The sequence below is a fragment of the Fistularia commersonii genome, chromosome 29 (genome assembly GCF_037954325.1).
Source record: "Fistularia commersonii isolate RoL2024-O1a breed Wild chromosome 29, RoL_Fcom_v1.0, whole genome shotgun sequence".
Classification (NCBI taxonomy): Eukaryota; Metazoa; Chordata; class Actinopteri; order Syngnathiformes; family Fistulariidae; genus Fistularia; species Fistularia commersonii.
This window is the reverse complement of record NC_141312.1, coordinates 7202884-7274972: the sequence shown is the minus strand read 5'-3', so window position 1 is coordinate 7274972 and position 72089 is coordinate 7202884. Positions and strand designations below refer to the sequence as shown.

The 72089-nt window shown below is 40.7% G+C and overlaps 1 protein-coding gene across 1 annotated transcript; it reads right to left on the bottom strand.

The window, feature by feature from the left end:
• Window positions 1–44898: 44898 nt before the first annotated feature.
• msx2b (muscle segment homeobox 2b) lies at window positions 44899–51248 on the bottom strand. The gene is made up of 2 exons (XM_086176833.1): window positions 50789–51248; window positions 44899–50294 (listed from the first exon to the last, which is right to left on the bottom strand). Exons 1-2 carry the CDS (start codon window positions 51174–51176, stop codon window positions 49840–49842), a joined length of 843 nt encoding a protein of 280 aa, XP_086032959.1. The 5' UTR covers window positions 51177–51248; the 3' UTR covers window positions 44899–49839.
• Between the last annotated feature and the right edge of the window lie 20841 nt (window positions 51249–72089).

The following is a 72089-nucleotide window of genomic DNA, read 5'->3' as shown; positions in this document are numbered from 1 at the left end:
TGCATCCATATATGAAAACACAATGATTTGAGCTACTGTAAATAAGAAACAATATATAGGAGTATACATACAATTTTTTTCTAAATACTGGGTTAGGGTTAGGGTTAGGGTCATTGGATCAACTGCTGGCAATCTGGTTGTACTTTATTAATTCCAAAACAAACCGAGAGTGTCCAACAGTGACACTCTGGCTATAATCCTGGTGACTCCAAGGTCGAATTCATCTAAATGAAATCAAGTTTCGTAATGGAAATTGTTATTATCAATGATCAATCACACTTTACAATCAAACCCATTCAACACCATCAGCTGTTTCAGAGCGCCAATCTTATTGTAATATAAATGTAATGAGCCGCTGTTCACCTGCTGAAATAGACAAAGGCACTTAATGCCATTAGCGTTTATTATAAGCCTGCGCCTGGATGGGATTATTCAGCGCACCAACGAGCCCTGAAACAAAGACAGTTTCACACACAGTGAATGCCCTCTGCTCTTCGCTTATGTTTCCCATTCGTCAGTGTTGTGGGTTTAACAGGTGATCACCAAATCGTGTTCATTACCTGAGAAAACACACACACGCACGCATCGGCAGAGCACAGATTGCAACAGGGGGATCTATTGTCGTCACAAGTTTTATAATAATTCAAATTAGCTCCCCAGGCGTTGCATGATGCATGTGTTTGCCAGCAAATTTCAGCAGCTGCCCACATCTTCCCCGCCGCTGTTTATAAGCAAGTGTCACTGACTTGCATAATAGCTCATTGCATAATCCTGCAAAACTGGGAAGCTCCGTTCCCCCACGGAGCAATGCTGAAGTCAGCATTTTTTTTTTTTTTTTTTTTTGCTACCCTCTCATTTTAAATTTCTTGTATTCATTTGTCAAGTCTGGGGCTGCATGGTGGCGTTAGCATCTCCGCCACACAGCAAGAAGGTCCCTGTTTGCAACAGAAAGGGCACTCTGTGTTTCTTGTTTCTCCCTGTGTGTGAATGGATGATTATGGTTTACAAATACAAGCTGAAGATTCATTGCAAACCCTAAATTGCCAAGACCTGTGAATGAGAGAGCTAATAGCTGACAGGTGACCAGGGTGTAACCCGCCATTCCCCCAATAACAACCCGGATAGACTCCAGCAACCCCCGCGACCCCTGTAAATAATGAATGAATAAATGAATGAATACGTTCTTCTCGAAATCTTCTTGTTGTGGCAACTGGACTTGAATATCATTCACAAAATGAATGACTGTCATGACCGTCACACATTTCTGATGCAGATGCACTTGCTTGGTTCTCCAGCACATGCAGGCTGATCGTACCACTAACTCCACAGGAGGCAAAAAATCTAAAATGAACACCCTCTCCATTGATATATATATATATTTATATATCTCCATTGATATATATATATGTATACAGTATGCACTTGTTTTTTCGTGGGGGTTACGTTCCAAAAAGAACCCGTGATTGGCAAAATCCGTGAAGTAGAAACCTTTTTTTTTTTCACAATTATTATATAATGAAATACTCTAGTATACATTGCTCTTGTCGTCCTTATGTTTTTTTCTCCCTTCTTTATGGAACGAACGGAAGAATCATAAATTCCGTAATGCCGACCTACAGCCGCATAGCTTTTACCTTCCCTTAGCACAGTGGTTCTTAACCTTGTTGGAGGTACTGAACCCCACCTGTTTTACATGCGCATTCACCGAACCCTTCTTTATTGGATCGAGGATCAGTTCGTTGATGGGTACAAAGAACATGCAGAGTAGCCTTTTCATCGAATCTGGCTCCCTTCACCTTGAATTCAGCAAGCGCTATGTTCTTGTAGTTCCCATCTCCATGCAGCTGAAGGAAGCCGTCCCTTAGTTTTGCCGGTGCTGGACTAGAATTGCTCATCTTGTCATTCCAAATCATGCAGTTAGGACATCGATTCCAATCACGTTCCGTCATACATGTGAATCCGTATTGTACGTATTCTTCCGACCGCTTTCTTTTTTTGCCCGACATAATGAGTATGAAGGGATTAAAATATTAAGTAAGAAATCACATGACGTATCGTCACGACAGTCACAAGTTACTACAACTGAGCGCGCCAAAATCCCTGCAGCACGGATAGGCCAAGCTATGTAGCGTGATCACCTGCAGCCAGTGATGTCATCACCAATGTGTGTCTTGACCTCCGCCGAACCCCTGAGACTGACCCACCGAACCCCTGGGGTTCGATCGAACCCAGGTTAAGAACCACTGCCTTAGCATGTCCAGAAGTTTAACTTTATCTGCGATAGATAGCATCTTCCGCTGCCTTTTGGGCCCTGCCGCAGGTGCTTTTGTCGGCCCAGAGCGTTTTGTCAACATTATGGGTTTTAGAGAAACTCGAAATTGCAAAAGAATTTGCATGTACGTAATGTAAATTTGGCAAGCTGTTTTACGTACGTGTACATATTAAACTGCAACGTTATTGACGCACAGGTAGAGAAGAAGCGAAGTGACATTTTAGCCAATCAGAATGCAGAACACAATGCTCGATGCAAATCCGTGAAGTAGCGAAACCGTGAAAAGTAAATCGCGTTATAGCGAGGGATCACTGTATATAGCTATATATAGCTATATTTTGGATGGGCTTGCTACCCCTTTCCCCTGTACAGAACAAATAGCCAGAGATAAACTCTCAGATCATTTCATGTTTGAACGGAGGCAGAATTTTTGCTCTCAAGTAGAAAATCGGAAAGAATTCTCAGCCATTTTCTCGTAATGACTGTGTTTTCCCCTTCAAAGATTTTATCAAGCCGTCCTTAAACGAAGCCATAGACACAGTTATGTTGATTATTAAAGAATATTACCTTATTGGCCTGAATCTCTGAGTGATGGGATGACAGTGTATCCTTATATATGTCCTGTCTCATTTACTGCCTCCCTCTCGCAATCAGATTAGTGAGGATGCGTCTCGGACCGTGTTTTTCCTGCATAGAGACCGCGGGGGTTCTCCATCAAGCCGACGGGAGAAATATCCGCAAGGTTAGATTGACCAAATTGACCAAAATTGTCATCTTCTGGTGATGATGAGACGGCAGGAGATGAAAACGAAAGGATCGCCTCCGTAGAGAAATCAAAACCTTAAAAGTAGGGGAAGTCTGACTTTTCCCTGCCTGTTCAAGAGGTAATGAGGGGTAAAGATTTTTTCTTTTTTTTTTTTAAATAGCGTAAAAGGGATGATGGAAAGAAAAGTCACAGCAAGGATAATGCGGCGGGAGATATAGAAGGGGATAATAGGACAGATATCATTACCCCTACAGTTATGATGTTGGATTTAAACTCAGTTTGAGAAATAATGACCGGTGTTTTATATCAGTGGTTGCAAAAATGAAACCCTTTTCCCCGTCACAGAGACTATACAGTACTTGTACGTACAAACTGGTTTGGAAGCAGCAGAGGAAGCACCCCGGAGAACTGTTGTAATGGTCTCCCTCGCTACGCCGAAGTGACGCTAACTCCATCTTAGAGGTAATACTCTGCAGCCACAACTTAGCCGCAGCCGCGAGGAGGCCATTAAAGCTACTGGCTACTTAGCAGATTAGGATGCCTTGATGAATCCGCGAAGGTGCATCGTGTTCTTTCTTTCAAAATGTCTCTTTCCCTAACCTTTGCTAATGTTTACCCAGCTGCGATTTCAATAGGCTGCTGTAATTGGGCTGAAAGAGGCTCGAGGGCCCCCAAAAGTGAGTCACAAAATCTAATAGACCTTTCCAAAACATTACTTTTTGTTTTTATTGGTTCCTTCAATACCCCGGAGTCATCGACGCATTCAGCAAACATCATTTTAATACTCGCGACTATCAGACTGTAACTGTCCATAGCTTCGACTTTGGAGCCCAACAAAAGATGCCGCATTGGACTCTCACATCTGAGCGCTCGCATTTTCTCCCGGTGTTGTTACCTGAGATTACTTTCCGAAAGAAAAACAATTTCCGACCCGTTGGCAGCCGCGCCCAAGCCTCTCTCCCCTTTTCTCATCACTGTGCATTCAAGTGACATGACTTTGAACAGGGTGAAACTGTCAGGTGTGTTTCAATTTAATCTGAAAAAGCTTGAAAATGCAACTTTAACAGGGACCAGTCAAGACTGCTTGGATTACAGCTAAAGGTGTCAAATGATTTAATTTTTTTAACCTGTGTTTAGGAACACCATAGGAAAGACTTTTGTAGCATTTGTTTGTGCCAATACGAGTAAAAAAAACAACCCAAAACAAAACAGGAATTGGAGATCTGATGTCTTTTTGGTGAACAAATCACATTCAGTCTGGATCTGGGTTTGTTTCGCCATCTCAGCATTCAGATTTACAGGATAAGGATTCTCAAGGCAGTTGCCAAAAAATTATCAGAGTTGTCAATATCGAATTATTCTATGGAATCACTTTGGTTCACACTCCAATTGGATGCCTAGGTGGAAAATTCCTGATCATAATTGCGCATAAACAATGACTATATGGTATTCTATAGAAATCCGAGAGCTTCTTTCTATTATCATTGGAAATGCTGGGAGGAAGTAAAAACAATTCTTGTCCGTTGGAAGCTCACATATAGCGCCCCCTACAGGTAATGCTTTCTTAGTACGTTGTATAAAATTGCCTGAAATTAACAACAGTAACAACCTCGAATTGGAAACAACCACCAAAACACCAAGCTGATGACCCATAACAGACCATCAGTTAATACCTCTCCCCCCAAACTCAGTTCATAAGCAAATGACGCTCTTACTGGCAATCTCAAAAGATATATTATATGTACATATATAAGATTAGTTGCAAATTACTGGAATGTGTGGGCTGCTATAGCAAGCTGGCCTCCAGTTTATCATCTCGGTTTCCCCAAGCTGTTGTTGCCTCTTGCCGTCAATCAATTAAAACTACTGCTGATTTGCTCTTTGTCTAAACACCTCGCCAGTGGCCACTTTGTCTCAGGGACGAATGCAGCTCCCAGAATCAATAGGACGCACAAACTCCTCCACTGAGATGACGTGACAATTCACAGCCCAGTTAGTCCGATACGTTGCTAAAATAATTCCGTTTAATCTGGAGGCTGTGTTTATTTCTCTAAAGTGGAGCAAGTTTAAGTCGGGTAAATCTGTAATATCACAGCTTTTGGTATAGGTAATTGTAATTTTACTAAGGTTTCCCCTAAAAACATAAAAAGGTACCCTTTTCACCAAACACTTTAATCTAAATTTAATATGATATTTCTATAAAATCTTCATGGATACATTTTTCAAAGGGCAGCATAATTGCCATTTTTATTTATTTTTTTTTTCGGGGTGGGGGAAGATCCTCCTGGATCTCCTGCTCTCTGTATGTAAACAAATGAAAATCATATCGACGTGCAGATTGCAGCAACATCGAGCAGATGTTGCAGCGCAAATAAGCCGCTTTGAATGTCATCAGCCAAAGGAGAGCGGTTAAGAACATCAGCTGAGCAAATTGAGCGCGGCAGAAAGTATCCGGGGCATCGGCTGATCCAAACCTGTCCGCCGCAGAACGCCGTTTAAGGGTGAGCTCGATACTGCGCCCTTGATGAACTGGCGATGCTGTATTTAAAACACGAGCCATTCTCAATCCCGTCGGTTCGCTCTAGAAATTCAGATGGGATGCAAATGTAGCGGGGATAGACTGGTGTAACCTGACCCGAATAAGATAGCGAAAATAATTCCTGGCCTGACAGACCCCGGAAACATCCAACTTGCCCAAAGCCCCCCAATACGCACGGCAGCACCTTGCAGAGTATCTTCCCCCCCCCAGTCGGTAAATATACCTTTATCCTCACATTTACATTTACAACTTAGCATCTGCTCTCACGCTGCATCTTCTACATGGGGGACGCAGCACACACTCTTCATTTCTGAGACTCAGATACTAACCTGGGGATATGACGGATGTGTGTTATGTAATTAAGAGATTCCAGATTCTTATTTCCCTTCTCAACAGTCATGCATAATTGGTCTGACTGATGGGGTGCAGGCGCTGAATTGATTGAGTGAGCTGGTAAAATCCCATTATCCCGCCTGGCAGTCTGTCCCTACTGACTTTCTCCATTCATACACGTCTTCTCCATTTTTTTCTTTCTTCTGTTCATCATGTCAAAGATAAACGACCGGCCTTGATTGTGTTATCTTCACTTGATGGCGGCTTTAAGCACCAGAGACTATCATCCAGGAAAGTCCGCCAAATACAAAAATAGAAACGAGAAATGAATTAGCGGAAATCTTTCTTCCCATCAGACGAACACGTGTTCAGGGGCAAAGCTTAAAAGTCAATGCTGCAAGAGTCCCTGCTGTGTACTCCTTGTCTGTGGAGATCTTCAGTCAACCAGGTCATGGTTCATTCTTGTCAAAATCTTCTTAGCAACTGGACTTGATTGTACTCCTTGTTTTTCCCCCCTTCATGAGGTTTCTCTCTGGCGCCCGGCTGCACTTCGCTGCTTTATACATTTTATAGCCTTGACTTTGATGCTTAAATTTGAGTACATTTTATTTTATTTTATTTTATTTTATTTTATTTTATTTTATTTTATTTATTTCATTTTATTTTATTTTATTTTATTTTATTTTATTTTATTTTGTTTTATTTTGTTTTGTTTTGTTTTGTTTTATTATATTATATTATATTATATTATATTATATTTCAATTCATTTATAGTTATATATAGTTATTTGTGTTTCTTATTCTCCACCCTTTTCTTTGACTGTTTATACAATTTCCTACGATTATTTATTATTGTTATGTTTTACTTGAAACTCTGGCACAACAATTTCCTTCGGGATAAATAAAGTTATTCTTATTCTTATTCTTCTTCCCGCCCTCGTTCCTCTGCTCCGAACCCTTTATATCAGGGATACCCATACTTTTTCGCCTTGTGAGCTACTTTTCAAATGAACATGTGAAAATGATCTACCTCCACTAGAAATGCTGGATATATATTTATTTGTATATCTACTGAGTATACTTAACACAATCGATGTTTGGGGATTTTGCATAACTGCATGAACCCTTATGGCACACTACAACAGAGTACTTTTTTGGTAAACCAATGACTTGAATGGAGTCAGCAGCATAGTCGAAGGTAGCTGTGAGAAAAATGACTGCTGTCCTGACAGCTGGGATTTTAGTTCCTGCACCTTTCTCCTTCTCAGCTCACTTTTTGGGGGAAAGTCAGTGTTGTTGTTTTTATGAACAGTCTGAAAATGCCACTCCGCATTTCCCTTTTTCGGTATAACAATGGCAGACAGGCAGATGAGGCAAACGCACTTTGAAAATGACAGTAAAAAAAAAGGTCCACCTCCCATTCCATATGGAAGTGATACGTTTTAGTCGCTTTACTTGGTCCAGCTCCCCAACTCATTTTTATACCCATACGTTTAGAAGACATAAATTGAAGGCTAACTCACTAGCGGTGCTAGAACGGTGCTAGAACGCGCCGTTATGTGCACATGCACAGTGATGCCTGTGTCAGAAAAGGTCAGATTGGACAAACCGACTGTCAGTCAATTGACAAAATTCATAATGTGGATGATAGGCTGACGTCTACGTTTTAATCCATGCGATCTCCCATCGCTACCTTCGCCATCGATCGGTAGATCGCGATCGACGTATTGGGCACACCTTCTTTAGATACAATCGATGGTTTTTCATTGAGCATGTGTACTTCTGTTTCAGAGGGCGGCTCAAACGCGATTGCCCACGTCATTCCTCCTCTCCGTCCTTGCGGTTACTGAAAAGGTATTGTTATTAAGAGTATCAATTCTATTATAGCTATCGGTAAATACCACATTGGATTAAACTTTCGGCAACAGTCATTGCAGTGATTGGCGTAGAATTGGACAATTGGATGTGGCCCCCATAACGAGTATGCACGAACCAAAAACAGCAGCATTCAGAAGAATGCATTCAAAACAAAACTGACTTGTTGTCAGTTGTATTAAAAACAAAATAACAAACACCAGGAGCTGAACTTCACCATCAAACTTCTACCGCCTATCTAGTGTTGGGTCACAGGGGTGGCAGCCGGGAGAGAGGATCGGACTTCCCTTCATAATCCAGTCGAACAACATAGTCCCTCTAGTGCAGGGGCACCCAACATGTTAATCGCAAAGGTAACGTTGATCCATCCTGCCTTTCAAAATAAACACTACCGCCTAACGTACAAAAAAAACATTCAACCGCGAGCCACAGAATACACAACAGTCCAGGTAGTATGGGTAGATTGCATGTCATCAAAAAAAGCTGTTAGCCTATCATGCATCCCCACTGCGGCTTTGTCGCGCTTGATTGACATACAGTACGGCCAATCCGAGATCTCGATCTGAATACCGTTCCACCGTGACTGATGGACATTTAGAAGTAAGGCAATGGCCAAAAATGTTAAGAATTGCAATGTGCAATACATGTTCATGCCGTTATGCAAGGGAAACAATACTTGTTTTAAATATTAAGTATGGTGTGTATATATATATATATACATATATATATATACCAGGCCGCCATCGAGCCCCATCCCGGCACCTTGCTCCAGAGAAGGGCCTCACATCAAAAAGAGAAAGTCTATTAGTATTTTGCGTTATGGAGCTCCTCGGTATCACACTTTTTCTGGTCCCACAACACGGACCTGTTTGCCTTAGGCGATCCTATCAGGGCTATAAAATAATTTTTTTCCAATCAAAAATCAGCTTTTTGTTTTCCCAATTTCTGCATTTTTGGCTCTCACGCATCAGACCCAAGGAGCCAAACAATCACAGATTCTTAAACGATCTTGGCAACCATTCAGTTCAATCACTCAGACAATTAAATGACATTGCACAAGTTCATTTATGAGCAAATGAAGTTTTCAAATAAGTTTTTTGTTTCCTAACAAATTTCTCAAAGGATTACTGCAGACCGCAGGGCGGTCGGCATACTCAGATGGAAAATAGAGCCTTTTGAGGACTCAGATAAGGATTGGACAGAGACACAAGTGGCGCTATGTGCTGATGTTGATTGAGGAAGCGTGGGGAAAAGATTGTCAAAACCTCATTTTGATGTTTCAGTAGAGTCATTAGAGTCATTAGAGTATGTCCGGAGGAGGAGAGGGAATTTTTGTTTTCATCTTTGGAGAACAACAGTTAGATTCAGCTGGGGGTCCTGGATTGCATTTGACGTCTGGGCCGTACAGACTTCTGTGCCGGAATCACTGATGCTCTCATAAAACTGCCCCCTGCTGATCGTTTTACTGGAAACCCAGAAACATAGAGGTCGTTATCTGACGGAAACCCTGTGAGTTTGCTGATTTATGTCTCTGTTTTTTAAACATTTATAACATATAGATTTCAGAGACAGCAAGTTGAGATGAAAGTGCATTGATAAAGTCCATTGTTCTTTTTAAAAAAAAAAAACAACAACATAGATTTAAAGTATTGTTGATTGCAGTCATTGTGTATCAAAACCATTAAACTCCATTGAAAGTATGTCATGCAACTGGGCTATTTATTTATTTATTCATTAATTCATTAATTTATTTATATAGATATGTGTGTGTATTATGTGTATATAGATATATGTATGTAGTCATGCAAGTGTATCTGTTTGTATATGTGTGCGTATATATATATGTATATATACATATACATATATATAGATATGTGTGTGTTGTGTATGTATATATGGGTGTGTGTGTGTACATATACATATACAGTATGTGTGGGTGTATATATATAAAATAATGTATCTCTGTGTGTATATATATATATATTTACACACAGGACTGTTTCATAAAATTAGAATATTGTGATAACGTTTTTTATGTTCTGTAATAAAAAATACAAAAATTACTTTGTCATGATATTCTGATATTTTAAGATAGGATTTTTGAGTATTCTTAAGATGTAAGCCATAATTAGAAATATTAAAATAATAAAAGGCTTGCAATATTTCAGTTCATTTGTAATGAATGCAGAATGTATGACTTTTTTGTTTTTATAACTGCATTACAGAAGATAAAGAAATTGATTACAATATTCTGATTTTCTGAGACAGTCCTCTATATACCTATATAGGATTAATGGTCTTTTTAAAGGTTTCACAAAAGAGGTGATTCAAAGTTTATTGATGTGTTTGAAGAGACGGACATACCAACATTGATGCTTTCAGCATTTCTAAGATAAAATCCGGTGATCAATTTTGGAAAAGAGAGGCGAGAACGCAGCGTGCATCCTGGACGGGTCATAGGTTGCTCAAAGGTCTACCTGGAGAGACAGCTTGGGTTAATCCGCTGCATGGTTTTGCAATCCGGAAAGAACCTATGTAAGGGAGAAGATGCAGAAAGGCCTCCGTCAGCCAATGGAATCGCAACCGGACTCTTGTTGCTGTGTAGCGAGAGGAGCTGCAGAGCCGCCTTCTGTTTGCCCCGCTGCGTCAAATGTTTACGATTACCGTGCTTTAAGATTGACTTAGAAAGGAAATAAATCCATGACACCAACATCTATTTATCAAAATATGTATTTTTTCATAAACGGTAACGGGGACAACGCCCGATACTTTTTTTGGGGCACTTTAACAAAGCAGAATGACGGGTGGAACGGATGATGTAACCGAGTCTGACGGGCATGTTGCGAGGGAGCACGGGAAGAGCAGACCCTCATCCGCAGTGATACCGCATGACTGCAGAGATACCCCGGCCAAAACAAAACAAAACAAAAAAAAAAAAAAAAAAACTAAAAAAACACATAGTACATGGGCACTAACGCTTTTACTGAACCGCAAAGACATCCAGAAAAGTCTAAATCACCAAAACTCCATGCAGTTAAATGCTGAATATATTAGGCTGTGTGTCAGTGGAAACTGTCTCAGAACAGGTCATAAAGAAGAAAAAAAAAAAAAAAAAGAAGAAATCCGCTCTTATTTGGTAATAAATAGATATTCAGTTATGAGTCGAAGATTTCCACATATTTTGAGTTTGAACAGAACAAATGTGTTTTCCAAAGATATCACCCCCGTAACTTTTCCTTCTCACCGTGATTAAGAGGGACAGTTGGATTTGAAAACATGTCAGTTATAGCTCTGTGGAAGGTCAGAAATGTGAAAGAGATACACACACACATACACACACGTGCACATCCTCATGCGCGCACTCCATCTGTGGCTGTCTGTGACAGACATCCATTTCCCGAGTTATATTATCTAGATGTGCTGCAGGACTGATGGGGAAAGAGAGGTTGTCACACTTGGTTATGGGGAATCAATCTTCCCTTAATTCAAGATCATCCTAAAATAATTATTTTGATCATCTTGAAAGAATCACCCTGCAGTGATTCTCCAATCCTAAATGTCAATTTTATTTTAATTTTGTTTACATTTATTTTTTTAATCTTTCTTTTTTTTTGTTTTTTGTTTTTGACTCATTATCAAAGATCCCGTTTCCTATTTTTTTTAATTCGTCATAAACTTAAAAAAAAAAAAAAAAAAAGACTTTAAAAATAACACCGTCACTTCGCATCAGCGTCATCTCGGAGACCTAGCGACCTTAAAGTAATCTGTACATTATGAAAGACCCTGGGGAGCGAGAGGGCAGAGAAACTAAATTCTGCATGGTGTCGGATTGCGCGGCGTCTGCTCTCGGATGAGCGGCGCGTTTGCGACGAGGGGCTTATCGTATTTTCGCTCCCCAAATCAAGACTTGGCATCAGAAACTGCACGTGGATTTCATTCAATGCAATCGCAGTTTACGAGTGAATCAACTAAAGAATTTTCCAAGATGCTATCTGTCTGTCAATGGACTCATTTTTTATTTTTAATTTTTCAAAAGGTGATTTATCTATTTATATTTTTTCATTTATCTATCTATCAATCTATCTATATATCTATTTTTTTCCCTCTATATTGTGAGCGACATAACACCGCCGGCAACTAGGTGGCCCAGTGAGTGTGTGGTTCACATGGTTATCTTGCAGTGCAAACATCTCTGTCCCACCACTGTTGCTTTGTTTAATTTAAGTGAAAAAAAAGTGAGTAAGTTAGCGAAAAAGTTTAGCATGGCATGTATTCATTAAATGTATTAATTTAATTACATTTATCAATAATTGTAGCATTTAGTGTGTTGCAGTTAAGCGGTAGAGCATGACATCTCTCTCAACACTTAATAAATAAAAATTTTAAAAAAGCTTATTTATTTACTTTCTCTTTTATCATTGTATCATTATCATTTTTTTTATACATTTTTTTTTGTCTTATTTAAAAACATATAACAAAATGGTGGCTGGAAGGGATTAATAGCGTTTCACATCATTTAAATGGGGCGATTGAATGCGCTATATGAGCAAATTCGGTTCCAAGCTCATTCATCGAACAAATTTAACTCATCAGTCACAGTATTACAGTACTTCGCTTTGTATAATTTGCAAGGAAAATCAGACAAAGTGTTGTAAGGCGAAGGAAGAGGGGATCCGAGGAGTGAGGTATTTCAGGCGGCGCCGCTGTCCAACACTACTTAATTCAAACAGCCCTGCTTGATTTCGCGCCGACCACCTCCGGCTCTTGGCAGAAGTTAGATGCGATGCAATGCGTTAGAAGCTGAGGGCGTGACCCCGGGGGTCACGTGGAGACGAGGTAGTTACCGGCCTCCCCCCCCTTCACTCAGTGGGAAAAAGGTCAAAGCGCCGCGTGTCTCTGGGATAGTTGACCCCGGTCAGCTCTGGTCAAAAGAGGTGTAAATTCAGTTTCAAGTAAAAACTATTTAGATAACCTTTGCTCTTGTCAAAACCCTACGCTTCATAACCGTCAGTATTTTACCGGATGGGAATCTCGCCTCACCTCAGAATGGGCGGCATCGCTCAGGATTTAAATCTGAGGAATAAAATCGCAGACGGTTAGAGAAGCAGCAGCAGCCGGGACTCAGTCGGTGGATCCCTCTCCTTTCGCACCCTGTTCGATTATTGATACATTTTAAATATTTCACAGGTTATACTTCTTTTACATGGCATTCATTACCATGTCAGTAAAGTTGGTCCATTCGGGACATTTTTACATCAAAAGTCAGGATTGAATTTATTCAACCTTGCCTGAGATCTCCTAAATATATTTTTGTAGATTGACACGTGTAGCATTCTCTGCGTGAAAGTCAATCTGATATCGATACCTTATGCTTTATGCTGCATCTACTTTGATTTCGTGGTGAAATCTTCTGGACTGAGATTTAACAAAGATTGTGAATCTTACAGGGTCAATAATTATAAGACGACAACTAGGTTCTTCGCAGTTGTTTTCTGGAGAGTCGACGTTGTTCAACCCTGTTGCTGTTCTGCTCCATACTGATCGGGACTTTCTTCGCCATTCCAGTTCTTCCTTTACCGCCAACTAATACCGTCTCTGCCGCCGATCCCGCTCTGGTGATTGTTTGTCTACAAGGTTGCATTTTTATCCGATTTCATTGGATCCCATCTATTGGTTGAATATTGTGTCGCATCACCGAAAAGACTGAAAGACAATCAAACACGTTTGACTAATCTAAAACTGCTAGGATTACCAATCTAATACTTTATGATTGAGATGACTGCCGCTTCTGTAAGACTACGATTTTCTTCCGACTTTCAGTTTCTGAAAATCATGAGTGTGTATCCAGCATTAAATGGGTCTCTTTACAATTCGCAGCCTGTATTTGTGCAGGCGGTGAACCTGGTTAACTGGGATTATCAACTTAAGGACCCCAAGCGTGGCCAAACTAACAAAGAGACTAACTAAACTACGCATCCGGGTTGTTTTGCATTGACCAGTTGTTATGGGGAATGGCTAATAGTACAGTAATTCAAAGAAAATAATAATATTATGCAAATGTGAAAGTTCACATTTGTGATTTCCCAGTAGGATTTATTGTATTGGTAAACTAAGTCTTCTAAATTTTTTTTTTTTTCAGACTCACATTAGTTTTTTTTAATGTCAGTCTGAAAAAAAAAAAAATCCCTCAATTATAATTGAAAGCATTGCTTTACAAAGATGGCGATTGTTATCTTATTCACTCATATCGAATCACATCTTAAGCTGTAGTTGTTGTTATGCTATTCCATTTCTTTTTAAAAAAAATGACAAACTTTTTCATTAACTTTTCCTTCCCTAATATCCTCCTACTTTTGGTTTGTTGATTCATTCTCAGCTAACATTGCCCGTCTTTTCAACCCGCTGATCAAATCTGTTACCTTTTTTAAAAACCCTGTCCCCGACATGCAGATAAAAGATAACTGTACTCATCCGGGGGGAGGAAGGCGGTCCATTTTTACATTTCAGATTACCGCGAATATGGGGACGCGGCCGCTGTTTTTTGAATATTTTGCAAAGGCCCCATCAAAACGTTGCTAATAAAGTATAGCATCTCACGAATCTCATTTGATATTTTTGCCCTCTGCTTTTGTTTCTGTGTGAAACGATCTGCGGGATGGCCGCCAATGGTTTATTCCTTTATTTTTTTATTCCAGCTGTGACCTTTCAACGGCCCCCACTCGCTCAGCGCATCGGTCATTAAATGCATCGAGGCGTTCGTCTCATTCACCTTTCCGCCCTCGAGAAAGGTAAATGAAGACAGGCCGCTTGGGTTCGCGTACATCGATACAATATGAGTGACAACTCGGTTTTCAGCTGATGCAGCGTATCACTGTGCTCTTCCTTTTTTTTTTTTTTTCCAACCTGTCCTTGTCTCCAAAAGAGGATTAAATGTTTCATTTCCCTCTCTAAACATTTTTTTCCCGAGATAGCATTACATCAGATCAAAAAAATCCAGATAGAGGTTAAAGAGAGTACATGTAATGGACAGATGTGATGACACACACAACGACAAAACCAAGGGTTACAGTAACATGCATGGGATGAGATGCAAGGTTGATGTCTGGTTTTCAATAACATGAAAACAGAGAGGCATCCCTTTTTGCATGACTTTAAATAGCTATGTGAAAGCCCCGAAGTTCTTTTCACTAATTGCTTACATACAACCCCCTGATGTGCTATGTATGTATAAGTAGGCATTAATAAAACAGTGTGCGATGTTACTCTCCAGGAGTGGCTGATTCATAATAGAAGCTCTGGATGTGTTGACCTCTCACTGACATTCAAACCCTAAGTAAACTCCAGATCCTGAAGTACAGATGACGGTCGATGTAAAAAATTGCTTTCCTTGACGGTATCGCGCATCGGCACGCCCACTCGTGCGTCCCTCTCTTTCATCTACCGGAGTTTTGCACCGTGAGAGAATCCATTCATCTTTCTCCAGTCGTCTCCCATGGACGAGGTCACGGAGGTGGCGCCGTCAGCCGACCCAAATATCCCCTCCTCCTCGGCATATCGAATTATGCTCGTCCCCGGAATATCCTGATGTTGGGTGTTGGATGTGCATGAATTATCTCCGAGAGGCGGCGTCCACATCGGAAGCCCGCGCATTATTTGCAGAATCTTAATGAGATGAAACAATGTGGGTGGCGTGGTGAGCGGCGATGGAGCGGTCGTCCTTGGAACCAAACATTCCTGTAGGTTTCTCCTATCCTGTAGAAGTGTTGTTGAGCAGGACACCTCAGCTGCTTTCTGCACATCTTGCATCCATGCTTGGTTAAATGCAGTGGTCAAATTTCACTGATGTTCTCTATGTATAACTGTAAGTGACAATAAAAGGTATTTCTTTTTTCAAAGTTCATTTTCAGAGAATAGCTTTTGGAGTTTTGGATCATAAGGGAGGGATGATGACAAATGGATTAGATATCTTATAATCAAAATTAATTAAGCAATCTATTTATTGAAATGTGTAAAGCCCTCACTGTGCTTGGTCAAAGTATAATTTCTCGTGATCCAATCTGGTGATTGAAAGCCATGCTATTAGCGTTAGCAATGTTATTGAGAGAAAACAATAATAGCCAAGATTGTCCTTTGCTGTGTTTATTTTATTGAATATATAATTCTTCTGGAATTGTCACCTAGATGGTGGTGTGTGTGAGAGGACTGTTATCACTGCCATCAGTCCATGATAGGGATCCCTAAGCAAAAGCTGTCCTCGATGAAGGTCCGCACAGCCTCAGGGTTGCAGGTTATTTCCTTTGTCAATCTGAGCACGCCTGGACCTCAAGGGGTCACGTCGCCGCTTTTTCCAAATGTTGTGTTAATGTTTGGGCCCCGTCCCTATGTGACCTCCAGCAGACGCCGGGTTATTGTCTCGCAGGGGGTTCAGGTGTCAGGGTAGGATGGAGAGAGAATTGTATCAGAGTGACTCGGCGTGAGACGGCACGCGGGCGCCGTATCGGTCCGAGGAGAGAGCGGAGACGGGGAAGCTCTCAGTTTACCAATCCGTTCATGTTCAGACCCTCACCTCGGGTCGAGAGCTCCGGGCTGTGATAAGAAAGAATATCGTCTTGGGGGTACGAGCGGCTGAAATGAGTTCGCTCCACACGGAGGCCGCGCTCAGCGATAGAGACCCAAGAAAGGGAAGGGGGGGGAAGGTTAAAGCGATTATATGTCCTGTCTGACCCAGGAACAGTGAGGGTCCCCCAGGAGGAAGAGCAGAGTGTAGAACTCAGGGTGCCCTGGTCGGCTTCATTCGTCCTTTGCGAGCCGTGACCCGACTCTTAGTGAGCAATGCAGCTATGAAGGCTTAACCATGAGGTTTCAGCCTGGGTTTATTTATTTTCACTCATTGTCATAACTGAATGGTCACTACTGTTTTTTTTTTTTTTTAATCTTTCTAATCACAAGCTTTCATGGTTGTTAATACCAGTGTAAGACAATAAATACAGACAACAGAAACCTCCAAACGCTTGAAGTTGTTTTTGAGTCATTCGAGACGTCGTATATCACTCACTCACTCCAATTTACAATAAATGCTTTTATGATTTTATGCAAATATATTCTCACCCAAAGGTCCCCCTGTTATATCTGAAGCACAGGAGGTGTTATATTCTCGAAGGCCCCTGATCGATCTAACCGTTCGTATTTAATGTACTGCATTAAAGTGCCGCATGTGGCGCACCTGTCAGCCGATATATCACGGGATTTTAGTAGACTTTTAGTAGACTGATCGATGGTGGTGGAAACTAGAGCACCCGGAGTATTAAAAAAAATAATATATAAATAGATGAACCGTTAGCAAAAGCCTGAGCTCAAACGTACCACCCAGTGCTTCATGAATAACTGATTAAAAAGGGGGGGGACATGAAAAGTGAGAGAAGAAGAGAAAGAAGAAAAAAATGGAGTTATTCAAATAAAATGAGCGCAGTGTGTGTGTGTGTAGAGGGGAGGGCATGTCTATCTTGTGATGGTGAAGTCACAAACCACATAAAGCTCATGGAAGACCCTTAATTCATCCGATATGTCAGTGAGATCGAGCATACCCCAAATGTTTGTGCAATCTTTGCTTTTCTCTGTTCGGTTTCGGTGCTTCACCTGCTTTAAGTAGTACAGTAGGCGTGGGGGAAGCGATGAAGAACTGGGTCGGCGAGGCGGCGGCAGTCGGTGTCTGACAGGGTCCGTCCACGCGATCGCGCCAAGTCCTTCCCCCGGGAAATCTGCCTACTCTATTGTTCCCGCTGTCGACCCCACCCTGGGGCGCCTCCTGGGTGGGTCTCTTGCCCGGGTGACTCCAGAGAACTTGAAAACAGTGGCTACACTGTGTCAGGTCATTTTTTATTCTGTAGTAGTGAAGCAGGGGGGAGGTCAAGGAGATTAGATAAATCCCAAATGGCAGGGAATGGTATGATTTTTGGCCATGATACCTTGCACTTGAAGATCCCAGGACCTTAAAATGTAATCGCAGGATAAATTGTCTAGAAAATGAATGAATGAAAAGTTATACCTTATGCAAACACACACATACATAAATATATATATATGTGCCAGTGGCGGGCCGTGCATTTTACACCCTCAGTAGTGCTCAGAATCAATCCACCCCCCAAGAATTAGTTTATGGCAATAAAAAAACATCTTATTATGCAGAAATGCAGTATAAAGAGAGGTGCATTGCATCAAACACAACTATATTTCTGTTCGCAGCTCGCCAGTACGCTTCCCCTCGCTAATACACTTGTCCACTCTGTGACTATGCCATCAGAGAGTGTGAATACCTGACGTTGCTGAAGCCTGCTAGAAGGCTTTGATGTCGCCAACTCAAAATCTGATTGGTAGAAGCAAGAGCTTCATCAACACTTATTTTTGCGCAAAGGGCTCGCAGAACCGATTATACACTGTGTATATAGTATGTATGTATATATGGTATATATGGATGTGTGTACATGTATATATATATACATATATATGTATACACATAATGCATGTGTGTAAGTTTGTATATACTTATATATCTATATACATCCTTAATGAGTGCATGAACATGTGTATATGGATGTTTTTTCCTCAGATGAATATTTTCTCAGAAGATGAATGTATATATATACACATACATGTAGATGTATATACATACATACACTGTGTTTACAGTATGTATGTGTACATGTATGTATATATGGTATACAGGACTGTCAGAAAATTAGAGTATTGTCACAAAGTTCTTTATCTTCTGTAATGCGATTAAAAACACAAAAAAAATTACTTTTTCATGATATTCTAATATTTTGAGATGGGATTTTTGAGTTTTCTTAAGATGTAAGCCATAATCAGCACTATTAAAATAATAAAAGGCTTGCAATATTTCAGTTGATTTGTAATGAATCCAGAATGTGGCAAAAATATGGCATTTTTGTTTTTGTAATTGCATTACAGGAGATAAAGAATTTCATCACAATATTCTAATTTTCTGAGACAGTCCTGTATATGGATGTGTGTACATGTATATATGTATACATACAATGTATGTGTGTAAGTTTGTATATACTTGTATATATACACCCTTAATGAGTGTGTGTACATGTGTATATGTATGGTTTTTTTTTTGCTCGGATGAATATTTTCTCAGAAGATAAATGTTTTTAAATTAATCAGATTCAAGTCACGAGGTTGTTGTTCAGCCGTATATCAAAGGAGGATACAGATTTCAAGTGTGTACTTGTTAGCACAGCCCAGCCAAGGTGGGGAAGAGAAATTGAACCAATTACAGAGATATACCACGTCTATATTTGGAAGCCGGGGTCTCTTCTCTGTGAGGCGGAACAGGATGAATATGAACTGGAGCTCTCCCATGGGTGAGAAAACATCTGCCAGCCAAAACAAGGTACGGGAGGGGAGTTTTCCTCTGGCCCCAGAACTGCAGTATTTAGTCCTGCGTACCTGAACAGAGAACTTCCCTTTTTACAACATCTACCGATGTTATATTCACCCCCAAACACACACACACATGCAGTACAGAGAGCTGGCTGCTCGATAGTCTGTAAAATCCCATTCTCTGACAAGTCCCAACTGCTGTACGCCGGATTTTTGTGCCTTTTTTTTTCTAATCCCGGCTTTCAGTCTAGATAATAGAAGAATTAGCTGCTGCGACAAGTTATATCGCGTATTATAGAGCGTCCACTTCAGCCTGGTTTTAACGTAGTCAGTTAATGTATGCAGGATAAACTTTCAAACCCGCGTATTAGAAAATTGCCGCAAAAGAAAGAACTCCGGAGGTACAGTACACGCAACCCCCGCCGCGAACAAGCAACTGTAACCTAAATTCAGCGGCGGATTTCAAAGCTGATGTAACAAGCAGGGTGTCAAACTCAACAACACAACCGGGGCAAAAAAGAAAAATATAGTATGAGTTGAAAAAAATAAGATTAACATTTATCAAACATACAAGTACTGACTGTGCTACAAATGTTGTATTTGAAAAGACTCTGACAACTTTATCTTTTCACTTTACCGCTGTTCGTCAAATTGCCTTCATCCCCCATCTATTTTTGCTCTTTTCGTTCATTTTGGGATAAATTGTCTATGTCCAATCTGTTGGGTGTCATCAAATCTCTGGTCCGAAAATGACTTGCATCACGGGAGATGTCATTTTTGGTCACTTGTGTTTTTAAGACAACCACTAGCATGTGAAACTCTTGCAGTCCACATTTGACTTGTGCTCTACAGACCGATTCAAATTATTTTAAGATCTTTGCCATGAGAGAGACAGGAAATAAAGATTTGGAGAGCAGAGGGATGAAACACCAGATTATTTACAAGATTTTTGTAGGAGCGGACCGTAGCTTTACCTCTGCGGTGTCTCACACTCTTCGTCACCTATACCTGTTTAGGTATTCATTTTGTTTGGAAATCAAGAATAACTGATGGACCTCGTGCCAGTTAAAATTCCATGTTTTCTGCTTATATACCAGCGATTCAATCCTCATAGAAAATAATGAAAAGACAATTATTCAATGAAACAGTTACTTTGTTTTTGAGGTGTGAATAATGTATCCTCCCTTGTCGGTGACCAGAAAATGAACAACATTGTCAAATGCTCTAATTAATACTACAAGTGGATGTTTCAATTTAATCCAGCAAGTAAAACATAAAATAGAAATAATAATAATAATATTTTCATACTATTGGTAATAATTATATTATCATTAATGTTATAGTGAATCCAAACATGCACAGACTCGGTATTCTATTATGTTATACATTAGTTGAAGAGGTATTCCAAGGTGCAAACTTTGCATTAATGGTAAATTCTTTATTTTCACTTGATATAACACTGAATTATACATGGTTTTCCGAAAAAAAAAAAAAAAAAAGGGTCTCTGTATCACGGCAGACCACTCTAATTTTACCAAGCGAAAAAGAGAAATAAGGCAGCCATCAGCGGCCCTCCAGCTTGAGGCTCTTGGGATAATCGAATCGTATAACATGCATGCAACCTGTCGGAAACCAAGCCGAGCAACACGGCACTTTGCCCCACTGCAAAAATGGTTTAAAACAGTACTGGAGTACGTGGTGTTCCTCATGCCGTACCACATTATTGTGTTTGGCCTTTCTCTGAGTCATAGTCGGCTTTTTCTGCTTCGCATCTGCTTAGTTTTTGGCAGAGGTGCTGGAAATAAATTGCCCCCCCCCCCCGTGCACACACACATAAAAGGTCACTGCTCTGAAAACAGCTTTACCAGTGAAAACACAAAGTCTTGATGCATTAGAATTTCCTCCCGAGGTTCTTTTAACACGGGGAATTACGCCGCTCATATGTTCTCTGTTCGGGGGTCAAACAGATATAATGGCACTGCTTTTGATTGTATTCCATTTATTTATTTATTCCTGTTGTTTACTTTGGTGTGACTCAATATCTTTCTTTATTACTTGACTTATGACTAGATTTGTCCTTACAAAACTTGATGTTCTCTTGGAGTTGCAGTAACTGTACTTTTTTAAGGAGTTCAAAATGATAATATTTCACAAAAATGAAAAAAAAAAAAGTTAATGAAGCACTACTGAATGCAATACTGTTACTGAGTGCAATAATTTTACTAGATGCATTCATTAAATCTTTGCTTTTTTTAAATATAGTGACTGGGGGGCATGGTTTGATAAAAGCTGTATTATTCTGTAGTTTCATTTTCGTTACTTTTACTATATTGTCTCTTTTATTGTTTTTATTCTTATTTGTGTAGATGTATATGTCTGTATGGTTCCCTTGAGTGTCATGAAAGGCGCCGTAAATAAAATGCAATATTATCATTATTATTATTGTTAACTGCGTCAACACATCATCCCCTGTGCTGACATCTGCACGCCATTATTTTTATTTTAATTTTTTTTTTTTTCGTGATAAACAATAGCTTTGTGGTCTAAATGCAGTGTCAGCTCAACAATGGCCCTAATCATCACCACCGCTATATTGACTAACCTGAAGCGAAACCCAAATGAGCAGTAAATCCTCTTTTTATCAGGAGAAAGAGGACAAAAAAAAATTTTAATGGGTTAAATCCAGAAAAAAACTTTGAAAACGTTGCTGTCACACGTACAGTTTCTTGATATAATATTTTATTATGTCAATGCAAAGCACTTTAAGCGACAATGCAAATGAGAAACAAGATCACGCCTCACGAATCGCTGATGTCTTACAAACACATCACAGAGGCTCTACCTTTTCATGATATCACTCTCTTGGCCTATTTTTTTTTTTTTTAACCCCCTTATCTTTTATTAATATATTCAGGACTGGAAAATCTCTGAGTTGCTGCACTTCAAGACTGAAGACATACTGGTGATGTCCTCAGGGGCTCTGCAGTCACATAAAATCTGCAAAATTTTCTGCAATTGTTGAGTGACTGGAGGGCAGAGTAGCGGTTAGCGTTGCCACCTCACAACAAAAGAAAAAGTTTTGCTGGCTTGATTCCATCTCGGACCTTTCTGTCTGGAGTCTGCTGGTTTCTTCCGCACTTATCATTCAGACTGAAGGGTGATACCACGGTAACCCCACTTTTTGTGCTCCATTAATGAAAATCTCAACATTTTACCAAAACACAAGATTTTCATGTTTTTTTTTTGTTTTTGCATGTGCGTTCAGGCAGTTAGTTTTGTACTACAAATGCTCTTAGGTAAGGGGCGTCAAACTAATTTCACATCGCGGGTCACATAGTGGGCCGGACCATTAAAATTATAACATATTCAGCTGTAAATAATCAAAATATCATGTTTTTTCTTTGTTTTTATGTAAAGAAGTACAAGAACATTAGGAAAATCTTGAAATTTAATGAACAATCCTTTTATAAAATATTTCATGAAACACCTCATATTTCCTTAGACAAACGTGCAATTTACTTTTATCATTCACATTTATGCATTGCAACTGATCCCACTGATTGTAAAAGGCATAAAACTTTAACAAGTAATTGGACAGAATGGAATATAGTAATAGAATATAGTAATGGACTTCAAGATTAAATGAGACTTATAAAGAAAGGGATTTTTAAGCCATTGCTTATAAAATATAAATTGAATCCCTACCTACACCTTATAAACTAAAGAGAGTGCTATTAAATGTGTAAGGAAGAAAGTATTCACCTGTCTTGTAAATGTGTAAACTTCATACAGGAAACAGAAATACACATACAATACATGCTGAAAATGTATGCAGTTGCATGAACAGTAGATTTCCACCATACTCGTTTGTAGTGAAACTGCTGACCAAGATTAAATTGCACATTTTCGCTAGCAATTAGGTAGCCGGCTTTTGGCGCTTCACTGATTTCTTGGCTATGGGTAAAAGTGGACTGCTGTTCCCTCAGACCCGCCAGCAATTCGTTGATCTTATCTCTTCTCATTTGTCCTTGCAAGCTGCCATATTTTTCACTGCGATGAGTCTCAAAGTGGCGCCTGATATTACATTTCTTAAATACCGAAACCTGTTGCAAACACACAAAGCACAAGCACACCAAGCGCGTGTGTCTCTGTAAATAAATAGGACGTAGTCCATTTCTCTTTGAAAATTCTACACTCTTTATCTACTTTTCTCTGTTTTGATAACGACATTTTGGCTAATGAGGGTGTAGCGGGGAGGTAGACAACAGGGTAGAAACAATGTCGTAACAAGCAGCAGATGGCGCACTGATACCGTCTGCTTTTTGGGCTGTCTCAGTGATGCGGCTTGACTTCTACTCTGACCAAAACAGTGGGCCCTCTAGCAGATTATTCTTGAATTCCATTTAATTAAATGCAATTGCATTTTTTCACTTTAAAATTAGGTCCTGCGGGCCCGATCAAGCCTCCTTGTGGGCCGATTCTGGCCCGCGGGCCGTAAGTTTGGCACCCCTGTCTTAGGCGTTTCCCTACTTACAAGAGGCAAATGGCAAACACTTTGAGTGTGTCGTGCTCGTGACAGTTGCCAGGACTACTTCAATAAAATAAATTTATGACATTTTCTATATGATGTAAATCACATTTACAAAGCCAGGAATCCACTGTTTATAAGAATCCTGATTTTATTATGCAGACATGAGCTTGAATTTACCCTCAAGTTGCAGGCCGACAATATATGAAAAAACATCGATCAAAATCAACCTTATGTCCGTGGGTTTATTAAAGAATAAGAATAAGAACAACTTTATTCATCCTAAGGGATATTGTTGTGCCAGAGTTACAAGAAAAATATAACAATGTTAAATATAGTAGAAAAATTGTATTAAAAAAGTAAAAAAATAAGAGAAAAAAGGAGAATAAGAAATACAAATAAAGCGTCTTGAGTAACAAGTGAAAACTATAAAGTGTCTTAAGTAATAAGTGAAAGATAAGGAGTGCTCAAGAGTATGAAAAATATTGTACATGTAGCTGTTATGAGATATTGCACAGTTATGAACATATATACAGATAAATTATTACAGTTTAAATTATTACAATTTACAGTAAGTGGGTGATTACACACAGATTTGTTTTTTTAACCCAAGGTCAATTGGGTTACCAGAGGCACATTTCACTTTATAGTGAAAAGTAAAAGTGTGTGTGAGCGTTTGTAGGTCCACTTGTATCCACCCATCTGTATCTTTACAGATACAAACACAATTTCTTTCCGTAGATGCATTTGTTTTCCTGAATAAATATTTATGAGACTTGTTAAATTGAAGGGAAAATAGCATAAGGTTAAAGAAAACCTGAAATGTATCTAGGAAGGTTCATGACATTAATCATCTCAGCCGCTTGAAAACCAAATTGCAGAAACCGGTACCGACGACGGGCTATAAAGCACAATCTCACCGTGACATTTCTGCATTTAAGAAATTATGTCACAGGCCGTTTCCCCTTCGTCCGAGTCGCTTTTGATCCCCGCTGCTGCTTCTCACGGCGAAGGCGGGCGGATCTCGCTCTCTGTGCGGGTTTTCTCATTGAGCATCAAATGTGGCCGGTTCGAGTCGTCATTTAATTCAAAGGCAGTCCCTTGTCTCCAATTGCCGGGAAAAAAACTATCCAGAGGTGCTGAAACAAATAGAAACAAATACCATTGGTTTATTTTATATAGAATTTGGACTATGAACGTAGGGCAAAGATATACAGCCCCTGGTAAAGGTTAATTTCTTAATATTTTCCCCTCATTAAGACAAAATGAAGATCGGTGTCATCATCTATCCAGGGTCTTGACATTTGGCGCCGACGGGCTGCAAGTGAGTAGAAATCTGGTGCTCAAAGGTAAAGTCGGATCTTCCTAAATTGGGCTTGACGCGGACAAGCAATTAGATTTAACAGCTCAGATAGCAGAGGAGCGCTGATCAAATTGATATCTGGAAATCAACCAGCTAGATCCTTCACTCAAAGCATTTCTGGGAATAACTTGAAACCTATTTTGAAGTGTTGCCTTGTTACTTACGTGTCTCGGGATCAGACGCCGGCCTGAGACGGTTCACTGTCCTGGTTGGGATAATGATTCTTTTTCAGAAAATGTTTAGTTAGGGCTGGGCAAGCCCCCTGGTTACGGTGCCTTGGGCTGACTCTGAGGGATATCCCATAATGCAGTGGTCCCCAACCTTTTTATCACCGCGGACCGGTCAACGCTTGACAATTTTACCGAGGGGGAGGAGGGGGGAAGTACACATAGATTATTTATATTGCGATTATAATAATAATCGTAAATCCACTGTGTACTCGTATGCAACTTTTTTAGCAGCTTCCTCGTAACATTGCAGCAGCAACATAACAGAAGGCTTCATTACCTCATTGCCGCATATTTTGCAGAGCGGCTTGGTTTGTGGGAATCATCTGTTACGATAAATCCATATTTCAAGTAGAACTCCCTGTATTGTAAGTTAAAATCTTGGAAGTTGTAGGCTCTTCCTCTGTCTCTTCACTAGACCTTTTCCCCTTCGGAAAGAAACTTTCCATCTGTTTTTTACTCTTTTTGCTAGCTTGTGGGTTTTACATTTTTGGCGCTCAAGCGACCGAGATGTAACTGAGAGATTCCGGTCATTTTTCAAAATAAAAGGATTTTTCAAAATAAAGTTTGTTCAGACTCAGAATTTAAATCCAACGGGAATAGTTGATTATTTCTTGCGCGGCCCGGTACTAATTGATCCACGGACCTGTACCGGTCCGCAACCCGGGGGTTGGGAACCACTGTTGCATAATGCACTTCCTCATTCCTCCCACTCCATCCTAGGATAGAGATAGCGACCTTACGTTTTCTCCCAAGTCCCTCGGCCCTCTCATTTTGTGGTTAAGAATAAGAATAAGAATAAGAACAACTTCATTTATCCCGAAGGAAATCGTTGTGCCAGAGTTTCAAGTAAAACATAACAATAATAGATAATAGTAGGAAGGAGGAGAATGTCAAAGTTAAGGCTATCAAGTGTTTTAAGGTCTTATTACTCCAACTGGTCGAGACAGAAAGCTCTGCTGGAGGAGGTTTCATCCTCTAAAGAGGGTACTTTTTTGTTTGTTATTGTTGTTGTTTGCACTGAATTGAAATAGCTCAGGCGAGCAATGACAACTGCCTGAACTTGCTTTCCCTGGGAGGGAATGTAAAAACTTTGCAGGTAAGATGACGCGGTGCAGGATGATAGATGCTTTATTTTGAGCACAGCGCTCCAGTTGGTTGTTTTTTTTATTTTCTTGTGGCGGTCTGGGTGGAAGTAGAGAGCATACCAGCTACCGCCTCTGTCTTCTAACAACCGATATCCGGGTATTGTGACCGACGCCGATGTCTCTGTAGCCACGAGAGGAGATTTAATTTGTTTAGAGAAAATCGCCCTCCATTGACAGATAGAAAGAAAATGAGCAAGAAAAGATGAAAAGCGGTTGACTGTATATAAGGGAGAGAAGGCTGGAGTGGCTGAATCCTTGTCTCTGGCTTCCATAACTAGGTAAGACCATATATATGTATAGATATGTATAGATATGTATATAATATCCCCATCAAACCTGGACATTTTTCATGGCTCCTTCTTCGTCAATTGCAGATTTACGTACGCTCACAAAAGAAATATAGCATTGTTTATACCTTTGTCTTTAATTGAGAAGATAACGTGTCACCCAATTTACCAAACAAATTACAATTGACAAATTACCAATAAACACAAAGACACTGAAATAGAAAAATTAATACCCTTAATACAAAACAGAAATACTTTATATTGGTGAATAAATAATAGTAACAAATTATAATTTGCCCCTCCCGTTACAAAGAGCAAGCGGGTTCCACTCAGCTGGTGGAGGAGGTTCAGTTATATAATTTTTAGTTATATTAATCATTTTTTCCATCAATGATTCATTGATTGTGGGTTTTTGGCGCTCAAGCGACCGAGATGTAACTGAGAGATTTTTGATATTTGAATCAACGAGAGCTTTTTCATCGCTAGATTTAATGGTAATAATTAGTTTTAATATAATTAACCTGAAAGTGTTCTGGGTTGGTGCAGAGGAGAGGGTTAGATGGAGGCAGATCATTTTTAAGGTATTTAAGGCAACTTTTTTTTCTAAATTATTACTTAGGCATATTCAATTGTGTCAGGCTTTTATCTAAAAAAAAAAAAACCTAAATAATAATAAAGAGATGACACGCCACCTAGCAGTATTCCCATTCGCCTCCACAACCCAATTATGCAGCTGCTTTTATTTTACCGAAGTTCTCAGCAGGAAAATAGTTTTGAAACACATCAGCCAACTTCCACCGGTCTGTTTTTTAAAGTTTTTTTTGTTTCGTCCCCGACCCTTCATGGGTTCTCGCTCCGTTTCACATGCAGGCTCTAAAACATTTCCATTTATTTTTTATTCCAGCCTTCAGTTGAACTCTTTCATTTACCTCATTGTCTTTCAGTCCTTGTTATTCACCCTTCCATCAAATCAGGTATTGTACTAAATGCATAATAAACATGTGCCCCTGCAGTTTTTGTCGTAAAAGGTTTTTATTTTTTTAATCTCTATTGCTATTTTTTTAGATTTATTTTGATTAAATGTTATAAAAACTTTTTTTTATGAAAGCCAATCTAACGCAGTGGCCCTGAGAAGAATGAGGTAGCGTTTTTTCGTATTTTTTTTTCCCGCCCGAATACTTTTTATTACACAATAAACAGGCCAGGAGTTGATTTTATTTTTTTTCCTCACAAGTAAGTAGCACCATCTGGACTCACACACATTTCACACACAGATAACCAATGGAAAAAAAACTTGTGACCCTATATGGTTGCCAGATAATGTCCAGGCAGTGACAACAGAGTTGACTAGCAACCTGGTACAATTGCCTAATAGTGGGAATGTAGTTTGTATAGGTCAGGGGTCGGCAACACCGCGGCTCCGAGTGCTTGGGAAGTATTTAATTGAAATGTATTTTATTTGTGTTTGTTCCTTTTCTAAATTTTAGTTCAGAATTGGAAGATTATTCTGATTTTGAAATATTCAAATTAATTTTTTTTCGACGCTCATAATAAACGTCACAATCGCTGAAGCCGGCATACCCGCCAAAACGCTGTCAATTTGTCAAGACTTTCAATCCCAGGTAGGAAAAATATTGATAAATGTAAGAAAAGAAAAATATCTGAAGAAAATAGAACTTCTTCTTCTTTCGGCTTTTCCCGTTAGGGGTCGCCACAGCGAGTCAACTTTCTCCATCTAACCCTATTCTCTGTATCTTCCTCTCTCACACCAACTACCTTCATATCCTCTCTCACTACATCCATAAATCTTCTCTTTGGTCTTCCTCGAGACCTCTTGCCTGGCAGCTCCAATTCCAGCATCCGTCTACCAATATATTCACTATCTCTTCTCTGTACATGACCGAACCATCTCAGTCTGGCTTCTCTGACCTTCTCTCCAAAACATCGGACATGTGCCGTCCCTCTGATAGACTCATTCCTGATCCTATCCATCCTGGTCACTCCCAAAGAGAACCTCAACATCTTCATCTCTGCAACCTCTAGTTCTGCCTGCTGTCTTTTGGTCATTGTAACAGTTTCTAGTCCATACATCATCGCTGGTCTCACCACTGTCTTGTACACCTTTCCTTTTATTCTGGCCGATAGTCTTCTATCACATAGTACCCCTGACACTTTTCTCCACCCATTCCAACCTGCTTGGACCCGTCTCTTCACCTCTTTTCCGCACTCTCCGTTGCTCTGGACTGTTGACCCTAAGTACCTGAAATCCTCCAGCTTCTTGATCTCCACTCCCTGTAGCCTCACCGCTCCACCCGAGTTCCTCTCGTTCACACACATATATTCTGTCTTGCTGCGACTAACTTTCATTCCTCTCCTTTCCAGAGCATACCTCCACCTCTCTAGATTTTCCTCTACCTGTTGTCTGCTCTCACTACAGATCACAATGTCATCCGCAAACATCATGGTCCATGGGGATTCCTGTCTAACCTCATCTGTCAGCCTATCCATCACCATTGCGAACAAGAAGGGGCTCAGAGCTGATCCCTGATGGAGTCCCACCTCCACCTTGAACTTCTCTGTTATCCCTACAGCACACCGTACCAGTGTCTCACAGCTAGCATACATGTCCTGCACCAGTCTAACATACTTCTCTGCCACTCCAGACTTCCTCATACAATACCAGAGCTCCTCTCTTGGCACCCTGTCATATGCTTTTTCTAGGTCTACAAAAACGCAATGTAACTCCCTCTGGCCTTCTCTGTACTTTTCTATTAGCATTCTCAACGCAAATACTGCATCTGTAATACTCTTTCTAGGCATGAAGCCATACTGCTGTTCACAAATGCTGACTTCTGCTCTCAGTCTAGTTTCCACTACTCTTTCCCATAACTTCATTGTATGGCTCATCAACTTTATCCCTCTGTAGTTGCCAAAATTCTGCACATCCCCTTTATTCTTAAAAATAGGCACCATCACACTTTGTCTCCATTCTTCAGGCATCTTCTCACTCTCTAAGATCCTGCTGAATAATCTAGTCAGAAAATCTACCGCTGCCTCTCCTAGACACTTCCACACCTCCACAGGTATATCATCAGGACCAACTGCTTTTCCACTCTTCATCCTCTTCAATGCCTTCCTCACTTCACTTTTACTAATTTTTGCTACTTTGTGGTCTACGATAATCACCTCTTCTACCCTTGCCTCTCTTTCATTTTCCACATTCATCAGTTCTTCAAAGTACTCTTTCCATCTTCCCATCACTCTTCTAGCATCTGTCAATACATTTCCCTCTCTGTCCTTAATCACCCGGACCTGTTGTACATCCTTTCCATCTTTATCTCTCTGTTTCGCCAACCTGTATAGATCATTCTCACCCTCCTTACTATCCAACCGAGCATACAAGTCATCATAAGCCCTTTGTTTTGCCTTTGCTACCTCTATCTTTACCTTTCGCCGCACCTCCCTGAACTCCTGTCTGTTCTCTTCAGTCCTCTCAGTATCCCACTTCTTTTTCGCTAACCGCTTTCTCTGTATACACTCCTGCACTTCCTCATTCCACCACCAAGTCTCCTTATCTACTTTCCTTCCAGATGACACACCAAGTACTCTTCTACCTGTCTCCCTGATAACACTAGCTGTTGTTGTCCAATCATCTGGAAGCTCACCCTGACCACCCAGACCCTTTCTCAATTCCTCCCTGAAAACCATGCAACACTCCTCCCTTTTCAACTTCCACCATTTTGTCCTCTGCTCTGCCTTTGTCCTCTTCATCTTCCTTGTCACCAGAGTCATCCTACAAACCACCATCCTATGCTGTCTGGCTACACTCTCACCTACAGCTACTTTGCAGTCACTGATCTCTTTCAGGTTACCTCGTTTATACAAGATGTAGTCTACCTGCGTGCTCCTACCTCCGCTCTTATAAGTTACCCTATGTTTCTGTTTTTTCTGGAAAAAGGTGTTCACTACAGCCATTTCCATCCTTTTTGCAAAATCTACCACCATCTGTCCCTCGGCATTCCTATCCTGGATAACAAATCTGCCCATCACTTCTTCATCCCCTCTATTGCCTTCACCGACATGTCCATTGAAGTCTGCACCAATGACCACTCTCTCATTTCTGGGAATATTCTGCATCACTTCATCTAACTCATTCCAGAACTTCTCCTTCTCTTCAGATTCAAATCCCACCTGCGGGGCATAGCCACTAACAACATTGAGCATCACACCTTCGATTTCCAGTTTCAGACTCATAAGTCTATCTGACATTCTTTTCACCTCTAGGACGTTCCTAACAAACTCCTCCTTCAAGATAACTCCTACTCCATTTCTCTTCTTGTCAGTACCATAATAGTACAACTTAAAGCCTGCTCCTAAGCTTCTAGCCTTACTACCTTTCCACCTGGTCTCCTGGACACACAGTATACCCACCTTCCTTCTCTGCATCATGTCCACCAACTCTCTACCTTTTCCTGTCATAGTCCCAACATTCAAAGTCCCTACTCTCAGTCCCAGACTCTTTCCTTTCCTCCTCTCTCTCTGCTTCCGAACACGCACTCCTCCTCTTCTTCTTGTTCTTGTTCTTCGACCCACAGTAGCCCAATTTCCATTAGTACCCTGTAGGTCATCAGTACCAATGGCGGTCGTTGTTAACCCGGTCCGCGACCGATCCGGTATGGTATAGTTTTGGTTGTCTCGCATATTTGGTTTTGGCAAAAGTTTTACGCCGGATGCCCTTCCTGACGCAACCCTCTGCATTTATCCGGGCTTGGGACCGGCACAGGGAGACACTGCTCCGTGTCCCCCCAAGGCAGGCTTGGAGAGGCGCGAGCCAGTGCCGCCCTGAGGCTGCATTGCTTTTGTTTGCTACATGGATATAATTTAAGTTCAGCTTTTTAATTCATTCGAAAGAGAAATTCAACTTAGGGTGTTTTTGTTATTATTTTTTTTGTTATTATTATTAAAATTATTTATTATAAATTATTGAAAAAAAAAAAAACGCATTTATTAAAAAGAAAAGAAAAAAAAAAAAAAAAAAACCTTTTCATTCTACAGGGTTATCCCCCTTAAGGATCGGCTACTCATTATTTTTTCAAGAATTCAAAATTTTCAAAATGTGGTCTTTACATAAATAAAATTTTAATTTTTCTGTTGCACAAGCAACACACTATAGGTGTTTATACACAGTGTAAAGTATGAAAAAGCATTTATTTCAGACACCGAAAAGTAATTGCGGCTCCCAGTGTTTTCTTTTTCCGTGGAAACCGGCTCCAAATGGCTCTTTGGGTGGTAAAGGTTGCTGACCTCTGGTAAAGGTCATGCAAACCGTGATGTCACATTGTAACTCACACACACACACACACATGCTACGGCACCGGCCGACCTCCGCTCGCTATCCACAGGCGGTTTTCCGTTTATCTCCTAAAAACCGAGGAGCTCTCCGCCCGACCGCTCCGCCTCCTTCTTCACACCTCCCGTCCTGCCACTTCCTGTTAGCATTCTGTGTTCAGGACGCCGTAGAAAAGCGAGACACACACCTGCCACGGCTGACGTCCCAGGCTGTCGCCTCCGAGCAGTTTAGTCCGGTAGGCTTTGGCAGGCCAGATAGGTGTTCGCCAGGCGAGCTTTCTTTTTGGATTAACGGTTGAGTGACTAGTTACCTGACTACCTGTGTTGCCGGCTAGTTCTATAAATGCTGGCTGGCTGAATAAATGTCTGCGGGGTGTTTATCTTACTATGGCCTCACTCTCGCTTTCTGCCTTTCTCTCCATCAATTCCCTGTGCGTTTTCCTGGCCGGAGCTAAAACAGCGACTGCACAGGAGGTAGAAGTGTCAGAAAGTGCCACGGCTGTTCCTCTCTTGTTGTTTTTAGGCAAGTTCCTAGAATAGAACATTGTTCGCAGCATGTAAAGTGAAAACTCCAGACCCCAGAGACCAGCCGGCTCGGTGACAGCCTCTGTTCAGGAGCAGCGGTACTTTAGCCGGCTGCCGCGAAGCCAAACACACACACTCCCACACACACACACACACACACACACACCCGAATGAAAAAGTTTGAAGATTGTGGGCAGAGATGACTAACCGGTTGACGTGTATTTTTTTTGCATGCAGCTGCAAATTTTCATTTTCCCTCAATATTTAAGGCATGCTGACACGCGAACACGCACGCAGGCTTGTCCATTGACCAAAACAACCGATCAATGACTCAGCAATTTTTATTCAAGGTAATCATCTTTTATTCTTTTTTTGTTCTTTTGACTTTTTTACGTCTCTTACCTGGTTTTTTAGAACACATCATCGACAACATCATCATCAACATCCGGCCTGTGAAATGCTATTAGCAGGCCGCGTCATCGCGCCTGAGCATGCAAATCTGTTTTTAGATTGTTTTGGATCGGACACACACACACACACACACACACACACACACACACACACACGTCAAAATCCATTTTTCACAGGAAAAGACCGCAAAAGCCGAATGGACTCAGGTAATGCGGTCTTGCATAAATTCTTTTTTTTTCCTCATATAAATATAATACTACCCTCCACCCCGAAATCAAATCTCACATGACATCGATGATGCAGAAGTACGTCGTTGATGTCCTTGAAGAATATTTTAAGATGCCCCTGAATGTCATTGCTATTAAACTAATTTCGATTTTTGTTTGCCCACGTAGAACTCTTCCCAATTCAATTTTAAACCTGCGCTCCAGCCCTCCAGTCACATGCTAGTTGTCTTGTAAGTTCCTTAATATACGTACTCTCAGGTTCTTATTTAAGATCCAGTGCCTTCGTTTTTCGACCAAAAAGTGTTATTTTTGCGCTACTTAATCTTATGGCATTTAAAATTTAAAATGGGTCTCTATTAACTACAGTAGCTCTGCCGTTTACCGGATTTGATGGGGTTAATGGTACAAGCAGAGAGACTCAAACACAGGGGAGGTTTTAGGCAAAAACCAAGGGATTTAAGTGTAAAACTGTAAAGACAGCCTATATCCTCAGAAATCTCCGTGTGCTCTTCAGACGGAAGCTGCACTTGTCACGTTACATCGCCCTTCAAAAGGTCACACATGGGAAATTGCCATTGCGGTGGTATGAAAAGGGCCAAACAGGCTTTGTTAGACTGACAAAACAGGCAGCCGCCACCCCGGGGTCATCTCGTGTTCAGTGTGACGCAGCAGCGCAGTGTGTTCTGCTGACTCTCGGGGATGCACGATGTGTAGGATGCTGACTGACAGTCGGGCCCTCCTGCTGTATTTGCTACTCCAAGGCGCCGTGGCGGGAGGTCGTCCCCTCCTTCCTCTGAGTCAAACGCATCACGTGCTACGTGCAGGACTTTGGTTAATAAATTCCCTCTGGTTGTTGTTGTTCACACATGGTTGAATATTGGAATCCGCAAACGTGCGATAATATTCTGTATAATCACAACAAGGGGGGGGAAATAACCGATAGCATCAATTTCTAAGGAATCTCCTGTTGAAGCCCCATCATTGTGACTTGTTCACAGAGTAGCAATACTAATACTATATCTTATTTATATATTTCTAATATCATAAATGTAAATATTTTTCTTATTTTCATTTTCATTTTTTCTATCTATTTTAATCTATTTTTCTGTAATACACTGGAATCTCAGGATATAACCAAAGGCATGATTCCAGACCCCCCAACAATCGCAAAATTCTGTGTAAAGGAATTCTGTATTTCCTCATCCGCACCAATGCAACTCATAAAATTCATAAAATCAATTGGCAAACTGTGTTTTTTTTCATTCATGTATGGATTTTCTTTTGTACTTATTGCAGGGCTAAGCCGACCCAGTGGCAAATTTTGAAATTATCTGACCAAATGATGAAATCATTGCAAATTAGCGCGCGGCGCAGGGGGTTGAGCTAACATTCCTGGTTCGATTCCCGGCTCCTCCTTGTGTGTCGAAGTGTTGTTGAGCAAGACACCGAACCTCCGAACGCTCCCTTGCGCTGCTCGATGGCAGCTCATGGTTCATCCATGATGGGTAAAAGCAGAGAAGGAATTTTCCCGCAAGGGATTAATAGTCTAATAAAAAAAAAATTCAAAAAGCGGGGAGGGAGGAGGGGCGTTGATTATAAATGCCACGCTCCAGCCTCGGGTTCACGACGGAAGCATGACTATGAAAAGCAAAGAGCGAAAAAGGCCATATTTGAGTCATTTATCAAGGGAAGCGCCAAACCCCTCTTTCCGTAAGCGTTGTGATTTGGATGCTCTCAATATTTCGCGATATATCATTGCTTTGTTCAGTCAGCGTCCTCTGGGCATCGTCGCACACGCGCAATCCCCCCCCACGTGCACGTTTACAACTGAAGTGACGCCTATTAATTCTGTGATCATCTGTTTGTATTGTTGATACCGAATCTGAGCCACACCGTCCTGCAAACACACGCTCAGACAGAAATGTCCCAAAGGCAAAAGAGGTTATCGGACAAGAAGATGAGGAGGAAAATATAATTGTTCTATTAAACCATTGGTGCAGTGAATACTGATTTTGGGCCGTTTAATTGCATATCTGTTTGTTGCCAAGCTGCTTTTTCATCGAGAAACATCTATTGAAAAAAAAAAACCTTGCCGGAAAAATTGCACGCACACAGGCTGTAGAATGGCTGAAATACAGATATTTTCAAAACACTGTGTGTCATTGTTTGCATTTAGTGTCTTCAGACACAAAAACCCATCCGCCCTGCCATACATATACAGGACTGTCTCAGAAAATTAGAATATTTGGATAAAGTTCTTTATCTTCTGTGATGCAATTACAAAAACAAAAAAGTCATACATTCTTGATTCATTACAAATCAACTGAAATATTGCAAGCCTTTTATTATTCTAATGTTGTTGATTATGGCTTACATCTTGAGAAAGCTATAAAATCCTATCTCAAAATATTAGAATATCATGAAAAAGTTTTTTTTTTTATTGCATTACAGAAGATAAAGAACTTTATCACAATATTCTAATTTTCTGAGACAGTCCTGTATAAAGGGGCATACAAATATTCACTCTTTCAGTCACACTTTATATAAATACACACAAGCATACATTTCCCATTTAAATGTCACATAGCGACGTACAACCATTCACTTTTACTCACACATCATATTTACATACAACTTTTCACTCGCTCATTCATGTCATACAGAGAGATATAACTATTCATTTGTTCAATCAAACATCAAATAGGGACAAGAAACTATTCCCACGTCACAGAGACAAAACAATTCGCTCTCATTCACAAGTCATATATATTCACTCTTTCATTCACCCATCATATTCAGTTATCCCTCGTTATATCACAGATTCACCTCTCGCTGTTTTTGACTCTTAAGTGTCTAATTTTCAAACGCAAATTCATATCTACACCAAGGATTTTTGTAGTGTAAATCTATTTTTATACATTATTTATAAAAATGGCAAAATAAGAAATTCTAGGCTGGCGACCAACCGGAGCATGGCGTTCTGTATCCTGGGCTCTGATTGGCTCAGTGACTGTGGCATCATTCCCTGCATTTCTTGTGCACAACATGGATTCACCTTCTCGCATAGACATGCGATCATAGTGTTACTCTGTGGTGCCTTGTTTGTGAATTATATAAAAAGTGTTTACAAAAGAATGGGAAAAGTTAATAGGAGTGTGGGTAGAGTCCTAAAGCTGTAAAATATTTATAGATAATAAAATAAAAATATGGCCGCTACGTTGCAGATTTTTGTTCGTGGAACATAACTCCCGTGGTAATGAGGTACAACTGTATACACAAACTATTCACAATTTATGCACATCAAATAGGGCAGGGGTTCCCAACCCCCAAGCTGCAGACTGGTACCGGTCCGTGCACAGACATCTTTGGAAAGTTTCTTTGCAATGAGGAAAAGGCCCAGTGATGAGACAGAAGAGCCTATGACCAGGAAAAAAAAGAAAGCTGTGTTTAAAAGACAATACAAGGAGACCTTATTAAAAAATGGAGTTATCACAACGGATGATTCCCACGCACCAAGCTCACTGCATATTATGCGGCGACTGGCTATCCAGTGAGGCAATGAACCCTTCAAAACTGCTTTGCCACTTGGGGACCAAGCACCCTGCATTAAAAAGCAAGCCTTTGGAGAATTGTGAAAGAAAAAGCGGGGATATATTTCTACATTAATATGTATTTATCCGCCACACCAAACATGGGGAAAACATGCACATTCTATACAGAAAGGTCTCCTGCCGGAATCAAACCGGAGAACCTCTTGCCGTGAAGCAGAAATAACTGACCGCTTTCTGAGGACAAACTCGTCGAGCCAAATTTAAAGGGCCGATCACGGCATTAAAATAACATAAATCCTCCCTTTTCTCTCAATGAGCCCGTCCTCCGTCTTCATCGTCACCCCAACAGTCGTCTGAGCCCGCCGCTAAATCCCACAAGCCATTTTAATTCTATGAATATGTCATTTCCCGTATATCTCTGTGAAAAGCTCAGAGGGTGAAAACAATCCCTTGATGTTTTTTTTTTTTTTGCAAATAATGTATTTTGGCGCGTGCAGGCTGTTGAAGCTCCGCTAGTGATGAATTGAAAATCCGGGAAATGGAAACAAAAGCTGTATTCATTTGCACGATTCCAATAATATCGAGCATTTCTATTGATTGCTGTCGGGTGTCACCTTTACCAAGTTCATATCCAACTGCGCATTCACATCTTTGCATAATTTGCTTTTTTTCAATGTCCTTTTGTCTTGCTCCCCTCTCACGGGGACAGTTGTTGAAATGGTTTAGGGGGTCTGGTTTCTCTCCAGATCTGTCAATTTGTGGTGCCGTTGAAACAAATGGCGGGAGGGAGGCTTGGTTCTGATGTGTTTGATGCTTAATAATAATTCAAAAAAAAATACAAAAACATTTTTTGCATCCTGCAAGAATCATCGCCAAAGCTTGTCCAAATGAAACGTTAATATTTTCCAGCACTGGCTTTTACTCCCTTCCCCAAATTGCCCGATTGAACGTTGAGGCTTGAACTTTTTTTTTCATGCATAAACAGAAAAAACACACACATACCACAACCACTCAGCCTATCACTTTAAAACCCAGAAAGGATTCATATGAAATCATACATGTGACTATAAATAGCCTTTATCCGGCAGCTATTTTCTCACGTCTCATATGGCATCACGACCCCGCAAATCACACGGTCCCCATCAGGTTTCCGTCATCAGCCTCAGCCTCCATCAACACCGACATGGCGGAATCCGAACGTCGCCGACTAACTACCTACCTCGCCGAAACGAATCCCAGATCTTTTTTTTTTTTTTTTAAAATGGCTCGCAATCTGCATTTAGGCTGATTTGAAGGGCAATTTCTAACGACTCATTTCATCATTTTTTTTTTTATTTTTTATTTGTGTGTTATTGTGCGCCTTGAGACGCCCCTGCCAGCAGAGAACCCGCCTGCGGCCATGCCAGCCATGGGATATGGTTTGTGTCAAAGGAAGAGAGGAAAATGGTGTTATATTGACAATAAATACATGTGTCTGTGTGGGTGTGAGTGAGGGTCATGAGACGAGTTGTGTGTTTTTATAAGACCTAAGGAGGAAAGTGGGACAGAGGCACTGCCGGTGACGTGTCTGGCCATGTCCTCTTCTACTCCGTAATGTCACTATCACATTAATTTATAATGGAGTAAAGGAGATACGGTTGGCGCAGAGCGTGGCTGACTGTGGTCGCACACGTGGCAAACAGCTCGGCCGCCCCGTCTTCTCCTGTAACGCAATCAAGGTTAAATGGCATGAGGGGTGGACCGGTGGGGTCGAAATAGCAGAAGCACTAACCCAAAATATATTTTAAGATTCCACATGTGGTGCTAAAGCCAAATAAATAACACACAGCCTCCGTCCTGGAAGATTACCTATAGGCACTCTGCTGTATAAACAGATGTGGGTGTATAAATATGCCAGCGTGTTGTCACTTTGCTCTCCGCAGCATCATTTGCATTTTTAAAGACACACTTGTGTTTGATTTTTTTCCTCATTCACCGTAACTGAAGGTCGTCCCACCGCCACCCGAGCACAGGCGGGGGAGATACTTTTTTTTTTTTTTTTTTTTTTTTTCATTTTGACATCCCGAGCCATCGCCGAGCAGAATCACAATCACTCTGGTCTTGGTCTATTTTAAGAAAACTAAATTTCATCTCTGTATCCATCCCTCCACACCCACCCCTTCCCCTGAGGATGGTCAGTCTTTCATTGATGGATCTTCCGCCTCCTCCTGTTTAACACCGTTGCTATGGTGACATCTGCTGGCTGAAAAGATGGACTTCATCATTAGAAAAAATGTAGGGCGTCTTAAATTCTACTTTGAAAAAAATAAGCACGGGATCAAGAAAAACAACAATTGCGCATTTCAATTCTAACAATGTCAGCTTCGAACGCCTTCTCTTCTCGGAATGATATTTTTTTCAGTTGAAAGATTATTAAATAGCTAGAACAACACCTTTTTCAGTAATAAATGAATAACCTTAATACATTTGGATGAAAGAAAAGATGAGGAGGTGGAGAATCTTCAAGAGACTTTTGATGAGTGATACAATGGGTTCATATGGTCAGTATTAAAATGGACGGATGGATGGATGAGGTAGATAGTGAGTGATAGATGGATGGATACAGTTGAAAGATAGATGGCAATGAATGAATAGATGGATGAATGGATGGAGTGATCGATGGCTATAGTAGAAAATAGAAGGAGAGATAGATGGATGGACAGATAGAGTAGATATAGAGTGATGGATGGATACAGTAGAAAAATAGATGGAGAACATAGATGGACGCATAAATGGATGGATGAATAGACCTAATAGATGGTTACAGTAGAAAGACAGACGGATGGATGGATGGATCGAGTATATAGAGAGTGACAGATGGAGTGATGTGGCCTCCCATGTTATCAAAGATAGCAGAAACTAAAATAATATAAGAATAAGAACAACTTTGTTTATCCCAAAGGAAATGGTTGTGCCAGAGTTTCAAGCAAAACATAACAATAATAGATAATAGTAGGAAGGAGGGAGAATAAGAAATACAAATAAAATGTTAAGTGCCAAAATTAAGGCTATAGAGTATTTTAAGGTCTTAAAAAGTACAAAGATTTTGAATATTCCCTTCGGCTGAAGGAAGAGATATTAAAAAGTCTATATATGTATATATTCATATATACACATAGATATGTATACATGTATAATATATGTATACATATCTATGTGTACAAATGTGTGTGTTTGTGTCTGTGCATATATACAGGACTGTCTCAGAAAATTTGAATATTGTGATAAAGTTCTTTATCTTCTGTAATGCAATTAAAAAAAACAAAAATGTCATACATTCTGGATTCATTACAAATCAACAGTAATATTGTTAGCCTTTTATTACTCTAATGTTGCTGATATGTCCTACATCTTAAGAAAACTCAAAAATCCAATCTCAAAATATTAGAATATCATCAAAATGTTTTATTTTTAATTGCATTACAGAGGATAAAGAACTTAATCACAATATTCTAATTTTCTGAGACAGTCCTGTATGTACACACACATACACACACACACATATATATAAGAAGCCACACAGCCAAAATGGGATTTTAATGGTCAGTGCTCTCCACCTACATTGTCCTATCACAACTAGCGGTTTCAAAGTGCGTCACACTTGATCGCATTCAGCCATTAGCAGACACACACACACACACACACACACACACAGACACACACACTGATGACTGCGGTAGAAACTTTAGTGAAAGTCTGTGGCTTATTGAGTTTGGTTCTGCAAGAGAATATAAAAGTTATTTGAATTGGATTTAAAGAAAATGACAAATGTGTGTTCAAGGACATTTACAGATGTAAATCTCGACCAGAGTGAGAGACCCTTTTCCTCCTAACATCTCCAGAATTTCAGTCAAACTGTTACATCACAGGGTATTAGCACATTTTCACTGATATCGGCGTTCAATCGTTATCGAAATCTTCTTGTCGTGGCAACTGGCCCTGAATTTCTTCACTTGAAGACGTTTCTGAATATAACTTCTGAAGTTAAATGTGAAAACGTCTTCAAATGAAGAAATTCAAGTCCAAGATTTTGACATAAATTCACCATGACCTGGATGACCGAGAACGTCCACAGGCTTTTAATAGGTTTCCTCATTATTAGTCAATACTGATCACAAGATTAAAATCCCCATAACATGACAGAGAGCTGCATTGTGTTGGGCAATGAAGGGTGGGGGTTCCTTACATCTTTACCTTCTTGGATTGAGGCAATTTGTTGTAGTGAAACATCTTTTATATTTACATTATATTACAGTCATTTGGCAGATGCTTTTATCCAGAGCGACTTACAAAAAGAGCAATTCAGTTATCAAAGATTCGAAGTACCAGTAGTTGGAAGTCAGAAGTGACCACTCAACCAAATAGCCATCTCAAAATCATATACATACATACCTTTCTTGTTTTTTTTCCTTTTTTTTCAGGAGTAGTGCTTGGTGAAGCGGTATGTCGAAAGATGGGCAGCGACCCCGCTGTTCGGACCTTTATCGGGAGTTCGTTCCATTACTGAGGAGTCAGGACAGAGAAGAGCCAAGACCAGTACAATCGGCAGCTGGGGACTCTGAGTGATGGGGTGGACGGTCGCTGAGAGGAGGCAGATCGGAGGGGACGGGTAGGGACACGTGGCTTGACCATATCCTGGAGATATGACGATGCTGTCCCATTCACTGCACCAGGGTCTTGAGCTTGATGCGGGAGGCTACCGGGAGCCAGTGTAGACATAGAAGGGGAGTTGTGTGGGAGAATTTGGGAAGGTTGAACACCAGGCTGCTTTCTGAATACCTCTACGCATCTTCTGATGTGTAGCTAGGGCACATCGTGGGTGATGGACCTGAGTTCACTGGATGTTTCGGGTCTTTCGAACATCAGACACCCTCTCTCGGGCAACCCATCCATTGATCAGATGTCAACTTTGTGCCCTTGCAGCACTTGGCCACAGATCTACCCTCTTTGTCCGGCGCCACCTGAAGGCTTTCTTTGCTGCCTCTGTGTTGTAGAAAACAGCCCTCCTCCTTTTCTCTCCAGTGATGAACAGTGCTGGGTAGACTCTGCACAGACACTGCCCGGCAAAGCCCCTGCACCTTACCTCCACATGCAAGCACCCAGCCCTCCAGCCTCGTCTGTGGCAGTCGCTAAAACCTTCTTATAGAATACCTGATATAGCTTTGAGCATTTCAAGACTGACCTTCATCAGGAAAAATCTGAGGAAACACATCGTCCTTCATCTTTGACCTCGATGAAAGACTAAAGAAAAAAAAAAATTGTTGTCTCACACGGCGGGTGTTGCTGGGACGAGTGATTTCAGGGAAAATGTGAATGATTATCCTCTATTGATTCACAGTGGGACTCCCACTTCCTTTCAGTCATGTGCCATTCCTTGAATCTGCGGTATTAGAGGTAGTAGTTCTACACCAATTTGTCTTTGGCCGCCCAGGTCTGCACCTCCCTTGTGTTTTTCATCGGAGAACTATTCTTGGGAAGCGATTTTGATTTATCCGGAGCGCATGGCCTCGCCACTCATTTCTTCATCTCTTAATCTCTGCAATGATGGGGTTACGTTTGGTCTTTTTTGGTCGCTGCCTCATTGGTCATCCTGTTTGGCAAAAAGAAATTAATAAATTCTCTAAATGCATATCTCAACAATATTTCAGCGTACGCCAATGCAGTCTCGATATTGCTTTTGTAGATCTTACCCTCAGTTCTGATTGGACTTCAAAGAGTTTGGAGAAGTTGCACCAAAACTAGCTCTAATGCTAATGCAAGTACCCTGGTCTTTGTTTATGGTGCTACTCAGGTAGACAGTCAACCCCTTCAGACAATCCCCTACTAATCTTGGTGGAACAGATGACTGGGCCGGTCTGTTTGGCATATTTGTCTCACCTGTTGGTCATGTTGATTTTCGGACGCCATGGCTGAATTAAGGTCTTCTAGTTTGGGTCCGATTGGGTTCATCATATGCCTCTTGGCTTATCAGCTGTTGTTGACCTCATTATCCAGTCACTCGCAGCTATGAATAGTATTTGAGACATTATACAGCCTTGATTATTCAGGAAATGCTTCAGACGGGTGTTGTCCATTGTTACAGTGCATTCAAAGTTGTTGCACAAAATGTTCTTGTTGTATCTATGTAGAAAAATGTGAATGATTTCTGCATATAATTAAATGTACTATATCCTGTTTAAAAGCTCATCTTGTCGAAAAAAGCAACCAATTTATAAGTTGCAGATTGAAGATTCTCATTCAGTTATTGGTAAAACTCCAAATTCAGGGGTGAGTTAATTGCAAACCTCCGATTGGTTTCCGGGGAGGAAGCCAATAGTATAATTATCTCCCCATCAGAATGTTTTGTTTCATTGAGGCCTCAGCAGGAGAAAGCAAAGAAAATTGAAATAATGAAAATAAAAATAATAATAGATTTGCTAATATCTGGATGTGGAAAAAAAAACCAATACATTGAATAAATAAATAAACACAATGTGATTTATTTGATTGCAAGATTTGCCGATAGCACCATTTTGATATATTTAATGGGATAATGTATTGATCTTTTATGTACAAAGGTTATCAATTTGATAAAAAAAATACAAATTTGATTTGTTTGATGGGAAGATTTGGCCAAAATTTACATGTTGTATTTATATTCATTAAATGCATAATAATAATAATAATAATAATAATAATGAATACAAATGTAATCAATTTAATGGGAAGATTTGCCAATATATATGAGTAAAAACACAAACAATCAAACAAAGTTTTGATGAAGTACGCAGCATGTGGAAAATATCCAAGGTCTAATTCAGTCCTTTTCATAAAGGCTGTGTTAGGGAATAGACAGTCATACAAGTAGACTGCGTTGGCAGCCCTTATAAATTGTATTTTTGTTTAAACACAAAAATAACAGTTAATTGCCGTGTGAAGTCAGTCAGATTTAATGCTCTAAAATCATCATCCAGAAATTGATATATCGACAAAACCTGTCAAAGTGTTAATTTTCATAAACCCGATGAAAACGTAGCAACTCACTTTCTTTGTTTTTGCATGGTAACTCTTAACCTTTCCCTTTTTGGTTGTGTGAATTATTCTAAAAAGAATTATTTGACATGCCAAAAATGTTAATATTGAAAATGTTGTTACAGGTATTTAACGCCATTATGCATACATGTTTTACAACACATTTACTGTATGTTGGCGAGACGTGGTCCCGGAGACTCAGTGAGATAGAAAAGAGTGAGAGAGGTGTGTATTTGTGCGTCCGGTGTAATCTTGAGACGTTTTGCCCCCTTCACTGCACACACACACACACACACACACACACACACACACACACACATACACACACTGACTAAGGGCGATTTCACTACATCTGCTACCATGTGCCTCTCAGGGGGGGCATCTTCCAAACACACACACACACACACACACACACACACACACACAGACTTCCTCTCCATCACGTCCTCGTCTGTACATCAAAATTCACATGGGGTTTGTCGTTGTTGTTGTTGCCTGAGGCTTTATTAAAGTCTGTAAACAAGTTTTAAAAGATAACAAATCAGCAGGAGCGGAGGGGGTCGTAGAGAGGGGTTACTGCGATCCGAGAGAAAGAGTAAATTAAGTGGTAAGTAGCGAAAAAAATTGAAAAAAAAATCCTGCAAAATAAACAATTGCAGTCGTCAGACGCGTAGCTGAGCTGCAGGCCTTTTGAACGCACTGAAAAGAATGCATCATTATGGAACACCAAAACAAACATTGTTTTGGTTCATGTGCTGAACTTCCCTTTTACAATTTGAAATAAAAGCTTCCTGGAGAGAATCGCCTGGGAGCTTCTTGAGTTATTACATTTCATTCCGATAAGAGACACGCTTTGCATATTTAATGAAAGCGATTAAAATGTGCGTTTCCCGCGATGGTCGGAGTTGTCCCCGATTTCTAAAGGCTTTGAGGTGCTTATTATTTTAGCCCGCGCGTGGTAACCGATCAGAAGACTCGACGAACACAGCACACGAGAGGGGAGGCCTTCGATGCAAAAAGAAGAACATTATATCCACAAAATAATAGCAATAGTAATAATACATTTATTAAGTATTAATAAATCAATAATAACCACTTTTCATTGTTTCAAGCTATTGATAGGCAAACAGTGTAAACAAAGGGGAAACATCCCATTATTGACACTTATCAGAGGAGCAATAAGTAAGTGGCATCCAAATGAAACAGCAGCAGGAGTGGAAATTTGCACGACTGAACTATACATTATATATTGTTTAATGTTTAAAAGCAGCTCTTTGTTCGTGTTCCATTTGTTTCTGAATTAAGAAAAATTATATATGTTTTGTATACTTCAGTGATTAAGTCAATTTTGCCCTAAATTTTTCATGAATATCTTAAAACGCAAACAACGCAAAATGCTGATTAAAAATCCAGGTAGCATGGAGGGATTGAGGGAAGATTGCGATTGTGTTTTGAAGGGACTTTAAGAGGAAATGCCTCCAGAGGAAGTGGTTCTAGGTTTCTTTGCGTTACAGTGGGGGAGAAAATGGGCCTATAAGGCGCCAAAAGTGCTTAGTCACATAGTCAAGACATGCAAGGCTGCAGCAGATGTGAAGGATGTGGTCGGTAACCATGAGCAATCGAAAAAAAAAAAAATCGTTGCCGGAGTGCAGACTGCGGTGTGTGTAATGTGAAAATTTGAAACGGAAAATTTGTGATTTTTTTTTTTTTTTTTCGGCCCCCATCTCAACGGCAGCAGGCGGACACGGGTGGAGTCGAGGGATGATGTGGGCAGCATCAACGTGGAAGGCCGGAGGTTTTGCTTGGAAACAAGATTAGGGAACAGACGAGATGATGCGATCGTATCGGGGAGATGGAGGGGGGAGGAGGAGAAAGAATACACGTAAATAGAGAAGTGATGTGTGCGTAGATGCTTATATATTTGTGTGTGTGAGCGTGGGTTGGCACGGTGACGTAGTGCTGAGAACCTTCACATGCGGAGTTTCCACGTTCTCCCCGTGTCTGAGTGGCTTTCCTACCGGTTCTCCCACAGTCCAAAAACACGCTGCAGGTTCGCTGGAGACATGAAATTGCTCAGACCGACAGAATGAATGATGGTACGCATCTATATGTGGCCCCGAGATGGACTGGCGACCCTGGGTAAACCTCGCCTCTCGCCCAGCAGAGATAGGCTCCAGCAACCCTGCAACTCTGAGTGCAGGATAAGTGGTATAAAGAATGAATGATGGATGGAAATATAGACAGCTATCTCTCTCTCTCCACACATATATATTCATTCATTTGTATATGTATGTGGGTACAAATATGTGTGTGTATATATGTATGCATATACACTGCTCAAAAAAATGAAGGGAACACTTAAAAAACACATCCTAGATTTAAATGAATGAAATATTCTTATGAAATACTTTGCTCTTTACACAGTTGAATGTGCTGACAACAAAATCACACAAAAATGATCAATGGAAATCAAATGTATTAACCCATGGAGGTCTGGATTAGGAATCACACTCAAAATTAAAGTGTAAAAACACACTCCAGGCTGATCCAACTTTGATGTAATGTCCTTAAAACAAGTCAAAATGAATCTGTGTTGCTTCCTGAGTGGACACTATGATTTCACAGAAGTGTGATTGACTTGGAGTTACATTGTGTTGTTCAAGTGTTCCCTTTATTTTTTTGAGCAGTATATATATATGTATATACATGCAAGTGTGTATGTGTTATTAAAATGTCCCCAATTTGGGGCGATAAAAAGAAGGCACATTCTTTTTCTATTCTATGTGTGTGCTTATGTATGGATGAATACATAGAAAAAATGAATCTTTATGCATGTGTGTGTGTGTGTGTGTGTGTGTTTTAGCAGTGCAAAAAAGGAACCGTTTTAAAATAACATGTGAGACTGGAACTGAATAGAAGAGACAAGACGGGATGAATAAACCATCGCAAACCATCCTATTTTTAAGCGCTGATAAGGAACGACGAGAATAAGTGTACAGAAATGGAACCGGCACGGAAAGCTTTATGTAAACTGGAGAAACGCATTGCAATAAAGCAAGATGCGTCATCCGGAGCAGAATATGGGAAAATTCAGAGGGGTCGCCGTTGATCCCGCAGGCCGTAAAAGGAGCACAGAAGAGGAAGAATTGTTGACAAGGCTCATAAAACACACTGTTCGATTGGGTGTTATAATAAATAGCATGATTAAGCAAAGGCGAATTAAAAAAGGAAATTATGTGCAGGAAATGTGAAAAGATATCAACAATGTACACTGCTCAAAATTGTAGTCCGGAGCGATACAGAATAATAGTAACAACAATATTAATACTAAATGGAAGTAATATGGTGGTTTTTCACCTTAATTCTTGAAAAGAATCAGAAAGTTTTGACTGGGAGTCATCACAGAGTTAGATTCACGTGTTGGTGCCCGGCTCTATGTGTTATATATTATTATTTTTCATTTGATTATCAATTGTTTGTTCGATACTTTATTTTATTTTTTTTAAATCCCCCCACACAGTTGGGTCCGGCGGCAGCATCCGTCCTGAGTAAAACTACTTTGAAGCGCTCGACACGCCGTTTGACGAATCTGTCGTAACAAAATACTTGTGTTTCTATTGTTTCTGTTTTTGTTTGTTTTTTTAATGGAAACATTATATTACATTTCCATGAAAACAGGCACTTAAAGCCTTCGCATGTTCCATTTACTCATAAAATCAGTAGATGAAAAACAAACCGGCGAACAAACAACACACACACACACACACACACACAGATGCAGGCACGAGAGTACTTTTGAAGTAGTTTAGCATTTCCTCTTTGTATTCGCGGAGGGGATTTCTAAAATTAAAAAGGAATTCTTGAAAGGGACCATTTAATAAACAACTTAGCGTCCCAGTTCTAAAGCCAAACCAATCTGATTAGCATGATGGTTCCCAGAGCACCGGGGGATCGGGCGAGATTATTTTTCCCATCGTGCTGTACCGCCAGCTGCCGCTAGAGGAGGTGGGAGACAACCACATGACTGGCAGTGAGGCGCCGGGTCACAAGGGGCGCTTTGTTCAAATCAATTAAAACACTTTCAGAGGATAGAAAAAAAAGAGTTAACAATGACACACACACACACTCAAAGATAGAGACTCAGTGTCAGCTAAGCCCCTGGAAATGAAAGAATTCACCCAAATTCTTCAGTGTGGAAAATATCAAAGCACTTCTGGTAAGTAGTGGAATTTTTTTGTTGTTGTTCTTTTTGTTATTTTCGTCGTCACGAGAGAACCCCAAGCCGCTCCGGCCAATCTGCACCTCATCAGGCCACCCCCCCCCACCCCCGATACACCGCCTTCCCGTCTGGCCTCCGCTCCTTGTTCCGATTAAAAAAAAAAAAAAAAAAAAACGGGGGGAACCTCGTAAACATGCCGCAGTCCTATTAACAATTTCCTCTTTACATCAAAGTAACGCGGAAGTTGTAAGCCCCTTTTTACGGCAAAAAACAAAGCGCGGGCACCTTTCGGGGTCACTCCCAACCACCCCCCAAACCCTGACTTCACTCAATAGCGGCCATTAATAACAGGTTTAACAAGGCGGTCGCGACACTGATGAGGATTAGATGCACAACTGTTCCCTAACAAGCATCCGACCCAAGTAAAACTCATCCGGCGTACTCGGAGCTCAGCACCTGCCCGACTTGCTGAATGAATAGATTTCTCGTGGCTGTTTTTTTTTGTTTTGTTTTTTTAAATCCCTCGCTGAGAATCAGAAACGCACAACCGAACTCGTAAATAAAGATAATAATACACAGATATTTCTCGCCACAGGGAGGGGGATAAACATTAAAAACAACAAAGCGGTGCTCTGTAAAGATGCATCTCGTATTTGACCCGTGTGGTTAATGGCGGCTTAGCGGGAACAGGAAGTTTCTGTGAAGTGGGATAATTTATGGGTTATGGTTTGTAAAATCATGGCATTGATCCGACCGGAGTCTGATGGGAAACAGACACTCGGGCCTTACCGGACGGATGCGCAACCCCACGCTAGCCGGGCACAAGAGGCCAGGTCGCTTGTGAGAGGGGACAACAACAGTTTTTATGCAATGCATTTTTTTTTTTTTTTTAAATTTATTTACACATAAATTGAAATGGCATTGAAAAATATCATTTTTTGTGTGTGTGTGTTTGTGTCCAATTGAAAAAAAACAAAAAAACAAAACAACAGGAAAAATAGCATTGTTGTATAAACTGCATAGCGTAGTGTCCCTTTCAAAGGGAGCGATACAAATACGATTCCGGTTAAAAGCTTTTGAACCATATCCATTCAACCCAGACATAAATATGCTCTTTTCACAATCATTATTTCAGAAAGAATAAATATATTAAGGTTTCCTGAAGAGGGTGGGATGGGGGGGGGATGATAGAAAACTAAAGCAAAGTCTAAAAATTAAAAGTTTAGATTGCGATTACTATTTTGAGGCTTTAACTTTTATTTATTTTTTTTTTCTCTAAAAAAGTAACCACAAACCTGAATCTGAGGGTTTTGTTTTTTTTTCAAGGCATACAGTTTTGGGATAATTTGAAGTGATTTTGGCCTGAGTGGATACAACAAAGTACAAAGTTTTTGTTTTTTGATTAAGGTCCTTGTCTGATGAAGGGGCAGGCTGAAGGTCACGGCCCGTCGCGTTTTTATTTTTCGCCGTCTGCCACGAGTCCTCGCTCCGGTTATTGTGTGAGAGTACAAAAACGGCTGGACGGCGTAGCGCCGCCTTGCGTAGATCAGACATGTAAACACAGTCCAAGCCGGCGAGAATGCATCTAACTCTGTATAAAAAAAAAAAAAAATCCTCGCTGTGCAGAGAAAAGGGATAAATCCTTGTGCTGTAAAATGTAGAAAAAGTTGTAAAAAAAAAAAAAAAAAAAAAAAATTAAAATATCCTCTGTCTATTTTGGTTTCCATGGGGTTTGGTCTCGGTGTAGATTCCACTTTGTTTTTTTAGGACAGGTGATACATGCTGTAACCCAGGGGTGCGGCGTACAGTCCGAGAGGCGGGATGGGTAGGATGGGTCTGTTCTGCTGGTGATAGGCCGAGTAAGACTGTCCGTACAGCGACATGGCGCCCAGCGACAACGGTAATGTAAACCCAGGGTGCAAAGCGCCGGCGGCCGCCGCCGCAACCGCCGCCGTCTTCGCGTCGGCCGCCATCTTCAGCTTCTCCAGTTCGGCCTCCTGGAGCCTCTTGGCCTTCGCCCGGCGGTTCTGGAACCATATCTTGACCTGGGTCTCCGTCAGGGTCAGGGACGAGGAGAACTCGGCGCGCTCGGCGATGGACAGGTACTGCTTCTGCCTGAACTTGCGCTCCAAGGCCAAGAGCTGGGTCGTGGTGAAAGGGGTGCGCGGCTTTCGGTTGGTCTTGTGTTTCCTCAGCTGACAGGAGGGGTTGACGTGACCTGGAAGGAAAAACCCGTGAAAACAAAACAGAAATGATTTGACTGGCAACTTGGCCGCGTTGTCCCAGATGTACCGTTAGCGTTCGTCTCGCCTCCCCCTCGATTTGTTACGGGTTTCACGTCGGAAGATGTTATCTAGACATTTCGTGAACGCGAAGCGTCCTTCGTGGAGTCGAAGAGCGGAAATCTGAGCGAAACTAATGTCTTCACTCAGCTCTTCACGCTCCCTCTCTGCCTAACTGTCAAAGCATGAGTACGGAGCTGGGCTCCGGTTAGACGAGTGCGGTGCTTCTAGCTGACCATATCGCGATAATCGCGGGCCCTGCCGCACTGAACTCAACGGCATCGCCCCTGCGGGGACCCCTGGAGTCTCTTCGGCTTCGTGTGCGGCGATAGAGACGCGATATCGCTCCGTATCGCGACTTGCCGCTCGAACTTCGCGATGGCGCCGACTGTCATGTCGCGATAGAGGGGTACGTAGGAGTCGCACTTACGAGGCTGGGAGGAGAAAGCGCCGCCGCCAACCCACAAGGCGCAGTCGTCCGGTTCCGACGTCTCGGATTTGACCGGCGATGACGGCGCCGCCGCCGCCGCAGCGGCCGCCGCGAAGTTCTTCCGGTTGTCACCGGGAGGAGTGCGCGCCTCGTGGCAAAAGTACAGCGCGCCGAGTCCGGCGGGGGTCACCGGCACCGGGCCGTCCTCCGGTTTGCAGGAAACGCACTTGGACTTCCTCCCGGACATGATCGCCTCCACGCTGAACGGGTGATGCCGGTGCGCCGCCGCCGGCGGGCTCTTCTCCCCTGGCGGCGGTTCGCCGCGGCCGCCGTCCTCCTCGGACGAGACGCCGCAGCTCCCGTCCTTGCAAATCTCACGAGAAGTCATGTCTCAGGTGAACTCCGGCGGCGGTCAGGACGTGAGCGGCTCCGACCAGCACGCCGTATGCGTATGTGTGGGTGTGTGTTATTGTGCGTGTGGGTGTGTGTTGATGCTGTCACGTTGAGCGGAGCGGAGCGCGGGGACGTCACGTTGACGCGTCGGTTTCAGCCAATGAGAGCAGCCCCGGATGTTTACGACGCTGCCGGCGGGGGGAAGGAGGGAGGGTTGTATGGTAGATTTAGACGTCCCCATCTAAGTCATTATTATTATTATTATTATCATTATCATTATCATTATTATTATTATTATTATTATTATTATTATTATCATCATTGTACATTGTTATTGTTGTTGATATTAGTAGTAGCAGCAGTAGTAGTAGCAGAAGTGTTTTATTATTGTTGCTATTATGATTATTATTTTTTAATTATTATTATTATTGTTGTTGTTACCAGTAGTAGAAGTATTTTATTATTGTTGCTGCTATTATGATGATGATGATCATTATTATCTTTTATTATTGTTGTTGTTGTTATCAGTAGTAGTAGTTGTAGTAGTAGAGGTGTTTTATTATTGCTGCTATTGTTATTATTGCTGTTGTTGTTGTTGTTATCAGTAGCAGTAGTAGTAGGAGTTGTAGAAGTAGTAGAAGTGATTTGATATTGTTGCTATCATGATTATTTTTATTTTTTGTTAATATTGTTGTTGTTGTTATCAGTAGTAGTAGTCTTAGTAGTAGTAGTAGAAGTGATTCAATATTGTTGCCATTATAATTATTATTATTTTTTATTATTATTTTTTTATCATTATTGTTGTTGTTATCAGTAGTAGTAGTTGAGGTATTAGTAGTAGAAGTGTTATATTATTGTTGCTATTATGATGATGATGATGATGATTTTTATTATTATTGTTGTTGTTGTTATCAGTAGTAGTGGCAGTAGTAGTAGTAGTACTGTTTTATTATTGTTGCGATTATGATTATTATTATTGTTGTTGTTGTTATCAGAAGCAGTAATCGTAGTTGTAGAAGCAGTAGAAGTATTTTATTATTGTTGCTATTTTGATGATAATCATTATTATTATTTTATTATTATTATTGTTGTTGGTATCAGTAGTAGTAGTAGCTGTAGTAGTATTAGGCGTATTTTATTATTGTTGCTATAATGATCGTTATTATTATTATTATTAGTAGTAGTAGTAGTAATATAAGTATTTTATTCTTATTGCTATTATTATCATAATAATTATTATTATTATACTTATGATTTCTATCCTATAATTCCTATGTTGAAGGATGAAAATCAAACCATAGGCGCATGCACATTGTCTTTTATTTTGAAAGGCATCTTGATAAAAAAAAGGATAAACAAAGTCAGAGTTTATTAGTTCCTATACATGTTGGTGATTTTTGTCAGTAAAATATTACCTGATAATGGGACAAGATAAAGTCCATGTCTTGTCTCGGGCTTTTGAATATACCCTTTAAAGTTATCATCATCATTATTTTATTATTTTATTAGAATTATTAGTCAGGTTTGAAGTCAGTCAGGTTAAGTCTGACTGCAAGCTACAAGTTCACGTCTTGTCGGTATCTTTGAGAAAAAAAAAGAGATAAAGTCAGATTTCAAAACTTCCTGCTCTCATTTTTTTTTTTGTCCCTAAAAGTCATGTTTCAACACAGCCATTAAAGTTTTTCTCATTATTCCAGTGAGTATGTTAACGGATGACGTCAAAGTCAGGTTCTACTACTTCCTACACAATTTTCTATTGTCACTAAAATATTTCTATAACAATGGGATGATCTAACACTTCACATTTTATTTGATGATTCTAAATACAATATATGGTCCCCACAAATGTAGCCCATTAGTCACCTGGGTGTACCAAAGCATTTCACAATGAAATACATTTGCTCATACACACACACACACACACACACACACACACACACACACACACACACACACACACAACACACGCTCACACACAGCAACGAGAGCCCAATGAGACTCTGACATGCAGACAGGCCGGGGATCTGACCGCCAATCTTCCTATCGAAGGGACGCCGTCTCTGCCATCAGAGCCACACCCACCAACACTATTACAAAAGTAATGTTTTTGTTTTTGTTGACGTATTAGGTCGCGTTCAGGCCCCCCTTTCCCTACTTTTTGAACACCAAATGCTTAAAAGATGACAGCTCTGCCAAAGCATTATCACTTATTATGGTTCAGTAATGGATTGGCTTTTACTCTAACCTCATGAGACTACATGTGTAAACATGGGCCCCATGCGGATAATTATGGAGAATTACAGCCCGGGATGAAACAGGGATCCTTTTTCTTCTTTATCTCCCTCCATCTCTCGTTTTTCTCATCGCTTTCGATCGTGACGGGCGCACCGAAATACACAAGCGGAATAACTCCGCCGAATGACAGGAGGCCGGGATCGTCCGCGGCCCGTGTCCCCGTCCCGGGGCCTGCACACTAGGGGACATTCACATGTCCCTCCGTGTCTGTTTGTCAAGCCATTCATCCCTCCTGTCCTATGATCAGATGCTATCCTCTACACATATTAAAAAATGAAATGAGCCTTTGTGGCCCTCATGAAGTGAGTCATTGTGATCCTTGTCACGGATGATTTCACGTCGTGTCGGATGAAAGCGCCCGGGTCACGGTGAGAAAACTTCACACCCGTCCGAAAAAGGACCGTCCTTTTGATCAAGGTTGAAATATTCCCCGACCGAATGCCCGTCTGATTCGGGACGGTGATTCTATTCCCATGCTCGCTGAGTCGACCCCCATCCGTCTCTGACGATGAGTCAGCATTTTTTTTTTTTTTTTTTTCTGCAATCATGTGGCCCCCGTCCAAATTCATAATCATCTTCAGCCTTCGGTGGAGACACCGGGCGCGGTCTGATCTTCCTTGGAATGCGCCGCTGCAGAACATTCGCAACACACCTCCCGTGCACGAGTGTTTTTCAGATGCTCCTCATAAAAAAGTCTCACAACCCGCACCCCCCCCCCCTCAATAAAAACAAGAAGTGACAGGACCGCTGGAAAAGGACTACCGTTTCGTGTAAACCTGTGCGGTTGATTTCACTTTTTTTAGTACTTTAAAAACATAACTTTTTCCAACATTGCACGTTTCCTGGAGCCAGTGGGCAAGAGTGGCTCGGTAATATCAGACAAGAAGTGGGGGAGGAGGGGGTAAAGTCAAAGCCTGCCACCGCTGCCTCGCCGAAGAGGGGGTATTTCACAGACAGTCAGGGGTTTGTGAAGGCGCCAGCGAGCGGCGAGATGAAAGGACCGACTCCTCAGGGGAGAAACTGTTGCCTCCTTTTTTTTTTTTTTTCTTTTTTTTCTTTTTTTTCCTCCGGCTCTGCTGAGGATCCTCCACCTCCAATCCTCTGCCTCTCACTGGCCGTGCCCACATGCCCCACAGGCTCCCTGTCACTCATTATCCACATAACTCCTTCTAAATGATTGTCACGGGCACGCTTCCTTCCTTACTTTTACACCAGCATCGGCTGCGGGCCATTGAACTTTATTGATTTAAGCCTTCATTTTATCAATTTCCTTATTCCCGCAGTCCGAATCATCAATTTTTCTCATCCTCAGTTGTCACCGGAAATCAAAATCCGTCTAAGTTCAGGATTGTGTAAACATAAGCAAAACGCATACGTACGCAATGGTGGGAAGTCAGCGTCAAAAACAAAACTCAAGCGAGTTTTGAGTAGGCGTTTGAAAACAAACCGCAGGGGTCGACAAATAAATATCAAACCAGGTAGGCGTTTCCGAAGTTTTTATAAAAGCAGAAACAGGCTCCCATCCCATCCCCTTTTTTTTTTTTTTTTAAATACAATATGGATGAGAAACAGATAATGCTCTTTAAAAATAAAAAAAAATAAAAACATCTGGCTGGAATATGATCTGTGGCATCTACCGACCACATGTTTAAAGAGGGAACTGGAAGAAAGAGGCACGCTTCGCTATGCCCGTCTGTGTGTGTGTTTCATGTGAACTACATTTTCAAATAACAAAAATGTCTCAACCGAAGCTTTTGGTTTTGTTTCGTAGATAATTATGCCATGGAGTTAAAAAAAAAAAAAAAAAGAAAGAAAGTAGGGGGAAGAGGGACGGGTGGGTAGGAGGGTGAAGGGGGCCTCCTGGGTGTTGCAAAATTACCCACACTTCCCACTTCCTCTTTTTTTTTTCCATGATATAATTTAGGACTAATAATACAGAGAGCAATTTGTCTGAACATGTTAGTGTAAGGAGAGGATGCCTGTATGACACTTGTGTGTGTGTGTGTGTGTGTGTGTGTGTGTGTGTGTGTTTGTGTGTGTGTGTGATGGAGATTCTTCAGAAGCCTCTGCATGGGTAGGGCACACCTCCGAGCATTATAATTAGAGCAGAAGCTTTTGAAGTGGTGGAATTTTTGGGGTTGGTATAATCGCTGGTTCTCGCTGCAGTCACATACTATTTACATTTCCCATTAAGTTGCTCATTCATGCTGCCGCCGACCGGCCGGACCTGGAAAACAAAAGGTCAAAGCTCAAAATGACATTGTTGCGTCACCAAGATTAAACGCGTCTGTTATCGTAGTCTTTCCGGTCCAACCCGAAAAGAAAGGAGGAAATGTCAATGACGGCGGCGTTCGTCAGTTCAGTGAGCATAATTAGTGGGAATTTTTTTTCCCAGGCATTAACTTTTCTGCACTCATACACCATCCCATAATACTACACTAGTAGCTACTGTCCATATTAATTCATTCATGTATTATTCAACATCCATTTCAACTGTAATTTTGTATATCCATAACTTATCACCTGTACATTTCTACTTGTAAATGATTAAGTTCCTGTTCACAGTCTACTACATTTAATGCATATATAATATATAATATATAATATGTTCACAGTAAAATCACAGACACAATAATGTGTAATATGTACATACTCTTAATTTACTATTATTTATATTACTATTAGAATATTATTTATTTATTTATTTATTTACTTACTTACTTACTTATTTATTAATATTATTTAAATAGACGATTTTATTATTATATTATAAACTGTTTTGCACTTCTGGTTATATGCTAACCTGCATTTTGTTGCCATGTACATGTGCAGTGACACCAAAGTTGAATCAAATCTAATTCAATCTAAAAGGCCATGTTTTTAGATTTCTTAACCACCTCATTGTCAATGAAGGTGCTGTAAAACTTAATGAATTATTCTATTATTTGTAATAACAAAAATACCGTCACCCCCGCGGGAGTCTTCTCCAACATCCAGATATGCGTCAAACGTGTTGCAGAAACATTTCCTCTCTTCTCACAAAGCAGTTACTTGTCCGACCAGTGGGACGCGTCGTAAATAACAAGTTGACACACACCCCACTCTTGCATGCACACACACACACACACACATCGTCAATGTAATTGCCCTGTTTGCACTCGCATCCAAATCATCCTAGTATTCCCCACAGTCACCCCACCCATCTCTCCCTCCCTCCTCCCCCCGAAGCTTCTTAAGCCCTCAGAACCTCCGTCTGTAATACACCTAAATGACTACCTTACATGCTACGACGGCGCCAGGGCCAATTAGCTGTTAACACCAGAGACAGATCTATCCAGCCGGAGAGCAAGGCCTCCTTTTTTTTTTCTGTGAGAGACCCGGGCTCATTTCGCTAATGACAAGCAAGGGAGGAAATCCTTCTTGATGACTCAGCTGACCGTCGATATTTACCAAGACCTTTTTGTTTTGATGCTTTAAAGGTGCGACGCTTAAACGATGCTTCTCTGATAATTGGGTGATTTTAACACCGCTCCGGTGGCAGATCACTGTGATTATTGTCCGTTTTTCTTTTTTTTTTTTAAATTGTTGTCTGAAACGCCACATATGTACTTATTCACTAATGTGGGTGCTTCACTCCCATCTTCCTTTTAATTAACCCTTAAAATTCCATGTCTTGACATTTGAAGCCGTTGACCTTTGACCTCTGCGGTAAACCCATGCGCATTTAGTCGTTTTCTTTCCGCTTCAGGCTACCTTCGGAGTGAAGGAAAAATAAAAAGCGTTAATAATAATTACAATAATATAGAGACATACAGCTATTCACTCATTCACGAGGAATATGTATCCATTCACTTTTTCATTCAGTCATCATGTAGAGACAAACAACCATTAACTCTCTCATTCACAATTCTGGGCAATTGAGGGTCACCGATGAACCGTCTTCCGGGTTCTTCGGTTTTCTCCGGTATGTTTTTGGACTGCAGGAAAAAAACAAAGAACCCGGAGGAAACCTTGCAGACACGGGGAGAACCTACAAACCGCCCTGTCTGAATCTAACCAGGGATCTTCTAGCTTAGAGGCGGAAGAGCTAGCCGCTGTGCTGTTAGAAAATAAACAGGTTAAAAAAAATAATCTGAATTATCATTGTTCAAAAAACAAACTGTTAATAAAAAAAAAAAAAAAAAAAAAATAGAATTAATACCGGGTTAAATCAGCAAAGGCGTAGCGCACCTTGTACGATATGTTTTGCTTATGGGGTCGATTTTCGGTCGTATGCTCTTGCGCGGACGGGTGCCGTGGTAACGCATCTCGAACAGACCATTTGAATGTCAAGCCGTGGTAATTAGTAATCCGGTCATATTATCCTTGAACAGTGACATTAAAACTGATAGAATATGATGGGAGGTAGCAGACTTCATATTGATCGGAATCATGAATCGATCAATATTTTTCCAGGTCTTATCTGACTGTATTGAAACGTATGAGAGACCCATACAAAATAAAATCGCGGAGTTGCCGGACACGACGTCATCATTGACCGCAACACATCGGCGTGTCCGTCTCTAATAAATGTCCAAGATGAAATCCATGTCCGAACCTGGAATGTTACCTGCTTCAGAAGCCGGGGGGAAGTTTTCTCACACTGTTGAGCCCCTGATTGATTCGCCAGCGAATTATAATAGCGGTCGAACAGAAGATAAAAAAGGGAGACGGACTTCACGTGCAGACAGTTAAGTAAGAGTGTGTTTGCCTCCCAAGGTCCAATGGTGGCCTGATATAGTCATAAAGACATGAAATATTAAACCGTGGGAAACTGTGAGCACGGCGTGTCAAAAATAGCCAGGAGCACAACCTGATTTGGGGCGGGATGTGTACGAAACAACCTGCAATTCAACTTGGCAAAGACGAAAGAGTTGGCGGTGGACCAGTCCAAACCCCATCTTCATCAGTGGGATGGATGTGGACGTTGTGGACGAGTAGAAGTACGTGGGCGTCCATATACAGGGCTGCATCAGAAAATTAGAATATTGTGATTAAGTACTTTATCTTCTGTAATACAATTACAAAAACAGAAATGTCATACATTCTGGATTCATTACAAATCAACTGAAATATTGCAAGTTCTTTATAATTTTAATATTGCTGATTATGGCTTACATCTTAAGATAACTCAAAAATCCTATCTCAAAATATTTGAATATCATGAAAATGTAATTTTTGTTTTTTTAATTGCATTACAGAAGATAAAGAACTTTATCACAATATTCCAATTTTTCGAGACGGTCCTATAAACCACACATTTCAAACTCCAGTCCCGCGGATCAAATGTAGCCCGAGAACTTCCTAAAAGGTCTGATTGTCTTAACATAAATAAGTCAAACGCCTGCATTGACCATAAACTACATTTCCCACAACTCATGCCGATCATGTTACCCGCAAAGTGATGGCATCCCACCATTAGATTGCCGTTTATCCACATTAATACGATTTTCAACAAGTGAAACTGAGAAATACAAAAGATCCCTTAAATGTCCAGGAAGAGAAAAAGTGGATGCAGATGGAAGGCTGTTTCAAGAAAGATGGGAATGCATATGTAATATTTTGGATTCAGATGAGTAATACATTGAGTTATTCAATATTAACTTTACATTACATTAGTTACATTTATACTGTTACCGTCATGTGTGGCCCTATGAAGGCAACCATTATGTTAATGTGGCCCCTGATATAGACAATAAACTAGACTGGATTTAAAACACAGAAGCTTTATACAAGAAAGGTCAGAGCCGCCTGTTCTGTCTCAGGTCTTTCTTCTGCAGAGCCATGCTGCAGATGTTTCATCACACAGTGGTGTGTAGCGTCATCTTCCACGCCAGGGGTGTCAAACGTACGGCTTGCGGGCCGGTACCGGACCATGGGGGGGTTCAATCCAGCCCGTGGAATAAATCTACAATTTGAAAAAATACATAAAAATCATGGACTACTTTTTCAAAATAAAAATGCCATGCCTATATTGTCTGCTAGGAATGCACCGTTTCAGTCAGTGTTAGCAACATGGCACAACACTATATGACTCAGAACTTACAGCAGATGGCAGCAATGCGGCTTCCGGGTCGGTAAATAGCATTTTTACTTATTGTCAGAAATTTACCTGCTTTTCCGTTGGCCCTGACACCCTCATCAGCAAGATGTTGTTACCAAAAAAGAGAAAAGTGGACATTGAGTTTAGGGTTTTCCAAGAAAAATAGACCACCTCTTATTTGTTTGTTGAGGTTTAATAAGAAACCCATATGCTTGGTGTGGAAGCAGCAAGTTTAGGTGTCAATACGAGACTCGCCATGGCGAAAAATACAACAAAATGCACGGAGAACTGAGAAGACAGAACTGAGGCGTTGTGTTGTTGAAATTGCACCTACTTTTCTAAATGAATCTCAGGTTGTTTGTCATGTATTTTTTAAAGGAACGCTTCATTACATATATAGCTTTTTATCATTTACCTGTTCTTCTTCTCAGAGAAGGAAACCTGACAGCAATAAAATCAGTAAATCGAATAATGCATGTCATGTTGGAGCCTTCCGGCAAAAGAATTTCCTTCGGGTTTAATAAAGTTCTTTTCTATTCTTACCTCGAAGAGAAGAGGAGAAAAGCTCGCAGTCAAAACGTCCTGTCTTGTTATTTAATAGTTCAGCCAGTTCAGCATGACAGTCGCCTTGCCGACGGCGCACACTGACCGTCTAATCTTCCCTCTGAGCTCCTCTTAGAGAAACCTTCCTGTAAAAAAAAAAAAACCCCCTTCTGACGATCAGTCACCAGGGTCCCGGTCGGCGCGACGGCGGGCTTTGTTTTCGTCACGTCAATAAAAAATAAAGCAAACGGGAAAAGCCGTGTCGGAAAGCAAGCGGAATCGGTGACGAGGCTGCTTTTGTGAAGAAACAGTTCGATTTCCGGGGCGACTGTTTCTTTCACGCGTAAAGGTCATGGAGGTAAAGTCGGGATAACTTCAGCTTTGCGGTGCTTTTGTGTTTGACTTGTCAGGTCAAAACTAAACATGAAAACAGAGGCGCGTTCAGAACTCCTTAAAATGTCGTGCTTACGGGTGCAGCCCGGGATAAACATAAATGACCTTTTTATTCCGACGCACCGTTGAATAATAACGCCGGACGCACACGAAAAAAAAATAAACTCCAGGATCTAGCAATGAGGAAGCATTTTTTTTTTTGTTTGTTTTTTGTTTTTTTAAGACCGTCGTCACATAACTGGACGTTTATGGTAAATCGGTATCGAGCCACAGGTCAGGAGCGTCCTCAGACTTTTGTGACTCAGTGCGCCGGACGGGCCTCATGACTTCAGTTTCCGTGTCAACCCCCACGCCGCCTCCTTCGGACGCTGAGAGACGAGCCCGACGGCCATCTGCTCCTCACACAGACACGTTTACCCCCCCCCCGCCTTGATGCTGTATCTTAATCAGATCTGACAGGTAGGATTTATGACAAGGCCGCTGCGTAAAACACAAAGAGCTCAGTTATTATGGAGAGGCACTGAAATGGTGTAATTGTTTTTATGCTGTGCCGTTAGGGCAATCATGTACATAGCGGTTTGCGTGCATGTGTGTGTGTGTGTGTGTGTGTGTGTGTGTGTGTGTGTGTGAGTGAGTGAGTGAGTGAGTGAGTGTGTGTCGCACGTGATCGTGTGAACATGCACTGTACCCTGGGAAGTTTTCCAGAAAGCGGGAGGGGGGGGAATCCACCTTCCGCACAGCAAACCATTTGAACCACAAAAAAGGAAAAAAAAAAAATCTATTTAAAAGGAATTTTTTGTCTCATTATACATAATAGAGTTTCAGAGTAAGGGGGAAAAAAATAACCACAACTTTCCCGGCTGTGGCGGTCGGCGTTCCACACGCACCCTTCGGGTCGTACGGGAGTAACACGCGCTGTTCATCTGTGAAAAGATGCAAATGTGATTCCTTCGGCGTGAGATTGGATTATACGTAACCTAACTTTTAAAAAACGGGGGTTCCATGAAGCGTGCTTTCTCAAACTCACCCGTATCCCGCGGATTTCTTATGAGATTCTGTCTAACGGTGACGTCAACAAAGTTGGTGTCTAACAAGACCCGCTTCCCCCAACCCCGATCCCCGGCCCGTTTATGGAGTCGTAAAGAACAAAGTGAACAAACAAATCGGCCGCGCAGAAAAACCTCGGAGGGGAAGCACATCAAAGCTAGCGGTCGCGGCTTTTAAAAAGGTCAACAGACGGAAGAGGAACCGGCTGACTCGCTCGTAGATTGGCGGCCCGACCGCGGCGCTAGGAGACCAAATGAAGAGACGGTTATTTCTTGGGGCGAAGTGGTGGTGGTGGTGGTGACAGGATGCTCAGCGGTCCGGCTACTCGAGCGACTGAAGAGAGGTAAAACAAGGTAGTGTCACGTACACAGCGTGTGTGTGTGTGTGTTTGTGCATGTGTGTGTGGCAGACATGAAACTCGGACTGACCGCTGTTTAATGAGGCAAGGACGCCAGTCGCAGTGGGGTCCGGGGATGAAAAAAAAAAAAAAAAACTCGGGACATGACGGGGAGTTGGAGACACGCAAACACACAGATCTTTGCTCTTTAGAGCGAGAGCAGCCACCAGAAGGGAGGTCGGGGGGGGGGAGGTTTCTGCTCTGACCCCCTTCTCTCTCACCCTGAGGTCACCGTCCTCGGCACGTTCCCTTTGAAACCCAGCGATCGGCGACCCCGCCGCCACCGGACTGATTGGCAGCCGGGCAATTACCCACATTCAAGTCCAATTTATCTGCCTCACCTTGCAGCCCGGAGTGGGAGACGCACAGTGAGAGGAGACACGTGTGTGTGTGAGTGTGTGTGTGTGTGTTTGACTTCATTAATAGGTTAGTTCAAATCATGTCAGTTGGATGCTGTAAAATAAGTTTTATGGGGAATTTTGGTAAATGAACTGGACAATTCATCTGTCATGAAAAAATAAGTAAATATCACGATGTCATGTTTACATGTATATTTGTTTCCGGTTGCGCAGTCAGGATGTCTGTTTTTTCCCAAAATATTTTTGTTGATTATTGATATTTCTTTTAGGATATTTTCCCACACATCTGTGCCTTTTCGTTGGCTCAGTTCTGCTAACACACTCTTACAATATAAAATCAGTTCGCTTCTACTTAGAGGACGGGACGGTGGCGCAGTGGGTTTCGCTTCAAGGTTTTTGGTTCGATTCCGACTGGTTTGCGTGTTCTTAATGTGTCCCATAACGGTTTCTTCCCACAGTCCAAAAGCCTGCAGGAGTTTAAAAAGAGACCCTAAGGCTTGTAAATGAAAGGGTGAATTGTTGTATGTCTCTATATGGCGTCTAAATGAATGAATGCATGGTTGTTTGTCTCAAAATGACGTGAATGACAGAGTGAATAGTTGCATGTTTCTATGCGATGTAAAATAAGGGAGTTAATGGTTATTTGATGTGAATGGTTGTGTGTCTCTATCTTATATCTTGATGAGAGAGAAAATGTTTTTTATCTCTATATAACATGATAATTAGAGAGTGAATGAATGTATAGCTCTATGATGTGGGACTGAAAGAGCGAATAGTTGTGTCTCTATATAAGAATAAGAATAAGAATAGCTTTTTTCATCCCAAAGGAAATTGTTGTGCCAGAGTTTCAAGAAAAATATAACAATAGTAAATAATAGTAGAAAAATTGTATAAACAGTAAAAAATAAGAGAAAAAGGGATAATAAGAAATACAAATGAACTATAAAGTGTCTCAAGTAACAAGTGAAAGATAAGGAGTGCACAAAAGAATGAAAAAATATTGTACATGTAGCTGTTATGAAATATTGCACAGTTGTGAACACATATGCAGAAAAATTATTACAGTTTAAATGATTGCAATTTTCAATAAGAGGGTGAGGTTTTTTTTTTGTTTTTTTTTTTAAGGTTTTAAGATTTTAAGATATGAGCAAAGAAGCGACTGGTTGTAAGCCTCAGTATGACATGCTAATGAGAGGGTGAATGTTTTTTGTCTCTATGTGATATGTAAATGAATGAGTGAATGGTTGTTTGTCTCCTTGTGACACGTGAATAAGTGACTGATTCATATCTCCCTGTGATGTGTAAATGTTTGTTTTTTCTCTAAATATAACATGAAAATGAACATGAATGGAAAATGAATGGTTGTTTGTGTGTGACGTGTCAATGAGAGAGTGACTATTTGTTTTTTCTATGTGATGTGTGAACGAAAGAGTGAACGGTTATTTATCTCCATATGTTGTGATACTGGGAGAATGAATATTTATTGGCTATATATGATCAGTAAATGGACGAGTGGATGTCTGTCTCTATATGACATTTGGATTAATAAATGAATGAATGGAGATGCAACTCTATGTGAGAATAAGTGAATGGATGTATGTTAATATGTCACTTGAATGAAGGAGTGTATGATCATATATCTACATGCATGATCACATGAGAAGCGGTATAAATTACCAATGAATGAATGGATGACTGAATTAGCTCTTCGAGCGGCCAAAACTTGCGTCGCCCTTTTTTTTTTTGTGAGTCTTCCGCTCACAGACATTCATTGAAACATGCACAAACAACATTAAGAGAAAAGCCTGGATAGAATTAAACACAGAACAGCGCTGAATGCAAAAAGAAAAAAAAAAGGATTGATTCAGCAATTCCGCTGGAGGAGGAGAGGCAGTTCCAAAGTTCAAGAACAACAACAGCAGCAGAAACATGATCACATCGGCTTCTAGACCGGGGAACAGGGGTGTAACCTCGATCAGATGAATAAACATAACAGTTGTTCGGAATTAGAAGCAGGCGTTCGATGCCAGCCTTTGGTTTTTAAGATGTCCCACGCTTCAGTTTATTTTCAGGGTTGTGATTCCACGGGACAGCCCCCTTTTTTATAAGCTTATCGGAAAAAAAACTAACAAAAAAAAAAACAAAACAATTTGTGTTCTTGTCGTTCTTGTTCTTGTTGGAGAAATGCAGCGATGCTTGAGAAATAAAAGCCAGATGCAGCCATTTGTCGAGGCACGATCAATGGAACCGCAGACAACACATTCATCCCGTCGCAAGGACTAATAGCATCTATTTTTCCGTGATCGGGAATGTCGTCGGTCATTCGCAGTTGCATTTTTTCCAACTTTTAAGATCATCATCCAGGGATGTGACAGCAGTAGTTTTTTTTTTTTTTTTTTTTTTTTTTTTTCTTTATCTCACACAACACATTTACAAGGGACTTTTTTTCAGCGGAAAAGCAAATGCCTTTTTGCAAAACATTGTATTTTTAATCCGAACCGTAGCGCAAAAAAAAAAAAAAAAAAAAACAACTGAGTCATTCTTTCTCACCCGGCTCTGACGAAAAAAAAAAATGAAACCGGAAAGAACAACGAGAAAAATACAATAGTCACATCAGGACGCAAGGTCATTGGGCGTTCCTACGCGATTCGTTTATTGGCCGTGAGCCCTTGCACCCGGCCTGCGTGGGGAACGCCGGTATTTACATTGTCGTGACTTCCTAAAACACTTTCTGTCAAAGATTACAGAATGACTCTCTCTCTCCTCTTCTCTGCCTTCTCGTGGCCTTTCATGTTCGGCCGTGTGTGCTGATCTGCAGATAATTATTGACTAATACCAGGCAGGAAATTGGATGATCAACTCCAGATGAGCGTTGGAGGAGGGGGGCTGGCGAGACAGACGCTGCTAAAAACAGAGACGGTAAACAGCGAGGGGAGGATAGAAGGGGGGACCGCTGACTGTGCCGTTTGGACGATGGCGTTCGTCGACGCAATCTGACGGTTTCCCTAGAGTTGACGACAGCGACCTCTCGGTCGGCCCCTCAAATTGCACGTATGCTCCGAATACTCGAGCCTAACATCGGGAAATATTATGAGAGAGGAAAACATGATGAAACAAGAAATACACGCTTTATTCGATTTTAATATTAACCTATCAAATAATTTGTCAGTGCTTCTAAAAGCCGGGTCGGTCAGTCGCTCCTGTGACATGGAATACCTCTTAATGTCCGTTCGGAAAATGACCCTTTACATCTTCTCACTGAAAATGCGAATTTTCCCCTTGTGTTGTCTTGCGGGTCAAAAGTGACCCACTACCATGTTAAGCTGTGTAAAAATCACCTTAACCTATTTTTTTCCAACTTGAAATTTTATGACTTTTCCTAAAGAGAAAAAAATTTAAAAAGTGATACTTCTACACTGCTCAAAAAAATAAAGGGAACACTTAAAAAACACATCCTAGATCTAAATGAATGAAATATTCTTATGAAATACTTTGCTCTTTACACAGTTGAATGTGCTGACAACAAAATCACACAAAAATGATCAATGGAAATCAATTGTATCAACCCATGGAGGTCTGGATTAGGAATCACACTCAAAATTAAAGTGTAAAAACACTCCAGGATGATCCAACTTTGATGTAATGTCCTTAAAACAAGTCAAAATGAATCTGTGTTGCTTCCTGAGTGTACACTATGATTTCACAGAAGTGTGATTGACTTGGAGTTACATTGTGTTGTTCAAGTGTTCCCTTTATTATTTTGAGCAGTATATTTTGTTTATGTTTCCATGTGGGCTGTACACCTCTCGGGTACAAAGATTGTCTTATGGGTCATTTTTGACCCGTATCACAAGGGGAGTAAACACAATGTTAAGATCGCACAGGGGTTAAGAGGTTAACTGTTTGAAACGCACAGCGTCGGAAACGTCACGTGTAAATATTTCATTGAATGTCACCCAAAAGAATGAGGAAAAAATGTAGATAGAAGGTGGAAGAACTAAACGACGAACGAATATCGTGTACGTTGATAGATCGGGAGAAGTAGCATTTTCTCGGGACAGAAAAGGTACACCGTGTTAAAGGAATAAAAAGCGTACAACTGCCTCTGCGGTGCGGTGAGCCACCGAAAATGGATTTATCACCGCTGAAATTATAAAATTACCATCTCATTTCCTTCTCCGTTTGAATGCCCCCATCCCAGTTGCCAACGCACTCCCCCGCCTTGCACGCCAGAGCCTTATTTGCAACGTTGGATAGTTTTAAAAGCCCTTAACCTTTTATTTAGTCGCTCCCCCTGTTTGCCAGCTCAACCGAGAGTTTGGAGAAGTAAGTGACATTGTTTGCCTTGGGAGTAATGGCCGTCATTATGGTGAATTAGTGCTCGGCCCATACGCGAGCCGCGATTCTGAAAAAGCAGCCCACAGCGCTGCGGCTCTAACTCACCCCGGCACTGGTGCCTTGTTACAATCAATTAAGCTGATTACAAGCACTATCTTTGCCACTTCAAAAGGCAGCCATTACCGGAGTGGGGGTGGTGTGTGTGTGTGTGTGTGTGTGTGTGTGTGGAGGGGGGGGGGGTGCTCAGACTAACTGTCTCTCTTTACCGCACTGCCGTGTTGTTTGTTTCCCCCGCTAAGAAGTGCTCGGAGATACCGTCGAATCTCCACGTTTTGAGCGCAGGGGTCACGTGACGGAAGGAAAAGGAGTTCCCCTCCCCCGAGCCAATGGGAGGCTCACGCGGCGAGCAACAGGTTTTTCGAAGGCAATCTGTATTTTTTTTTTTTTTTTTGGTTTTTAAAGTTGAAGGTTGATTCCTCATAAGGTCAGAGGACAGAGCTGGCGATAAATGGAGGGACGCAGAACGAGGGAGCGAGACACCAAGTCTAGACGGTGTATTTAGGGAACCTCCCTGATTGCTTTGTTGCGCGCCATGTCTTCAGGTAATTACCTCGACAAACTACTGAGACTCTGTCAGAACCCAGGCGAAGGAGAGCTGAGCTAGATTAAAAAAAAAAAAAAGTCAAAAGTGTGTGGGAAAAAAAAAAAGTAAATATGGCTTCTGATGTCACGCACTGATGCGTGGCGTGGGCGGTCACATGTTAAAAAAAGATTATAAAAAAAGCAAAACAGGCAAAATGTACAGTGGTTACAGGTGGTTTTGGTATGCATATTTTAATAAATTCACAAAAATAATAATTTACTCAACAGTAAATATGTTACTCCTTGAATAGTGATGGCATTGGTAGCATTTGATATCCATATTATCCATATTGTCATTATTAGCATCATTATGATCTATTTTATTATGTTATCATTTACATTTGATTATTATTATTATTGTTGTTGTTTCATTCCAATTATTTTCATTATTCAATCATTGCATTAAAGTTAGGCCACCTCATACATGGCAGTCTAACCACTTCACACCGTTCAATAGGGTGTGTACTTGGATGGAAATATCAATGGATTTAAGAAAATTAAAGCATAAGTAAATATGTTGTGCAAATGCCGCACATCCACTGTTATTAACTGTCATGCCACGGATCAGAGTAATGAAAATGCTTTTTTTTTTTTTTTTGGGTGTTGGTTGTCTCATAACCACAGCTGAGAATGGTGTTCATTTATAATGTCATTATAAAAATAAGCCTATTAAGTAATTACTCCAATAATTATACTTTCTTTGTAACGTTAATTGCAGTGTAGTTTGTAATAACTCTTCCCTTTATCCATGCAGCTTATATAACCGTCCCACCCTTGTCACCGATGAATGCGACCTGTCAATTCAAATCCGTCAAGTGTCAGCATGGAAGGGGGTTGGGATGCAATATTTGCATTTAAATAACATAAAAAAGGCAGAATTCCTCACGCGTTCGGCATCCAGGATGACACGGAGACTTCGGTATGCACCATGCGTGGCTCTGAGATGGAGATGATACAGAAGGAAAGCATTTGAATTTAGCTATTTGAATAAGTCAATAGACTTTTTGCTATTTTTGACGTCACATTTATCCATTGCAATATTAATCTAAGCCATAATGACCCAGCACCATTCACACATTCGCCTACTTATGAATATGTCTGTTCTGACTCGTTGTGAGCCTGGAATGGGGTTGTACGTGAAATCAGAATTGTGCGTCCTTTTCAAACCTGCCTGAAAAAAAACAGCAAAAAAAAACAACTTAAATAAATAATGTTACAAAAGGAAAACTGTAAGATTTAATATATCCTGCCTGTGCTCTGATGCTGGTTATACTGTCTCTCTCTCTCTCTCTCTCTACATATATATATACATATTATGTATGTGTACATATTATATATATATATATATATATATTTGACACTCTTACTTATCTAATGATAGAGACTGACCCCTTTGCCACAAAGTGCATTACAATTTTTTTCTATATTACTTTGTCAATATCAAACCCATTTCTCACACAGAGTAATTCAAATTTGATACGAAAGGGAACTGGATCTTTTATTTGTTCTTCCGCTGTGGCTCAGTTGTGACCGACAGCTAATCATAACTTCCGGCGGCCCAGATGTCCAAGAGATTCAGCCAGAAAATCCCCACTCGAAATACAGTCCTAAAATCAGTGCTCACCTCTTTACGATCCTTTCTTCAAGTTTGTTACCTCTCATCTTTATTCCAGCTGCAATTTCTGCTACTTTCTGACTGCTTTGTGACCTTTTGATTCTACACAAACTAAAAAAAGGAAAATGCACCGGATCATTGAAATCAACTCACAACAGCAGACAATAACAGGCACATATGAAGAAAATCGATGAATAACACTTCATTACATCATCGAACTGTCCTATGCTTATTATTTATTGTTTTGTCTACTAACACCCTATCAACTTGTCTGGCTTCACTATGGACAGCAAAGTTAAAACACCATTGTTCAGGGAAACCCATTTCCTAACAGTTCAAATGAGGATAAACCCTTTTAATCTTTAAATCTTCGAATCTTTGAGTATTCGAATCATAAATTCTTCGAATCATCAAATCATTGAATCTTTGAATCTTTGGATCTTTGAATCTTTGATTCTTTGAATCTTCAAATCTTCAAATCTTCAAATCTTCAAATCTTCAAATCTTCAAATCTTAAAATCTTCAAATCTTCAAATCTTCGAATCTTCAAATCTTCAAATCTTCTAGTCTTCGAACCTTCGAATCTTAGAATCTTCAAACATTTGAATTTTTTAATCTTTGAATTATTTAATTTTAGAATCTTTGAATCTTCCAATCTTCGGATCTTTGAATCATTGAATCTTCAAGTCTTTGAATCTTCGAATCATTGAATCTTTGAATCTTCAAATCTTTGATTCGTTATATCTCTGAATTGTTTGATCATTGAATTGTTGAATCTTTGAATCTTTGAACCTTCGAATCTTCGAACCGTTGAATCTTCGAATCTTCAAACCGTTGAATCTTCGAATCTTTGAATCATTAAATTGTTGAATCTTCGAATCTTCGAATCTTCAAATCTTCAAATGTTATTCGTTTTGGGCAATTTTTTTTTTTCGAGGGTTTTTTTCAGATTGCCAATATTTTATTCTGGTAACAATTCTCCTTGCATTGAAAAAGAAGAGAAAGTGTCAGTACTTCTAAACAGAAAACATACACACATATACACATGCACACACACATTTTAGACAGAGAAAATAGTACTTTGCAACCAAAAAATCGTTTCTCTCCGCCACTGCCTTTCAAACACGCACACACTCACACTCAGCAATATTACTTTGACATTGGGAAGATTAACCTGGAGATTGCCAAAGGGCATCCTGCCCCCCCCGCCACCCCTCTGCTACTTCCCCCGCCTCTCTCCATGTTTCCCTCCCACAGAAGTACCACACTGCCGGTACTTGCGCAACAAGTGGCGCCACCGCAGAGCCCCCCGGGTATTAAATGGTTGAGTGGCGTACCGGAGAGCCATAATTACACTTCCACTCAGGTGATTGAAGGGTCCGGGGGAATGCGCTGACCCACGCACGACACCAGCAACCTAGCAATGCCAGCGCTCGGTGTCTTATTTCATAAAAGAAACAACTTTTCCTTTTTTATAGCACTCTCCTTTTTTGTAAATAGGCATCATTCGCCCAATGTTCAGATAAATATCTGAATATAGTAGCTGGGAAATTCAAATGCAACTTTCTTCCTCCTTTGCATTTTTTTTTTTTTTTTTATTTTGGACTTGTTTAACCGGGCGCATTGAGGGAGAAATGACAAGCTCACACAAATACTAGGGGAGAAAAACTTGTTCTTGACAGGCTGTAATTCAAAGGAGAGGGTCAATAATTGGGTTGGGCTGACTCTCCACCCCCCGCAGACTCAGTGGTGACAACTGGGAATGTTTCTCTTTTAACAAGGTCAGGGCTAATACTGGTTAATTGGAAGGGGATGTTCCTCTGCCCCTGTACAGCCCCTGCCTTCGGCTAACTACGAGCCGTCCTCCTCATCTTCGCCCTCTTGCCGTCTTTGTCTTGCATTTATGTATTTTTTTTCTTATTACTATTTTTTTTTATCCGCATGATGACGAAAGAGCATGTACAAAACACCGATACACATGTTGCTCTGCACGAATCGACCAACAGAGAATCCATGAAATTATCTGTGACCTCGGGACGGTTAAACAACAACCATCATGGGAAAAAAAAATAGAAAAAAAAATAAAAAAACAATCCGCGCGCTAATATTGGTAGACACAGTTAATCCATTAATCTCACTTTAAACCGTTGGGATGGTGTTTCATCCCGAGAGCCCCTGCAATTTCAGAAACCATTTCCTGGCTCCTTGCGAGTAAAAGAGAGAGCGAGAGAAAAAAAGGAAAGAATAGAATACAAGCTTTGTTGCAAAGAGAGACTATAAACAGTTTCCTGTCAATCAAGTGTTTCTCAGCATCAGCAAATGAGGTGTTTTTTTGTTCCTCTTCAGATTGGGACTCTGACAGCACTGGTTATGGAAATGTTCCGTGTCAGTTGTAATCCCTGCAATTAGGGCTGTAGGTGCGGCTCCTTTGCCTCAATAGGATTAGTAATGACCCGGGAGAGAATATAATTGCTTTTTAATTTGAAGTTGTGAAGGGCATGAAATACCTGAGGCTCAGCGTACCATCTCCACACACACAAACACACTTTCAGGAACAGGACTTTTTGCAGTGGTGTTTTCACTTTATTTGTTCTCACAAACAAAATCGCAGGCTTTACTATGTATTCTGCACGGCTGATAGCCACGTGCATAAAGACAGTCCTTTATTCACACATATTTGTTTTCATGGCATTTTATTCACGCATGTTGTTACTGAAACTATTGAATCTGTTGTTATGATTGACAAATTTGAATGTGCGCGTTGTTTTTTTTTCTTTTTACGCTGTAAAGCACAATATTACACTATGTTGCTTTACTTCCTAGCACTGTAAAGGGGTCCCTTCAGATACAAATTTAATTTGTTCCAGAAGTGGGTTTGTACGTTGATTTTTTTTCGTATCTTAAATCAAGTTTCCCCATTTAAGTTAACAAGATTCAAATTAATTTGGATATTGATATAGAAAAACCCTGAACAAGAAGAATATTAACAATGTAAGGGACATCACAAATAAATTCATGGTTATTGTAAACCATGACACCTGCACAAAGATGTGAAATGATGGCGTTCTTCAAGTTGAGATTCAAAAGATGTGGCAAATTCATGACGCGTACCGCGTGAATTTCAAATTTTGATTTTCTTGCTCTCTTATCATTTTTATTTTTTTTGTATTTCAACGATAAAATTTGTTTGAATCCCG

Coding starts and splice junctions, on each gene's coding strand:
- msx2b (XM_086176833.1), bottom strand. CDS start 51,176: ATGACTTCTCGTGAGATTTGCAAGGACGGGAGCTGCGGCGTCTCGTCC. Junction 50,295..50,788: donor CGCTTTCTCCTCCCAGCCTC/GTAAGTGCGACT, acceptor TTTTCCTTCCAG/GTCACGTCAACCCCTCCTGT.